This window comes from Nicotiana tabacum, chromosome 21 (genome assembly GCF_000715075.1).
Source record: "Nicotiana tabacum cultivar K326 chromosome 21, ASM71507v2, whole genome shotgun sequence".
Classification (NCBI taxonomy): domain Eukaryota; kingdom Viridiplantae; phylum Streptophyta; class Magnoliopsida; order Solanales; family Solanaceae; genus Nicotiana; species Nicotiana tabacum.
In genome coordinates this window covers 505,608-577,696 of record NC_134100.1, presented here as the reverse complement: position 1 = coordinate 577,696, position 72,089 = coordinate 505,608, and positions in this window count along the sequence as shown.

Genomic DNA, 72,089 nt, shown 5'->3' with positions numbered 1-72,089 from the left:
ATGGAGAGGTGGTGACAATGGTTCTTAGGCCGTATTTGATGTTCGAGACAAATATTAGACGATTTCAGGACGGATCCATCTGGGCCCACGATGGAAGGCATGGGCTATAGCACACAAAAATTTGGGACACTCGCGAATTTCTAGTTTTATGGCTGTATAATGCCAAAAAATTTAATTTGGTCATGGCGAGGCGGTGAAAATGGTTTCTTAGGCCGTATTTGATGTCCGAGACAAATATTAGGCGATTCTAGGACGGATCTACCCGGGCCAAAATTAGAAGGCATAGGGTATAACACACAAAAATTTGGGACTCGCGCGAATTTCTAGTTTTATGGCCGTATATCGCCAAAATATTTAATTTGGTCATGGCGGGGAGGTGACAATGGTTTCTTAGGCCGTATTTGATTTTCAAGACAAATATTAGGCAATTCCAGGACGGATCTATCGGGGCCCAAAGCAGACGGCATGGGCTATAGCACACAAAAATTTGGGACTCGCGCGGATTTCTAGTTTTATGTCTGTAAAATGCCAAAAATGTAATTTGGTCATGGTGGGCGGTGAAAATGGTTTTATTATACCGTATTTGATGTCCAAGACAAATATTAGACGATTCCATGATGGAACCATCCGGGCCCTAGCACATAAAAATTTGGGACTCGCACGAATTTCGAGTTTTATGGCTGTAAAATGCCAAAAAATGTAATTTGGTCATGGCGGGGCGGTGACAATGGTTCTTAGGCCGTATTTGATGTCTGGGACAAATATTAGGCGATTCCAGGACGGATCCATCCGGGCCCATGATGGAAGGCATGGGCTATATCACACAAAAATTTGGGACTCGCGCAAATTTCTAGTTTTATGGCTGTATAATGCCAAAAAAATTAATTTGGTCATGGGGAGGCGGTGACAATTGTTTCTTAGGCCGTATTTGATGTCCGAGACAAATATTAGACGATTCTAGGACGGATCTATCCGGGCCCAAAGCAGAAGGCATGGGGTATAGCACACAAAAATTTGGGACTCGCGCGAATTTCTAGTTTTATGGCTGTATAATGCCAAAAAATTTAATTTGGTCATGGCGGGGCAGTGACAATGGTTTCTTAGGCCGTATTTGATTCCCAGGACAAATATTAGGCGATTCCAGGACGGATCTATCCGGGCCCAAAGCAGACGTCATGGGCTATAGCACATAAAAATTTGGGACTCGCGCGGATTTCCAGTTTTATGGTTTTAAAATGCAAAAAATGTAATTTGGTCATGGTGGGCGGTGAAAATTGTTTTATTATGCCGTATTTGATGTCCAAGACAAATAATAGATGATTCCAGGACGGAACCATCCGGGCCCAAGCACATAAAAATTTGGGACTCGCACGGATTTCGAGTTTTATGGTTGTAAAATGCCAAAAAATGTAATTTGGTCATGGCGGGGCGGCGACAATGGTTCTTAGGCCGTATTTGATGTCTGGGACAAATAATAGGCGATTCCAGGATGGATCCATCCGGGCCCACGACGGAAGGCATGGGCTATAGCACACAAAAATTTGGGACTCGCGAGGATTTCTAGTTTTATGGCTGTAAAATACCAAAAGATATAATTTGGTCATGGAGGTGCGGTGACAATGCTTTCTTAGGCTGTATTTGATGTCTGGGACAAATATTAGGCAATTCCAGGACGGATCTATCCGGGCCCAAAGCAGACGTCATGGGCTATAGCACACAAAAATTTGGGTCTCGCGCGGATATCCAGTTTAATGGCTGTAAAATGCCAAAAGATATAATTTGGTCATGGCGGGGCGGTGAAAATGGTTTTATTATGCCGTATTTGATGTCCAAGAAAAATATTAGACGATTCCAGGACGGAACCATCCGGGCCCAAGGCGGAAGACATGGGCTATAGCACACAAAAATTTGGGACTCGCGAGGATTTCTAGTTTTATGGTTGTAAAATGCCAAAAGATATAATTTGGTCATGGTGGGGCGGTGAAAATGGTTTTATTATGCCGTATTTGATGTCCAAGACAAATATTAGACGATTCCAGGACGGAACCATCCGGGCCCAAGGCGGAAGACATGGGCTATAGCACACAAAAATATAATTTGGTCATGGCGGTGCAGTGACAATGGTTTCTTAGGCCGTATTTGATGTCCGGGACAAATATTAGGCAATTCCAGGATGGATCCATCCGGGCCCAAAGCAGAAGGCATGTGCTATAGCACACAAAAATTTGGGTCTCGCGCAGATTTCTAGTTTGATGGCTGTAAAATGCCAAAAAATATAATTTGTCATGGCGGGGCGGTGAAAACGGTTTTATTATGCCGTATTTGATGTCCAAGACAAATATTAGACGATTCCAGGACGGAACCATCCGGACCCAAGGCGGAAGAAATGGGCTATAGCACACAAAAATTTGAGACTCGCGAGGATTTCTAGTTTTATGGCTGTAAAATGCCAAAAGATATAATTTGGTTATGGCGGGGCGGTGAAAATGGTTTTATTATGCCGTATTTGATGTCGAAGACAAATATTAGACGATTCCAGACAGGAACCATCCGGGCCCAAGGCGGAAGGCATGGGCTATAGCACACAAAATTTTGGGACTCTCGCGAATTTCCAGTTTTATGGTTGTAAAATGCCAAAAAATATAATTTGGTCATCGCGGTGCGGTGACAATGGTTTCTTAGGCCGTATTTGATGTCCGGGACAAATATTAGGCAATTCCAGGATGGATCCATCCGGGCCCAAAGCAGAAGGCATGTGTTATAGCACACAAAAATTTGGGTCTCGAGCGGATTTCCAGTTTGATGGCTGTAAAATGCCAAAAAATATAATTTGGTCATGGCGGGGCGGTGAAAATGGTTTTATTATGCCGTATTTGAAGTCCAAGACAAATATTATATGATTCCAGGACGGAACCATCCGGGCCCAAGGCAGAAGGCATGGGCTATAGCACACAAAATTTTGGGACTCGCGCGAATTTCCAGTTTTATGGCTGTATAATGCCAAAAAATTTAATTTGGTCATGGCGAGGCGGTGACAATGGTTTCTTAGGCCGTATTTGATGTACGAGACAAATATTAGGCGATTCTAGGACGGATCTATCCGGGCCCAAATCAGAAGGCATGGGGTATAGCACACAAAAATTTTGGACTCTCGCGAATTTCCAGTTTTATTGCTGTAAAATGCCAAAAGATATAATTTGGTCATGGCGGGGCGGTGAAAATGGTTTTATTATGCTGTATTTGATGTCCAAGACAAATATTAGACGATTCCAGTACGGAACCATCCGGGCCCAAGGCGGAAGACATGGGCTATAGCACACAAAAATTTGGGACTCGCGAGGATTTCTAGTTTTATGGCTGTAAAATGCCAAAAAATCTAATTTGCTCATGGCGGTGCGGTGACAATGGTTTCTTAGGCTGTATTTGATGTCTGGGACAAATATTAGGCGATTCCAGGACGGATCCATCCGGGCCCAAAGCAGAAGGCATGGGATATAGCACACAAAAATTTGGGACTCGCGCGGATTTCTAGTTTTATGGTTGTAAAATGCAAAAGCTATAATTTGGTCATGGCGGGGCACTGAAAATGGTTTTATAATGTCGTATTTGATGTCCAAGACAAATATTAGAAGATTCCAGAACGGAACCATCCGGGCCCAAGGTGGAAGGCATGGGCTATAACACACAAAAATTTGGGACTCGCGAGGATTTCTAGTTTTACGGCTGTAAAATGCCAAAAGATATAATTTGGTCATGGCGGGGCGGTGAAAATGGTTTTATAATGCCGTATTTGATGTCCAAGACAAATATTAGACGATTCCAAGACGGAACCATCCGGGCCCAAGGCGGAAGGCATGGGCTATAGCACACAAAATTTTGGGACTCGCGAGGATTTCTAGTTTTATGGTTGTAAAATGCCAAAAGATATAATTTGGTCATGGCGGTGCGGTGAAAATGGTTTCTTAGGCCGTATTTGATGTCCAAGACAAATATTAGACGATTCCATAACGGAACCATCGGGGCCCAAGGCGGAAGGCATGGGCTATAACACACAAAATTTTGGGACTCGCGCGAATTTCCAGTTTTATGGCTGTAAAATGCCAAAAAATATAATTTGGTCATGGCAGGGCGGTGAAAATGGTTTTATTATGCCGTATTTGATGTCCAAGACTAATATTATATGATTCCAGGACGGAACCATCCGGGCTCAAGGCGGAAGACATGGGCTATAACACACAAAAATTTGGGACTCGCGAGGATTTCTAGTTTGATGGCTGTAAAATGCCAAAAAATATAATTTGGTCATGGCGGTGCGGTGTCAATGGTTGCATAGGCTGTATTTGATGTCTGAGACAAATATTAGGCGATTCCAAGACGGATCCATCCGGGCCCAAAGCAGAAGGCATGGGCTATAGCACACAAAAATTTGGGACTCGCGCGGATTTCTCGTTTTATGGCTGTAAAATGCCAAAAGATATAATTTGGTCATGGCGGTGCGGTGAAAATGGTTTTATTATGCCGTATTTGATGTCCAAGACAAATATTAGATGATTCCAGAATGGAACCATCCGGGCCCAAGGCGGAAGGCATGGGCTATAGCACACAAAAATTTGGGACTCGCGAGGATTTCTAGTTTTATGGCTGTAAAATGCCAAAAAATCTAATTCGGTCATGGCGGTGTGGAGACAATGGTTCTTAGGCCGTATTTGATGTCTGGGACAAATATTAGGCGATTCCAGGATGGATCCATCCGGCCCACGACGGAAGGCATGGGCTATAGCACACAAAAATTTGGGACTCTCGAGGATTTCTAGTTTGATGGCTGTAAAATGCCAAAAAATATAATTTGGTCATGGCGGTGCGGTGTCAATGGTTGCATAGGCTGTATTTGATGTCTGAGACAAATATTAGGCGATTCCAAGACGGATCCATCCGGGCCCAAAGCAGAAGGCATGGGCTATAGCACACATAAATTTGGGACTCGCGCGGATTTCTTGTTTTATGGCTGTAAAATGCCAAAAGATATAATTTTTGTCATGGCGGGGCGGTGAAAATGGTTTTATTATGCCGTATTTGATGTCCAAGACAAATATTAGATGATTCCAGAATGGAACCATCCGGGCCCAAGGCGAAGGCATGGGCTATAACACATAAAAATTTGAGACTCGCGCGAATTTCCAGTTTGATGGCTGTAAAATGCCAGAAAATGTAATTTGGTCATAGAGGGGTGGTGACAAGGGTTCTTAGGCCATATTTGATGTTCGGGACAAATATTAGACGATTTCAGGACGGATCCATCTGGGCCCACGATGGAAGGCATGGGCTATAGCACACAAAAATTTGGGACACGCGCGAATTTCTAGTTTTATGGCTGTATAATGCCAAAAAATGTTATTTGGTCATGGCGAGGTGGTGACAATGGTTTATTAGGCCGTATATGATGTCCGAGACAAATATTAGGCAATTCTAGGACGGATCTATCCGGGCCCAAATTAGAAGGCATGGGGTATAACACACAAAAATTTGGGACTCGCGCGAATTTCTAGTTTTATGGCTGTATAATGCCAAAAAATTTAATTTGGTCATGGCGGGGCGGTGACAATGGTTTCTTAGGCCGTATTTGATTTCCAGGACAAATATTAGGCGATTCCAGGACGGATCTATCCGGGCCCAAAGCAGACGTCATGGGCTATAGCACACAAAAATTTGGGACTCGCGCGGATTTCCAGTTTTATGGCTGTAAAATGCCAAAAATGTAATTTGGTCATGGTGGGCGGTGAAAATGGTTTTATTATGCCGTATTTAATGTCCAAGACAAATAATAGATGATTCCAGGACGGAACCATCCGGGCCCTAGCACATAAAAATTTGGGACTCGCACGGATTTCGAGTTTTATGGCTGTAAAATGCCAAAAATATAATTTGTTCATGGCAGGGCGGTGACAATGGTTCTTAGGCTATATTTGATGTCCGGGACAAATATTAGGCAAATCCAGGACGGATCCATCCGGGCCCACGATGGAAGGCATGGGCTATAGCACACAAAAATTTGGGACTAGCGCGAATTTCTAGTTTTATGGCTGTATAATGCCAAAAAAATATAATTTGGTCATGGCGAGGCGGTGACAATGGTTTCTTAGGCCGTATTTGATGTCTGAGACAAATATTAAGCGATTTTAGGACGGATCTATCCGGGCCCAAAGTAGAAGGCCATAGCACACAAAAATTTGGGACTCGCGCGAATTTCTAGTTTTATGGTTGTATAATGCCAAAAAATTTAATTTGGTCATGGCGGGGCGGTGACAATGGTTTCTTAGGTCGTATTTGATTTCCAGGACAAATATTAGGCAATTCCAGGACGTATCCATCCGGGCCCAAGGCGGAAGACATGGGCTATAGCACACAAAAATTTGGGACTCGCGAGGATTTCTAGTTTTATCGCTGTAAAATGCCAAAAAAACTAATTTGGTCATGGCGGTGCAGTGACAATGTTTTCTTAGGCTGTATTTGATGTCTGGGACAAATATTAGGCGATTCCAGGACGGATCCATCCGGGCCCAAAGCAGAAGGCATGGGCTATAGCACACAAAAATTTGGGACTCGCGCGGATTTCTTGTTTTATGGTTGTAAAATGCCAAAAGCTATAATTTGGTCATGGCGGGGCAGTGAAAATGGTTTTATAATGTCGTATTTGATGTCCAAGACAAATATTAGACGATTCCAGATTGGAACCATCCGGGCCCAAGGCGGAAGGCATAGGCTATAGCACACAAAAATTTGGGACTCGCGAGGATTTCTAGTTTTACGGCTGTAAAATGCCAAAAGATATAATTTGGTCATGGAGGGGCGGTGAAAATGGTTTTATAATGCCGTATTTGATGTCCAAGACAAATATTAGATGATTCCAAGACGGAACCATCCGGGCCCAAGGCGGAAGGCATGGGCTATATCACACAAAATTTTGGGACTCGCGCAGATTTCCAGTTTATTGGCTATAAAATGCCAAAAATATAATGTGGTCATGGCGGTGCGGTGACAATGGTTTCTTAGGCCGTATTTGATGTCCGGGACAAATATTTTCTTAGGCGATTCCAGGATGGATCTATCCGGGCCCAAAGCAGACGTCATGGCCCGCCATGACCAGGACAGATTTCCAGCCATAAACTCGCGCGAATTTCCAGTTTGATGGCTGTAAAATACCAAAAAATGTAATTTGGTCATGGAGGGGTGGTGACAATGATTCTTAGGCCGTATTTGATGTTCGGGAAAAAAATTAGACGATTTCAGGACGGATCCATCTGGGCCTACGATGGAAGGCATGGGCTATAGCACACAAAAATTTGGGACACGCGCGAATTTATAGTTTTATGGCTGTATAATGCCAAAAGATATAATTTGGTCATGGCGGGGCGGTGAAAATGATTTTATTATGCCGTATTTGATGTCCAAAACAAATATTAGGCGATTCTAGGACGGATCTATCCGGGCCCAAATCAGAAGGCATGGGGTATAGCACACAAAAATTTGGGACTCATGCGAATTTCTAGTTTTATGGCTGTATAATGTCAAAAAATTTAATTTGGTCATGGCGGGGCGGTGACAATGGTTTCTTAGGCCGTATTTGATTTCCACGACAAATATTAGGCGATTCTAGGACGGATCTATCCGGGCCCAAATCAGAAGGCATGGGGTATAGCACACAAAAATTTGGGACTCGCGCGAATTTCTAGTTTTATGGTTGTAAAATGCCAAAAATGTAATTTGGTCATGGTGGGCGGTGAAAATGGTTTTATTATGCCGTATTTGATGTCCAAGACAAATAATAGATGATTCCAGGATGGAACCATCCGGGCCCTAGCACATAAAAATTTGGGACTCGCACGGATTTCGAGTTTTATGGCTGTAAAATGCCAAAAAATGTAATTTGGTCATGGCGGGGCGGTGACAATGGTTCTTAGGCCATATTTGATCTCCGGGACAAATATTAGGCGATTCCAGGACGGATCCATCCGGGCCCACGATGGAAGGCATGGGCTATAGCACACAAAAATTTGGGACTAGCGCGAATTTCTAGTTTTATGGCTGTATAATGCCAAAAAAATATAATTTGGTCATGGCGAGGCGGTGACAATGGTTTCTTAGGCCGTATTTGATGTCTGAGACAAATATTAAGCGATTTTAAGACGGATCTATCCGGGCCCAAAGTAGAAGGCCATAGCACACAAAAATTTGGGACTCGCGCGAATTTCTAGTTTTATGGCTGTATAATGCCAAAAAATTTAATTTGGTCATGGCGGGGCGGTGACAATGGTTTCTTAGGTCGTATTTGATTTCCAGGACAAATATTAGGCGATTCCAGGACGGATCTATCCGGGCCCAAAGCAGACGTCATGGGCTATAGCACACAAAAATTTGGGACTCGCGCGGATTTCAAGTTTTATGGCTGTAAAATGCCAAAAATGTAATTTGGTAATGGTGGGCAGTTAAAATGGTTTTATTATGCCGTATTTGATGTCCAAGACAAATAATAGATTATTCCAGGACGGAACCATCCGGGAACTAGCACATAAAAATTTGGGACTCGCACGGATTTCGAGTTTTATGGCTGTAAAATGCCAAAAAATGTAATTTGGTCATGGCGGGGCAGTGTCAATGGTTCTTAGGCCGTATTTGATGTCCGGCACAAATATTAGGCGATTCCAGGACGGATCCATCCGGGCCCACGATGAAAGGCATGGGCTGTAGCACACAAAAATTTGGGACTAGCGCGAATTTCTAGTTTTATGGCTGTATAATGCCAAAAAATTTAATTTGGTCATGGCGAGGCGGTGACAATGGTTTCTTAGGCCATATTTGATGTACGAGACAAATATTAGGAGATTTTAGGACGGATCTATCCGGACCCAAAGCAGAAGGCATGGGGTATAACACACAAAAATTTGGGACTCGCGCGAATTTCTAGTTTTATGGCTGTATAATGCCAAAAAATTAAATTTGGTCATGGCGAGGCGGTGAAAATGGTTTCTTAGGACGTATTTGATGTCCGAGACAAATATTAGATGATTCCAGAATGGAACCATCCGGGCCCAAGGCGGAAGGCATGGGCTATAGCACACAAAAATTTGGGACTCGCGCGAATTTGCAGTGTCATGGCTGTAAAATGCCAAAAAATGTAATTTGGTCATGGAGGGGTGGTGACAATGGTTCTTAGGCCGTATTTGATGTTCGGGACAAATATTAGACGATTTCAGGACGGATCCATCTGGGCCCACGATGGAAGGCATGGGCTATAGCACACAAAAATTTGGGACACACGCGAATTTCTATTTTTATTGCTGTATAATGCCAAAAAATTTAATTTGGTCATGGCGGGGCGGTGACAATGGTTTCTTAGGTCGTATTTGATTTCCAGGACAAATATTAGGCGATTCCAGGACGGATCTATCCGGGCCCAAAGCAGACGTCATGGGCTATAGCACACAAAAATTTGGGACTCGCGCGAATTTCTAGTTTTATGGCTGTAAAATGCCAAAAATGTAATTTGGTCATGGTGGGCGGTGAAAATGGTTTTATTATGCCGTATTTGATGTCCAATACAAATAATAGATGATTCCAGGACGGAACCATCCGGGCCCTAGCACATAAAAATTTGGGACTCGCACGGATTTCGAGTTTTATGGCTGTAAAATGCCAAAAAATGTAATTTGGTCATGGCGGGGCGGTGACAATGGTTCTTAGGACATATTTGATCTTCGGGACAAATATTAGGCGATTCCAGGACGGATCCATCCGGGCCCACGATGGAAGGCATGGGCTATAGCACACAAAAATTTGGGACTAGCGCGAATTTCTAATTTTATGGCTGTATAATGCCAAAAAAATATAATTTGGTCATGGCGAGGCAGTGACAATGGTTTCTTAGGCCGTATTTGATGTCCGAGACAAATATTAAGCGATTTTAGGACGGATCTATCCGGGCCCAAAGCAGAAGGCATGGGGTATAACACACAATAATTTGGGACTCGCGCGAATTTCTAGTTTTATGGCTGTATAATGCCAAAAAATGTAATTTGGTCATGGCGAGGCGGTGAAAATGGTTTCTTAGGCCGTATTTGATGTCCGGCACAAATATTAGGCGATTCCAGGACGGATCCATCCGGGCCCAAGGCGGAAGGCATGGGCTATAGCACACAAAAATTTGGGACTCGCGCGAATTTCCAGTTTTATGGCTGTAAAATGCCAAAAAATGTAATTTGGTCATGGAGGGGTGGTGACAATGGTTCTTAGGCCGTATTTGATGTCCGAGACAAATATTAGTCAATTCTAGGACGGATCCATCTGGGCCCACGATGGAAGGCATGGGCTATAGCACACAAAAATTTGGGAAACACGCGAATTTCTAGTTTTATGGCTGTATAATGCCAAAAAATTTAATTTGGTCATGGCGAAGCGGTGACAATGGTTTCTTAGGCCGTATTTTATGTCCGAGACAAATATTAGGCGATTCTAGGACGGATCTATCCGGGCCCAAATCAGAAGGCATGGGGTATAGCACACAAAAATTTGGGACTCGCGCGAATTTCTAGTTTTATGGCTGTAAAATGCGAAAAATGTAATTTGGTCATGGAGGGCAGTGAAAATGGTTTTATTATGCCGTATTTGATGTCCAAGACAAATAATAGATGATTCCAGGACAGAACCATCCGGGCCCTAGCACATAAAAATTTGGGACTCGCACGGATTTCGAGTTTTATGGCTGTAAAATGTCAAAAAATGTAATTTGGTCATGGCGGGGCAGTGACAATGGTTCTTAGGCCATATTTGATCTCCGGGACAAATATTAGGCGATTCCAGGACGGATCCATCCGGGCCCACGATGGAAGGCATGGGCTATAGCACACAAAAATTTGGGACTAGCGCGAATTTCTAGTTTTATGGCTGTATAATGCCAAAAAAATATAATTTGGTCATGGCGAGGCGGTGACAATGGTTTCTTAGGCCGTATTTGATGTCTGAGACAAATATTAAGCGATTTTAGGACGGATCTATCCGGGCCCAAAGTAGAAGGCCATAGCACACAAAAATTTGGGACTCGCGCGAATTTCTAGTTTTATGGTTGTATAATGCCAAAAAATTTAATTTGGTCATGGCGGGGCGGTGACAATGGTTTCTTAGGTCGTATTTGATTTCCAGGACAAATATTAGGCGATTCCAGGACGGATCTATCCGGGCCCAAAGCAGACGTCATGGGCTATAGCACACAAAAATTTGGGACTCGCGCGGATTTCTAGTTTTATGGCTGTAAAATGCCAAAAATGTAATTTGGTCATGGTGGGCGGTGAAAATGGTTTTATTATGCCGTATTTGATGTCCAATACAAATAATAGATGATTCCAGGACGGAACCATCCGGGCCCTAGCACATAAAAATTTGGGACTCGCACGGATTTCGAGTTTTATGGCTGTAAAATGCCAAAAAATGTAATTTGGTCATGGCGGGGCGGTGACAATGGTTCTTAGGACATATTTGATCTTCGGGACAAATATTAGGCGATTCCAGGACGGATCCATCCGGGCCCACGATGGAAGGCATGGGCTATAGCACACAAAAATTTGGGACTAGCGCGAATTTCTAATTTTATGGCTGTATAATGCCAAAAAAATATAATTTGGTCATGGCGAGGCAGTGACAATGGTTTCTTAGGCCGTATTTGATGTCCGAGACAAATATTAAGCGATTTTAGGACGGATCTATCCGGGCCCAAAGCAGAAGGCATGGGGTATAACACACAATAATTTGGGACTCGCGCGAATTTCTAGTTTTATGGCTGTATAATGCCAAAAAATGTAATTTGGTCATGGCGAGGCGGTGAAAATGGTTTCTTAGGCCGTATTTGATGTCCGGCACAAATATTAGGCGATTCCAGGACGGATCCATCCGGGCCCAAGGCGGAAGGCATGGGCTATAGCACACAAAAATTTGGGACTCGCGCGAATTTCCAGTTTTATGGCTGTAAAATGCCAAAAAATGTAATTTGGTCATGGAGGGGTGGTGACAATGGTTCTTAGGCCGTATTTGATGTCCGAGACAAATATTAGTCAATTCTAGGACGGATCCATCTGGGCCCACGATGGAAGGCATGGGCTATAGCACACAAAAATTTGGGAAACACGCGAATTTCTAGTTTTATGGCTGTATAATGCCAAAAAATTTAATTTGGTCATGGCGAAGCGGTGACAATGGTTTCTTAGGCCGTATTTTATGTCCGAGACAAATATTAGGCGATTCTAGGACGGATCTATCCGGGCCCAAATCAGAAGGCATGGGGTATAGCACACAAAAATTTGGGACTCGCGCGAATTTCTAGTTTTATGGCTGTAAAATGCGAAAAATGTAATTTGGTCATGGAGGGCAGTGAAAATGGTTTTATTATGCCGTATTTGATGTCCAAGACAAATAATAGATGATTCCAGGACAGAACCATCCGGGCCCTAGCACATAAAAATTTGGGACTCGCACGGATTTCGAGTTTTATGGCTGTAAAATGTCAAAAAATGTAATTTGGTCATGGCGGGGCAGTGACAATGGTTCTTAGGCCATATTTGATCTCCGGGACAAATATTAGGCGATTCCAGGACGGATCCATCCGGGCCCACGATGGAAGGCATGGGCTATAGCACACAAAAATTTGGGACTAGCGCGAATTTCTAGTTTTATGGCTGTATAATGCCAAAAAAATATAATTTGGTCATGGCGAGGCGGTGACAATGGTTTCTTAGGCCGTATTTGATGTCTGAGACAAATATTAAGCGATTTTAGGACGGATCTATCCGGGCCCAAAGTAGAAGGCCATAGCACACAAAAATTTGGGACTCGCGCGAATTTCTAGTTTTATGGTTGTATAATGCCAAAAAATTTAATTTGGTCATGGCGGGGCGGTGACAATGGTTTCTTAGGTCGTATTTGATTTCCAGGACAAATATTAGGCGATTCCAGGACGGATCTATCCGGGCCCAAAGCAGACGTCATGGGCTATAGCACACAAAAATTTGGGACTCGCGCGGATTTCTAGTTTTATGGCTGTAAAATGCCAAAAATGTAATTTGGTCATGGTGGGCGGTGAAAATGGTTTTATTATGCCGTATTTGATGTCCAATACAAATAATAGATGATTCCAGGACGGAACCATCCGGGCCCTAGCACATAAAAATTTGGGACTCGCACGGATTTCGAGTTTTATGGCTGTAAAATGCCAAAAAATGTAATTTGGTCATGGCGGGGCGGTGACAATGGTTCTTAGGACATATTTGATCTTCGGGACAAATATTAGGCGATTCCAGGACGGATCCATCCGGGCCCACGATGGAAGGCATGGGCTATAGCACACAAAAATTTGGGACTAGCGCGAATTTCTAATTTTATGGCTGTATAATGCCAAAAAAATATAATTTGGTCATGGCGAGGCAGTGACAATGGTTTCTTAGGCCGTATTTGATGTCCGAGACAAATATTAAGCGATTTTAGGACGGATCTATCCGGGCCCAAAGCAGAAGGCATGGGGTATAACACACAATAATTTGGGACTCGCGCGAATTTCTAGTTTTATGGCTGTATAATGCCAAAAAATGTAATTTGGTCATGGCGAGGCGGTGAAAATGGTTTCTTAGGCCGTATTTGATGTCCGGCACAAATATTAGGCGATTCCAGGACGGATCCATCCGGGCCCAAGGCGGAAGGCATGGGCTATAGCACACAAAAATTTGGGACTCGCGCGAATTTCCAGTTTTATGGCTGTAAAATGCCAAAAAATGTAATTTGGTCATGGAGGGGTGGTGACAATGGTTCTTAGGCCGTATTTGATGTCCGAGACAAATATTAGTCAATTCTAGGACGGATCCATCTGGGCCCACGATGGAAGGCATGGGCTATAGCACACAAAAATTTGGGAAACACGCGAATTTCTAGTTTTATGGCTGTATAATGCCAAAAAATTTAATTTGGTCATGGCGAAGCGGTGACAATGGTTTCTTAGGCCGTATTTTATGTCCGAGACAAATATTAGGCGATTCTAGGACGGATCTATCCGGGCCCAAATCAGAAGGCATGGGGTATAGCACACAAAAATTTGGGACTCGCGCGAATTTCTAGTTTTATGGCTGTAAAATGCGAAAAATGTAATTTGGTCATGGAGGGCAGTGAAAATGGTTTTATTATGCCGTATTTGATGTCCAAGACAAATAATAGATGATTCCAGGACAGAACCATCCGGGCCCTAGCACATAAAAATTTGGGACTCGCACGGATTTCGAGTTTTATGGCTGTAAAATGTCAAAAAATGTAATTTGGTCATGGCGGGGCAGTGACAATGGTTCTTAGGCCATATTTGATCTCCGGGACAAATATTAGGCGATTCCAGGACGGATCCATCCGGGCCCACGATGGAAGGCATGGGCTATAGCACACAAAAATTTGGGACTAGCGCGAATTTCTAGTTTTATGGCTGTATAATGCCAAAAAAATATAATTTGGTCATGGCGAGGCGGTGACAATGGTTTCTTAGGCCGTATTTGATGTCTGAGACAAATATTAAGCGATTTTAGGACGGATCTATCCGGGCCCAAAGTAGAAGGCCATAGCACACAAAAATTTGGGACTCGCGCGAATTTCTAGTTTTATGGTTGTATAATGCCAAAAAATTTAATTTGGTCATGGCGGGGCGGTGACAATGGTTTCTTAGGTCGTATTTGATTTCCAGGACAAATATTAGGCGATTCCAGGACGGATCTATCCGGGCCCAAAGCAGACGTCATGGGCTATAGCACACAAAAATTTGGGACTCGCGCGGATTTCTAGTTTTATGGCTGTAAAATGCCAAAAATGTAATTTGGTCATGGTGGGCGGTGAAAATGGTTTTATTATGCCGTATTTGATGTCCAATACAAATAATAGATGATTCCAGGACGGAACCATCCGGGCCCTAGCACATAAAAATTTGGGACTCGCACGGATTTCGAGTTTTATGGCTGTAAAATGCCAAAAAATGTAATTTGGTCATGGCGGGGCGGTGACAATGGTTCTTAGGCCATATTTGATCTCCGGGACAAATATTAGGCGATTCCAGGACGGATCCATCCGGGCCCACGATGGAAGGCATGGGCTATAGCACACAAAAATTTGGGACTAGCGCGAATTTCTAGTTTTATGGCTGTATAATGCCAAAAAAATATAATTTGGTCATGGCGAGGCGGTGACAATGGTTTCTTAGGCCGTATTTGATGTCTGAGACAAATATTAAGCGATTTTAAGACGGATCTATCCGGGCCCAAAGTAGAAGGCCATAGCACACAAAAATTTGGGACTCGCGCGAATTTCTAGTTTTATGGCTGTATAATGCCAAAAAATTTAATTTGGTCATGGCGGGGCGGTGACAATGGTTTCTTAGGTCGTATTTGATTTCCAGGACAAATATTAGGCGATTCCAGGACGGATCTATCCGGGCCCAAAGCAGACGTCATGGGCTATAGCACACAAAAATTTGGGACTCGCGCGGATTTCAAGTTTTATGGCTGTAAAATGCCAAAAATGTAATTTGGTAATGGTGGGCAGTTAAAATGGTTTTATTATGCCGTATTTGATGTCCAAGACAAATAATAGATTATTCCAGGACGGAACCATCCGGGAACTAGCACATAAAAATTTGGGACTCGCACGGATTTCGAGTTTTATGGCTGTAAAATGCCAAAAAATGTAATTTGGTCATGGCGGGGCAGTGTCAATGGTTCTTAGGCCGTATTTGATGTCCGGCACAAATATTAGGCGATTCCAGGACGGATCCATCCGGGCCCACGATGAAAGGCATGGGCTGTAGCACACAAAAATTTGGGACTAGCGCGAATTTCTAGTTTTATGGCTGTATAATGCCAAAAAATTTAATTTGGTCATGGCGAGGCGGTGACAATGGTTTCTTAGGCCATATTTGATGTACGAGACAAATATTAGGAGATTTTAGGACGGATCTATCCGGACCCAAAGCAGAAGGCATGGGGTATAACACACAAAAATTTGGGACTCGCGCGAATTTCTAGTTTTATGGCTGTATAATGCCAAAAAATTAAATTTGGTCATGGCGAGGCGGTGAAAATGGTTTCTTAGGACGTATTTGATGTCCGAGACAAATATTAGATGATTCCAGAATGGAACCATCCGGGCCCAAGGCGGAAGGCATGGGCTATAGCACACAAAAATTTGGGACTCGCGCGAATTTGCAGTGTCATGGCTGTAAAATGCCAAAAAATGTAATTTGGTCATGGAGGGGTGGTGACAATGGTTCTTAGGCCGTATTTGATGTTCGGGACAAATATTAGACGATTTCAGGACGGATCCATCTGGGCCCACGATGGAAGGCATGGGCTATAGCACACAAAAATTTGGGACACACGCGAATTTCTATTTTTATTGCTGTATAATGCCAAAAAATTTAATTTGGTCATGGCGGGGCGGTGACAATGGTTTCTTAGGTCGTATTTGATTTCCAGGACAAATATTAGGCGATTCCAGGACGGATCTATCCGGGCCCAAAGCAGACGTCATGGGCTATAGCACACAAAAATTTGGGACTCGCGCGAATTTCTAGTTTTATGGCTGTAAAATGCCAAAAATGTAATTTGGTCATGGTGGGCGGTGAAAATGGTTTTATTATGCCGTATTTGATGTCCAATACAAATAATAGATGATTCCAGGACGGAACCATCCGGGCCCTAGCACATAAAAATTTGGGACTCGCACGGATTTCGAGTTTTATGGCTGTAAAATGCCAAAAAATGTAATTTGGTCATGGCGGGGCGGTGACAATGGTTCTTAGGACATATTTGATCTTCGGGACAAATATTAGGCGATTCCAGGACGGATCCATCCGGGCCCACGATGGAAGGCATGGGCTATAGCACACAAAAATTTGGGACTAGCGCGAATTTCTAATTTTATGGCTGTATAATGCCAAAAAAATATAATTTGGTCATGGCGAGGCAGTGACAATGGTTTCTTAGGCCGTATTTGATGTCCGAGACAAATATTAAGCGATTTTAGGACGGATCTATCCGGGCCCAAAGCAGAAGGCATGGGGTATAACACACAATAATTTGGGACTCGCGCGAATTTCTAGTTTTATGGCTGTATAATGCCAAAAAATGTAATTTGGTCATGGCGAGGCGGTGAAAATGGTTTCTTAGGCCGTATTTGATGTCCGGCACAAATATTAGGCGATTCCAGGACGGATCCATCCGGGCCCAAGGCGGAAGGCATGGGCTATAGCACACAAAAATTTGGGACTCGCGCGAATTTCCAGTTTTATGGCTGTAAAATGCCAAAAAATGTAATTTGGTCATGGAGGGGTGGTGACAATGGTTCTTAGGCCGTATTTGATGTCCGAGACAAATATTAGTCAATTCTAGGACGGATCCATCTGGGCCCACGATGGAAGGCATGGGCTATAGCACACAAAAATTTGGGAAACACGCGAATTTCTAGTTTTATGGCTGTATAATGCCAAAAAATTTAATTTGGTCATGGCGAAGCGGTGACAATGGTTTCTTAGGCCGTATTTTATGTCCGAGACAAATATTAGGCGATTCTAGGACGGATCTATCCGGGCCCAAATCAGAAGGCATGGGGTATAGCACACAAAAATTTGGGACTCGCGCGAATTTCTAGTTTTATGGCTGTAAAATGCGAAAAATGTAATTTGGTCATGGAGGGCAGTGAAAATGGTTTTATTATGCCGTATTTGATGTCCAAGACAAATAATAGATGATTCCAGGACAGAACCATCCGGGCCCTAGCACATAAAAATTTGGGACTCGCACGGATTTCGAGTTTTATGGCTGTAAAATGTCAAAAAATGTAATTTGGTCATGGCGGGGCAGTGACAATGGTTCTTAGGCCATATTTGATCTCCGGGACAAATATTAGGCGATTCCAGGACGGATCCATCCGGGCCCACGATGGAAGGCATGGGCTATAGCACACAAAAATTTGGGACTAGCGCGAATTTCTAGTTTTATGGCTGTATAATGCCAAAAAAATATAATTTGGTCATGGCGAGGCGGTGACAATGGTTTCTTAGGCCGTATTTGATGTCTGAGACAAATATTAAGCGATTTTAGGACGGATCTATCCGGGCCCAAAGTAGAAGGCCATAGCACACAAAAATTTGGGACTCGCGCGAATTTCTAGTTTTATGGTTGTATAATGCCAAAAAATTTAATTTGGTCATGGCGGGGCGGTGACAATGGTTTCTTAGGTCGTATTTGATTTCCAGGACAAATATTAGGCGATTCCAGGACGGATCTATCCGGGCCCAAAGCAGACGTCATGGGCTATAGCACACAAAAATTTGGGACTCGCGCGGATTTCTAGTTTTATGGCTGTAAAATGCCAAAAATGTAATTTGGTCATGGTGGGCGGTGAAAATGGTTTTATTATGCCGTATTTGATGTCCAATACAAATAATAGATGATTCCAGGACGGAACCATCCGGGCCCTAGCACATAAAAATTTGGGACTCGCACGGATTTCGAGTTTTATGGCTGTAAAATGCCAAAAAATGTAATTTGGTCATGGCGGGGCGGTGACAATGGTTCTTAGGACATATTTGATCTTCGGGACAAATATTAGGCGATTCCAGGACGGATCCATCCGGGCCCACGATGGAAGGCATGGGCTATAGCACACAAAAATTTGGGACTAGCGCGAATTTCTAATTTTATGGCTGTATAATGCCAAAAAAATATAATTTGGTCATGGCGAGGCAGTGACAATGGTTTCTTAGGCCGTATTTGATGTCCGAGACAAATATTAAGCGATTTTAGGACGGATCTATCCGGGCCCAAAGCAGAAGGCATGGGGTATAACACACAATAATTTGGGACTCGCGCGAATTTCTAGTTTTATGGCTGTATAATGCCAAAAAATGTAATTTGGTCATGGCGAGGCGGTGAAAATGGTTTCTTAGGCCGTATTTGATGTCCGGCACAAATATTAGGCGATTCCAGGACGGATCCATCCGGGCCCAAGGCGGAAGGCATGGGCTATAGCACACAAAAATTTGGGACTCGCGCGAATTTCCAGTTTTATGGCTGTAAAATGCCAAAAAATGTAATTTGGTCATGGAGGGGTGGTGACAATGGTTCTTAGGCCGTATTTGATGTCCGAGACAAATATTAGTCAATTCTAGGACGGATCCATCTGGGCCCACGATGGAAGGCATGGGCTATAGCACACAAAAATTTGGGAAACACGCGAATTTCTAGTTTTATGGCTGTATAATGCCAAAAAATTTAATTTGGTCATGGCGAAGCGGTGACAATGGTTTCTTAGGCCGTATTTTATGTCCGAGACAAATATTAGGCGATTCTAGGACGGATCTATCCGGGCCCAAATCAGAAGGCATGGGGTATAGCACACAAAAATTTGGGACTCGCGCGAATTTCTAGTTTTATGGCTGTAAAATGCGAAAAATGTAATTTGGTCATGGAGGGCAGTGAAAATGGTTTTATTATGCCGTATTTGATGTCCAAGACAAATAATAGATGATTCCAGGACAGAACCATCCGGGCCCTAGCACATAAAAATTTGGGACTCGCACGGATTTCGAGTTTTATGGCTGTAAAATGTCAAAAAATGTAATTTGGTCATGGCGGGGCAGTGACAATGGTTCTTAGGCCATATTTGATCTCCGGGACAAATATTAGGCGATTCCAGGACGGATCCATCCGGGCCCACGATGGAAGGCATGGGCTATAGCACACAAAAATTTGGGACTAGCGCGAATTTCTAGTTTTATGGCTGTATAATGCCAAAAAAATATAATTTGGTCATGGCGAGGCGGTGACAATGGTTTCTTAGGCCGTATTTGATGTCTGAGACAAATATTAAGCGATTTTAGGACGGATCTATCCGGGCCCAAAGTAGAAGGCCATAGCACACAAAAATTTGGGACTCGCGCGAATTTCTAGTTTTATGGTTGTATAATGCCAAAAAATTTAATTTGGTCATGGCGGGGCGGTGACAATGGTTTCTTAGGTCGTATTTGATTTCCAGGACAAATATTAGGCGATTCCAGGACGGATCTATCCGGGCCCAAAGCAGACGTCATGGGCTATAGCACACAAAAATTTGGGACTCGCGCGGATTTCTAGTTTTATGGCTGTAAAATGCCAAAAATGTAATTTGGTCATGGTGGGCGGTGAAAATGGTTTTATTATGCCGTATTTGATGTCCAATACAAATAATAGATGATTCCAGGACGGAACCATCCGGGCCCTAGCACATAAAAATTTGGGACTCGCACGGATTTCGAGTTTTATGGCTGTAAAATGCCAAAAAATGTAATTTGGTCATGGCGGGGCGGTGACAATGGTTCTTAGGACATATTTGATCTTCGGGACAAATATTAGGCGATTCCAGGACGGATCCATCCGGGCCCACGATGGAAGGCATGGGCTATAGCACACAAAAATTTGGGACTAGCGCGAATTTCTAATTTTATGGCTGTATAATGCCAAAAAAATATAATTTGGTCATGGCGAGGCAGTGACAATGGTTTCTTAGGCCGTATTTGATGTCCGAGACAAATATTAAGCGATTTTAGGACGGATCTATCCGGGCCCAAAGCAGAAGGCATGGGGTATAACACACAATAATTTGGGACTCGCGCGAATTTCTAGTTTTATGGCTGTATAATGCCAAAAAATGTAATTTGGTCATGGCGAGGCGGTGAAAATGGTTTCTTAGGCCGTATTTGATGTCCGGCACAAATATTAGGCGATTCCAGGACGGATCCATCCGGGCCCAAGGCGGAAGGCATGGGCTATAGCACACAAAAATTTGGGACTCGCGCGAATTTCCAGTTTTATGGCTGTAAAATGCCAAAAAATGTAATTTGGTCATGGAGGGGTGGTGACAATGGTTCTTAGGCCGTATTTGATGTCCGAGACAAATATTAGTCAATTCTAGGACGGATCCATCCGGGCCCACGATGGAAGGCATGGGCTATAGCACACAAAAATTTGGGACTAGCGCGAATTTCTAGTTTTATGGCTGTATAATGCCAAAAAAATATAATTTGGTCATGGCGAGGCGGTGACAATGGTTTCTTAGGCCGTATTTGATGTCTGAGACAAATATTAAGCGATTTTAGGACGGATCTATCCGGGCCCAAAGTAGAAGGCCATAGCACACAAAAATTTGGGACTCGCGCGAATTTCTAGTTTTATGGTTGTATAATGCCAAAAAATTTAATTTGGTCATGGCGGGGCGGTGACAATGGTTTCTTAGGTCGTATTTGATTTCCAGGACAAATATTAGGCGATTCCAGGACGGATCTATCCGGGCCCAAAGCAGACGTCATGGGCTATAGCACACAAAAATTTGGGACTCGCGCGGATTTCTAGTTTTATGGCTGTAAAATGCCAAAAATGTAATTTGGTCATGGTGGGCGGTGAAAATGGTTTTATTATGCCGTATTTGATGTCCAATACAAATAATAGATGATTCCAGGACGGAACCATCCGGGCCCTAGCACATAAAAATTTGGGACTCGCACGGATTTCGAGTTTTATGGCTGTAAAATGCCAAAAAATGTAATTTGGTCATGGCGGGGCGGTGACAATGGTTCTTAGGACATATTTGATCTTCGGGACAAATATTAGGCGATTCCAGGACGGATCCATCCGGGCCCACGATGGAAGGCATGGGCTATAGCACACAAAAATTTGGGACTAGCGCGAATTTCTAGTTTTATGGCTGTATAATGCCAAAAAAATATAATTTGGTCATGGCGAGGCAGTGACAATGGTTTCTTAGGCTGTATTTGATGTCCGAGACAAATATTAAGCGATTTTAGGACGGATCTATCTTGGCCCAAAGCAGAAGGCATGGGGTATAACACACAATAATTTGGGACTCGCGCGAATTTCTAGTTTTATGGCTGTATAATGCCAAAAAATGTAATTTGGTCATGGCGGGGCGGTGACAATGGTTCTTAGGCCGTATTTGATGTCCGGCACAAATATTAGGCGATTCCAGGACGGATCCATCCGGGCCCACGATGGAAGGCATGGGCTATAGCACACAAAAATTTGGGACTAGCGCGAATTTATAGTTTTATGGCTGTATAATGCCAAAATATTTAATTTGGTCATGGCGAGGCGGTGACAATGGTTTCTTAGGCCGTATTTGATGTCCGAGACAAATATTAGGCGATTCTAGGACGGATCTATCCGGACCCAAAGCAGAAGGCATGGGGTATAGCACACAAAAATTTGGGACTCGCGCGAATTTCTTGTTTTATGGCTGTATAATGCCAAAAAATAAAATTTGGTCATGGCGGGGCAGTGACAATGGTTTCTTAGGCCGTATTTGATTTCCAGGACAAATATTAGGCGATTCCAGGATGGATCTATCCGGGCCCAAAGAAGACGACATGGACTATAGCACATAAAAATTTGGGACTCACGCGAATTTCCAGTTTTATGGCTGTAAAATGCCAAAAAATGTAATTTGATCATGGCAGTGCGGTAAAAATGGTTTCTTAGGCCGTATTTGATGTTCAGAACAAATATTAGGCGATTCCAGGATGGTTCCATCCGGGCCCACGACTGAAGGCATGGGCTACAAAATGCCAAAAAATGTAAATTGGTCATGGCAGGGCTGTGACAATGGTTTCTTAGGCCGTATTTGATGTCCGGGACAAATATTAGGCGATTCCAGGATGGATCCATCCGGGCCTAAAGCAGAAGGCATGGGCTATAGCACACAAAAATTTGGGTCTCGCGCGGATTTCCAGTTTGATGGCTGTAAAATGCCAAAAAATATAATTTGGTCATGGAGGGGCGGTGAAAATGGTTTTATTATGCCGTATTTGATGTCCAAGACAAATATTAGACGATTCCAGGATGGACCATCCGGGCCCAAGGCGGAAGACATGGGCTATAGCCCACAAAAATTTGGGACTCGCGAGGATTTCTAGTTTTATGGCTGTAAAATGCCAAAAAATATAATTTGGTCATGGCGGTGCGGTGACAATGGTTGCTTAGGCTGTATTTGATGTCTGAGACAAATATTAGGCGATTCCAAGACGGATCCATCCGGGCCCAAAGCAGAAGGCATGGGCTATAGCACACAAAAATTTGGGACTCGCGCGGATTTCTCGTTTTATGGCTGTAAAATGCCAAAAGATATAATTTGGTCATGGCGGTGCGGTGAAAATGGTTTTATTATGCCGTATTTGATGTCCAAGACAAATATTAGAGGATTCCAGAATGGAACCATCCGGGCCCAAGGCGGAAGGCATGGGCTATAGCACACAAAAATTTGGGACTCGCACGGATTTCGAGTTTGATGGCTGTAAAATGCCAAAAAATGTAATTTGGTCATGGCGGGACGGTGACAATGGTTTCTTAGGTCGTATTTGATTTCCAGGACAAATATTAGGCGATTCCAGGACGGATCTATCCGGGCCCAAAGCAAACGTCATGGGCTATAGCACACAAAAATTTGGGACTCGCGCGGATTTCAAGTTTTATGGCTGTAAAATGCCAAAAATGTAATTTGGTCATGGTGGGCAGTGAAAATGGTTTTATTATGCCGTATTTGATATCGAAGACAAATAATAGATGATTCCAGGACGGAAGCATCCGGGCACTAGCACATAAAAATTAGGGACTCGCACGGATTTCGAGTTTTATGGCTGTAAAATGCCAAAAACTGTAAATTGGTCATGGCGGGGCGGTGACAATGGTTCTTAGGCCGTATTTGATGTCCGGCACAAATATTAGGCGATTCTAGGACGGATCCATCCGGGCCCACGATGGAAGGCATGGGCTGTAGCACACAAAAATTTGGGACTAGCGCGAATTTCTTGTTTTATAGCTGTATAATGCCAAAAAATTTAATTTGGTCACGGCGAGGCGGTGACAATGGTTTCTTAGGCCGTATTTGATGTCCGAGACAAATATTAGGAGATTCTAGGACGGATCTATCCGGACCCAAAACAGAAGGCATGGGGTATAACACACAAAAATTTGGGACTCGCGCGAATTTCTAGTTTTATGGCTGTATAATGCCAAAAAATTAAATTTGGTCATGGCGAGGCGGTGAAAATGGTTTCTTAGGACGTATTTGATGTCCGAGACAAATATTAGATGATTCCAGAATGGAACCATCCGGGCCCAAGGCGGAAGGCATGGGCTATAGCACACAAAAATTTGGGACTCGCACGGATTTCGAGTTTGATGGCTGTAATATGCCAAAAAATGTAATTTGGTCATGGAGGGGTGGTGACAGTGGTTCTTAGGCCGTATTTGATGTTCGGGACAAATATTAGACGATTTCAGGACGGATCCATCTGGGCCCACGATGGAAGGCATGGGCTATAGCACACAAAAATTTGGGACACACGCGAATTTCTAGTTTTATGACTGTATAATGCCAAAAAATTTAATTTGGTCATGGCGAGGCGGTGACAATGGTTTCTTAGGCCGTATTTGATGTCCGAGACAAATATTAGGCGATTCTAGGACGGATCTATCCGGGCCCAAATCAGAAGGCATGGGGTATAGCACACAAAAATTTGGGACTCGCGCGGATTTCCAGTTTTATGGCTGTAAAATGCCAAAAATGTAATTTGGTCATGGTGGGCGGTGAAAATGGTTTTATTATGCCGTATTTGATGTCCAAGACAAATAATAGATGATTCCAGGACGGAACCATCCGGGCCCTAGCAGATAAAAATTTGGGACTCGCACGGATTTCGAGTTTTATGGCTGTAAAATGCCAAAAAATATAATTTGGTCATGGCGGGGCGGTGACAATGGTTCTTAGGCCATATTTGATCTCCGGGACAAATATTAGGCGATTCCAGGACGGATCCATCCGGGCCCAAAGCAGAAGGCATGGACGATAGCACACAAAAATTTGGGTCTCGCGCGGATTTCCAGTTTGATGGCTGTAAAATGCCAAAAAATATAATTTGGTCATGGAGGGGCGGTGAAAATGGTTTTATTATGCCGTATTTGATGTCCAAGACAAATATTAGACGATTCCAGGATGGACCATCCGGGCCCAAGGCGGAAGACATGGGCTATAGCCCACAAAAATTTGGGACTCGTGAGGATTTCTAGTTTTATGGCTGTAAAATGCCAAAAAATATAATTTGGTCATGGCGGTGCGCTGACAATGGTTCTTAGGCCGTATTTGATGTCCGGCACAAATATTAGGCGATTCCAGGACGGATCCATCCGGGCCCACGATGGAAGGCATGGGCTATAGCACACAAAAATTTGGGACTAGCGCGAATTTCTAGTTTTATTGCTGTATAATGCCAAAAAATTTAATTTGGTCATGGCGAGGCGGTGACAATGGTTTCTTAGGCCGTATTTGATGTCCGAGACAAATATTAGGCGATTCTAGGACGGATCTATCCGGACCCAAAGCAGAAGGCATGGGGTATAGCACACAAAAATTTGGGACTCGCGCGAATTTCTTGTTTTATGGCTGTATAATGTCAAAAAATTTAATTTGGTCATGGCGGAGCGGTGACAATGGTTTCTTAGGCCGTATTTGATTTCCAGGACAAATATTAGGCGATTCTAGGATGGATCTATCCGGGCCCAAAGAAGACGACATGGACTATAGCACATAAAAATTTGGGACTCACGCGGATTTCCAGTTTTATGGCTGTAAAATGCCAAAAAATGTAATTTTATCATGGCAGTGCGGTGACAATGGTTTCTTAGGCTATATTTGATGTTCAGAACAAATATTAGGCGATTCCAGGACGGTTCCATCCGGGCCCACGACTGAAGGAATGGGCTATATCACACAAAAATTTGGGACTCGCGCGAATTTCCAGTTTTATGGCTGCAAAATGCCAAAAAATGTAAATTGGTCATGGCAGGGCCGTGACAATGGTTTCTTAGGCCGTATTTGATGTCCGGGACAAATATTAGGCGATTCCAGGATGGATCCATCCGGGCCTAAAGCAGAAGGCATGGACGATAGCACACAAAAATTTGGGTCTCGCGCGGATTTCCAGTTTGATGGCTGTAAAATGCCAAAAAATATAATTTGGTCATGGAGGGGCGGTGAAAATGGTTTTATTATGCCGTATTTGATGTCCAAGACAAATATTAGACGATTCCAGGATGGACCATCCGGGCCCAAGGCGGAAGACATGGGCTATAGCCCACAAAAATTTGGGACTCGTGAGGATTTCTAGTTTTATGGCTGTAAAATGCCAAAAAATATAATTTGGTCATGGCGGTGCGGTGACAATGGTTGCTTAGGCTGTATTTGATGTCTGAGACAAATATTAGGCGATTCCAAGACGGATCCATCCGGGCCCAAAGCAGAAGGCATGGGCTATAGCACACAAAAATTTGGGACTCGCGCGGATTTCTCGTTTTATGGCTGTAAAATGCCAAAAGATATAATTTGGTCATGGCGGTGCGGTGAAAATGGTTTTATTATGCCGTATTTGATGTCCAAGACAAATATTAGATGATTCCAGAATGGAACCATCCGGGCCCAAGGCGGAAGGCATGGGCTATAGCACACAAAAATTTGGGACTCGCACGGATTTCGAGTTTGATGGCTGTAATATGCCAAAAAATGTAATTTGGTCATGGCGGGGCGGTGACAATGGTTTCTTAGGTCGTATTTGATTTCCAGGACAAATATTAGGCGATTCCAGGACGGATCTATCCGAGCCCAAAGCAGACGTCATGGGCTATAGCACACAAAAATTTGGGACTCGCGCGGATTTCAAGTTTTATGGCTGTAAAATGCCAAAAATGTAATTTGGTCATGGTGGGCAGTGAAAATGGTTTTATTATGCCGTATTTGATATCCAAGACAAATAATAGATGATTCCAGGACGGAACCATCCGGGCTAGCACATAAAAATTAGGGACTCGCATGGATTTCGAGTTTTATGGCTGTAAAATGCCAAAAATGTAATTTGGTCATGGCGGGGCGGTGACAATGGTTCTTAGGCCGTATTTGATGTCCGGCACAAATATTAGGCGATTCCAGGACGGATCCATCCGGGCCCACGATGGAAGGCATGGGCTGTAGCACACAAAAATTTGGGACTAGCGCGAATTTCTAGTTTTATGGCTGTATAATGCCAAAAAATTTAATTTGGTCATGGCGAGGCGGTGACAATGGTTTCTTAGGCCGTATTTGATGTCCGAGACAAATATTAGGAGATTCTAGGACGGATCTATCCGGACCCAAAGCAGAAGGCATGGGGTATAACACACAAAAATTTGGGACTCGCGCGAATTTCTAGTTTTATGGCTGTATAATGCCAAAAAATTAAATTTGGTCATGGCGAGGCGGTGAAAATGGTTTCTTAGGACGTATTTGATGTCCGAGACAAATATTAGATGATTCCAGAATGGAACCATCCGGGCCCAAGGCGGAAGGCATGGGCTATAGCACACAAAAATTTGGGACTCGCACGGATTTCGAGTTTGATGGCTGTAATATGCCAAAAAATATAATTTGGTCATGGAGGGGTGGTGACAATGGTTCTTAGGCCGTATTTGATGTTCGGGACAAATATTAGACGATTTCAGGACGGATCCATCTGGGCCCACGATGGAAGGCATGGGCTATAGCACACAAAAATTTGGGACACACGCGAATTTCTAGTTTTATGGCTGTATAATGCCAAAAAATTTAATTTGGTCATGGCGAGGCGGTGACAATGGTTTCTTAGGCCGTATTTGATGTCCGAGACAAATATTAGGCGATTCTAGGACGGATCTATCCGGGCCCAAATCAGAAGGCATGGGGTATAGCACACAAAAATTTGGGACTCGCGCGAATTTCTAGTTTTATGGCTGTAAAATGCCAAAAATGTAATTTGGTCATGGTGGGCGGTGAAAATGGTTTTATTATGCCGTATTTGATGTCCAAGACAAATAATAGATGATTCCAGGACGGAACCATCCGGGCCCTAGCACATAAAAATTTGGGACTCGCACGGATTTCGAGTTTTATGGCTGTAAAATGCCAAAAAATGTAATTTGGTCATGGCGGGGCGGTGACAATGGTTCTTAGGACATATTTGATCTTCGGGACAAATATTAGGCGATTCCAGGATGGATCCATCCGGGCCCACGATGGAAGGCATGGGCTATAGCACACAAAAATTTGGGACTAGCGCGAATTTCTAGTTTTATGGCTGTATAATGCCAAAAAAATATAATTTGGTCATGGCGAGGTGGTGACAATGGTTTCTTAGGCCGTATTTGATGTCTGAGACAAATATTAAGCGATTTTAGGACGGATCTATCCGGGCCCAAAGCAGAAGGCCATAGCACACAAAAATTTGGGACTCGCGCGAATTTCTAGTTTTATTTCTGTATAATGCCAAAAAATTTAATTTGGTCATGGCGGGGCGGTGACAATGGTTTCTTTAGTCGTATTTGATTTCCAGGACAAATATTAGGCGATTCCAGGACGGATCTATCCGGGCCCAAAGCAGACGTCATGGGCTATAGCACACAAAAATTTGGGACTCGCGCGGATTTCTAGTTTTATGGCTGTATAATGCCAAAAAATTTAATTTGGTCATGGCGAGGCGGTGACAATGGTTTCTTAGGCCGTATTTGATGTCCGAGACAAATATTAGGCGATTCTAGGACGGATCTATCCGGACCCAAAGCAGAAGGCATGGGGTATAGCACACAAAAATTTGGGACTCGCGCGAATTTCTTGTTTTATGGCTGTATAATGCCAAAAAATAAAATTTGGTCATGGCGGGGCAGTGACAATGGTTTCTTAGGCCGTATTTGATTTGCAGGACAAATATTAGGCGATTCCAGGATGGATCTATCCGGGCCCAAAGCAGAAGGCATGGACGATAGCACACAAAAATTTGGGTCTCGCGCGGATTTCCAGTTTGATGGCTGTAAAATGCCAAAAAATATAATTTGGTCATGGAGGGGCGGTGAAAATGGTTTTATTATGCCGTATTTGATGTCCAAGACAAATATTAGACGATTCCAGGATGGACCATCCGGGCCCAAGGCGGAAGACATGGGCTATAGCCCACAAAAATTTGGGACTCGTGAGGATTTCTAGTTTTATGGCTGTAAAATGCCAAAAAATATAATTTGGTCATGGCGGTGCGGTGACAATGGTTGCTTAGGCTGTATTTGATGTCTGAGACAAATATTAGGCGATTCCAAGACGGATCCATCCGGGCCCAAAGCAGAAGGCATGGGGTATAGCACACAAAAATTTGGGACTCGCGCGAATTTCTTGTTTTATGGCTGTATAATGTCAAAAAATTTAATTTGGTCATGGCGGAGCGGTGACAATGGTTTCTTAGGCCGTATTTGATTTCCAGGACAAATATTAGGCGATTCTAGGATGGATCTATCCGGGCCCAAAGAAGACGACATGGACTATAGCACATAAAAATTTGGGACTCACGCGGATTTCCAGTTTTATGGCTGTAAAATGCCAAAAAATGTAATTTTATCATGGCAGTGCGGTGACAATGGTTTCTTAGGCTATATTTGATGTTCAGAACAAATATTAGGCGATTCCAGGATGGTTCCATCCGGGCCCACGACTGAAGGAATGGGCTATATCACACAAAAATTTGGGACTCGCGCGAATTTCCAGTTTTATGGCTGCAAAATGCCAAAAAATGTAAATTGGTCATGGCAGGGCCGTGACAATGGTTTCTTAGGCCGTATTTGATGTCCGGGACAAATATTAGGCGATTCCAGGATGGATCCATCCGGGCCTAAAGCAGAAGGCATGGACGATAGCACACAAAAATTTGGGTCTCGCGCGGATTTCCAGTTTGATGGCTGTAAAATGCCAAAAAATATAATTTGGTCATGGAGGGGCGGTGAAAATGGTTTTATTATGCCGTATTTGATGTCCAAGACAAATATTAGACGATTCCAGGATGGACCATCCGGGCCCAAGGCGGAAGACATGGGCTATAGCCCACAAAAATTTGGGACTCGTGAGGATTTCTAGTTTTATGGCTGTAAAATGCCAAAAAATGTAATTTTATCATGGCAGTGCGGTGACAATGGTTTCTTAGGCTATATTTGATGTTCAGAACAAATATTAGGCGATTCCAGGACGGTTCCATCCGGGCCCACGACTGAAGGAATGGGCTATATCACACAAAAATTTGGGACTCGCGCGAATTTCCAGTTTTATGGCTGCAAAATGCCAAAAAATGTAAATTGGTCATGGCAGGGCCGTGACAATGGTTTCTTAGGCCGTATTTGATGTCCGGGACAAATATTAGGCGATTCCAGGATGGATCCATCCGGGCCTAAAGCAGAAGGCATGGACGATAGCACACAAAAATTTGGGTCTCGCGCGGATTTCCAGTTTGATGGCTGTAAAATGCCAAAAAATATAATTTGGTCATGGAGGGGCGGTGAAAATGGTTTTATTATGCCGTATTTGATGTCCAAGACAAATATTAGACGATTCCAGGATGGACCATCCGGGCCCAAGGCGGAAGACATGGGCTATAGCCCACAAAAATTTGGGACTCGTGAGGATTTCTAGTTTTATGGCTGTAAAATGCCAAAAAATATAATTTGGTCATGGCGGTGCGGTGACAATGGTTGCTTAGGCTGTATTTGATGTCTGAGACAAATATTAGGCGATTCCAAGACGGATCCATCCGGGCCCAAAGCAGAAGGCATGGGCTATAGCACACAAAAATTTGGGACTCGCGCGGATTTCTCGTTTTATGGCTGTAAAATGCCAAAAGATATAATTTGGTCATGGCGGTGCGGTGAAAATGGTTTTATTATGCCGTATTTGATGTCCAAGACAAATATTAGATGATTCCAGAATGGAACCATCCGGGCCCAAGGCGGAAGGCATGGGCTATAGCACACAAAAATTTGGGACTCGCACGGATTTCGAGTTTGATGGCTGTAATATGCCAAAAAATGTAATTTGGTCATGGCGGGGCGGTGACAATGGTTTCTTAGGTCGTATTTGATTTCCAGGACAAATATTAGGCGATTCCAGGACGGATCTATCCGAGCCCAAAGCAGACGTCATGGGCTATAGCACACAAAAATTTGGGACTCGCGCGGATTTCAAGTTTTATGGCTGTAAAATGCCAAAAATGTAATTTGGTCATGGTGGGCAGTGAAAATGGTTTTATTATGCCGTATTTGATATCCAAGACAAATAATAGATGATTCCAGGACGGAACCATCCGGGCTAGCACATAAAAATTAGGGACTCGCATGGATTTCGAGTTTTATGGCTGTAAAATGCCAAAAATGTAATTTGGTCATGGCGGGGCGGTGACAATGGTTCTTAGGCCGTATTTGATGTCCGGCACAAATATTAGGCGATTCCAGGACGGATCCATCCGGGCCCACGATGGAAGGCATGGGCTGTAGCACACAAAAATTTGGGACTAGCGCGAATTTCTAGTTTTATGGCTGTATAATGCCAAAAAATTTAATTTGGTCATGGCGAGGCGGTGACAATGGTTTCTTAGGCCGTATTTGATGTCCGAGACAAATATTAGGAGATTCTAGGACGGATCTATCCGGACCCAAAGCAGAAGGCATGGGGTATAACACACAAAAATTTGGGACTCGCGCGAATTTCTAGTTTTATGGCTGTATAATGCCAAAAAATTAAATTTGGTCATGGCGAGGCGGTGAAAATGGTTTCTTAGGACGTATTTGATGTCCGAGACAAATATTAGATGATTCCAGAATGGAACCATCCGGGCCCAAGGCGGAAGGCATGGGCTATAGCACACAAAAATTTGGGACTCGCACGGATTTCGAGTTTGATGGCTGTAATATGCCAAAAAATATAATTTGGTCATGGAGGGGTGGTGACAATGGTTCTTAGGCCGTATTTGATGTTCGGGACAAATATTAGACGATTTCAGGACGGATCCATCTGGGCCCACGATGGAAGGCATGGGCTATAGCACACAAAAATTTGGGACACACGCGAATTTCTAGTTTTATGGCTGTATAATGCCAAAAAATTTAATTTGGTCATGGCGAGGCGGTGACAATGGTTTCTTAGGCCGTATTTGATGTCCGAGACAAATATTAGGCGATTCTAGGACGGATCTATCCGGGCCCAAATCAGAAGGCATGGGGTATAGCACACAAAAATTTGGGACTCGCGCGAATTTCTAGTTTTATGGCTGTAAAATGCCAAAAATGTAATTTGGTCATGGTGGGCGGTGAAAATGGTTTTATTATGCCGTATTTGATGTCCAAGACAAATAATAGATGATTCCAGGACGGAACCATCCGGGCCCTAGCACATAAATATTTGGGACTCGCACGGATTTCGAGTTTTATGGCTGTAAAATGCCAAAAAATGTAATTTGGTCATGGCGGGGCGGTGACAATGGTTCTTAGGACATATTTGATCTTCGGGACAAATATTAGGCGATTCCAGGATGGATCCATCCGGGCCCACGATGGAAGGCATGGGCTATAGCACACAAAAATTTGGGACTAGCGCGAATTTCTAGTTTTATGGCTGTATAATGCCAAAAAAATATAATTTGGTCATGGCGAGGTGGTGACAATGGTTTCTTAGGCCGTATTTGATGTCTGAGACAAATATTAAGCGATTTTAGGACGGATCTATCCGGGCCCAAAGCAGAAGGCCATAGCACACAAAAATTTGGGACTCGCGCGAATTTCTAGTTTTATTTCTGTATAATGCCAAAAAATTTAATTTGGTCATGGCGGGGCGGTGACAATGGTTTCTTTAGTCGTATTTGATTTCCAGGACAAATATTAGGCGATTCCAGGACGGATCTATCCGGGCCCAAAGCAGACGTCATGGGCTATAGCACACAAAAATTTGGGACTCGCGCGGATTTCTAGTTTTATGGCTGTATAATGCCAAAAAATTTAATTTGGTCATGGCGAGGCGGTGACAATGGTTTCTTAGGCCGTATTTGATGTCCGAGACAAATATTAGGCGATTCTAGGACGGATCTATCCGGACCCAAAGCAGAAGGCATGGGGTATAGCACACAAAAATTTGGGACTCGCGCGAATTTCTTGTTTTATGGCTGTATAATGCCAAAAAATAAAATTTGGTCATGGCGGGGCAGTGACAATGGTTTCTTAGGCCGTATTTGATTTGCAGGACAAATATTAGGCGATTCCAGGATGGATCTATCCGGGCCCAAAGCAGAAGGCATGGACGATAGCACACAAAAATTTGGGTCTCGCGCGGATTTCCAGTTTGATGGCTGTAAAATGCCAAAAAATATAATTTGGTCATGGAGGGGCGGTGAAAATGGTTTTATTATGCCGTATTTGATGTCCAAGACAAATATTAGACGATTCCAGGATGGACCATCCGGGCCCAAGGCGGAAGACATGGGCTATAGCCCACAAAAATTTGGGACTCGTGAGGATTTCTAGTTTTATGGCTGTAAAATGCCAAAAAATATAATTTGGTCATGGCGGTGCGGTGACAATGGTTGCTTAGGCTGTATTTGATGTCTGAGACAAATATTAGGCGATTCCAAGACGGATCCATCCGGGCCCAAAGCAGAAGGCATGGGGTATAGCACACAAAAATTTGGGACTCGCGCGAATTTCTTGTTTTATGGCTGTATAATGTCAAAAAATTTAATTTGGTCATGGCGGAGCGGTGACAATGGTTTCTTAGGCCGTATTTGATTTCCAGGACAAATATTAGGCGATTCTAGGATGGATCTATCCGGGCCCAAAGAAGACGACATGGACTATAGCACATAAAAATTTGGGACTCACGCGGATTTCCAGTTTTATGGCTGTAAAATGCCAAAAAATGTAATTTTATCATGGCAGTGCGGTGACAATGGTTTCTTAGGCTATATTTGATGTTCAGAACAAATATTAGGCGATTCCAGGATGGTTCCATCCGGGCCCACGACTGAAGGAATGGGCTATATCACACAAAAATTTGGGACTCGCGCGAATTTCCAGTTTTATGGCTGCAAAATGCCAAAAAATGTAAATTGGTCATGGCAGGGCCGTGACAATGGTTTCTTAGGCCGTATTTGATGTCCGGGACAAATATTAGGCGATTCCAGGATGGATCCATCCGGGCCTAAAGCAGAAGGCATGGACGATAGCACACAAAAATTTGGGTCTCGCGCGGATTTCCAGTTTGATGGCTGTAAAATGCCAAAAAATATAATTTGGTCATGGAGGGGCGGTGAAAATGGTTTTATTATGCCGTATTTGATGTCCAAGACAAATATTAGACGATTCCAGGATGGACCATCCGGGCCCAAGGCGGAAGACATGGGCTATAGCCCACAAAAATTTGGGACTCGTGAGGATTTCTAGTTTTATGGCTGTAAAATGCCAAAAAATGTAATTTTATCATGGCAGTGCGGTGACAATGGTTTCTTAGGCTATATTTGATGTTCAGAACAAATATTAGGCGATTCCAGGACGGTTCCATCCGGGCCCACGACTGAAGGAATGGGCTATATCACACAAAAATTTGGGACTCGCGCGAATTTCCAGTTTTATGGCTGCAAAATGCCAAAAAATGTAAATTGGTCATGGCAGGGCCGTGACAATGGTTTCTTAGGCCGTATTTGATGTCCGGGACAAATATTAGGCGATTCCAGGATGGATCCATCCGGGCCTAAAGCAGAAGGCATGGACGATAGCACACAAAAATTTGGGTCTCGCGCGGATTTCCAGTTTGATGGCTGTAAAATGCCAAAAAATATAATTTGGTCATGGAGGGGCGGTGAAAATGGTTTTATTATGCCGTATTTGATGTCCAAGACAAATATTAGACGATTCCAGGATGGACCATCCGGGCCCAAGGCGGAAGACATGGGCTATAGCCCACAAAAATTTGGGACTCGTGAGGATTTCTAGTTTTATGGCTGTAAAATGCCAAAAAATATAATTTGGTCATGGCGGTGCGGTGACAATGGTTGCTTAGGCTGTATTTGATGTCTGAGACAAATATTAGGCGATTCCAAGACGGATCCATCCGGGCCCAAAGCAGAAGGCATGGGCTATAGCACACAAAAATTTGGGACTCGCGCGGATTTCTCGTTTTATGGCTGTAAAATGCCAAAAGATATAATTTGGTCATGGCGGTGCGGTGAAAATGGTTTTATTATGCCGTATTTGATGTCCAAGACAAATATTAGATGATTCCAGAATGGAACCATCCGGGCCCAAGGCGGAAGGCATGGGCTATAGCACACAAAAATTTGGGACTCGCACGGATTTCGAGTTTGATGGCTGTAATATGCCAAAAAATGTAATTTGGTCATGGCGGGGCGGTGACAATGGTTTCTTAGGTCGTATTTGATTTCCAGGACAAATATTAGGCGATTCCAGGACGGATCTATCCGAGCCCAAAGCAGACGTCATGGGCTATAGCACACAAAAATTTGGGACTCGCGCGGATTTCAAGTTTTATGGCTGTAAAATGCCAAAAATGTAATTTGGTCATGGTGGGCAGTGAAAATGGTTTTATTATGCCGTATTTGATATCCAAGACAAATAATAGATGATTCCAGGACGGAACCATCCGGGCTAGCACATAAAAATTAGGGACTCGCATGGATTTCGAGTTTTATGGCTGTAAAATGCCAAAAATGTAATTTGGTCATGGCGGGGCGGTGACAATGGTTCTTAGGCCGTATTTGATGTCCGGCACAAATATTAGGCGATTCCAGGACGGATCCATCCGGGCCCACGATGGAAGGCATGGGCTGTAGCACACAAAAATTTGGGACTAGCGCGAATTTCTAGTTTTATGGCTGTATAATGCCAAAAAATTTAATTTGGTCATGGCGAGGCGGTGACAATGGTTTCTTAGGCCGTATTTGATGTCCGAGACAAATATTAGGAGATTCTAGGACGGATCTATCCGGACCCAAAGCAGAAGGCATGGGGTATAACACACAAAAATTTGGGACTCGCGCGAATTTCTAGTTTTATGGCTGTATAATGCCAAAAAATTAAATTTGGTCATGGCGAGGCGGTGAAAATGGTTTCTTAGGACGTATTTGATGTCCGAGACAAATATTAGATGATTCCAGAATGGAACCATCCGGGCCCAAGGCGGAAGGCATGGGCTATAGCACACAAAAATTTGGGACTCGCACGGATTTCGAGTTTGATGGCTGTAATATGCCAAAAAATATAATTTGGTCATGGAGGGGTGGTGACAATGGTTCTTAGGCCGTATTTGATGTTCGGGACAAATATTAGACGATTTCAGGACGGATCCATCTGGGCCCACGATGGAAGGCATGGGCTATAGCACACAAAAATTTGGGACACACGCGAATTTCTAGTTTTATGGCTGTATAATGCCAAAAAATTTAATTTGGTCATGGCGAGGCGGTGACAATGGTTTCTTAGGCCGTATTTGATGTCCGAGACAAATATTAGGCGATTCTAGGACGGATCTATCCGGGCCCAAATCAGAAGGCATGGGGTATAGCACACAAAAATTTGGGACTCGCGCGAATTTCTAGTTTTATGGCTGTAAAATGCCAAAAATGTAATTTGGTCATGGTGGGCGGTGAAAATGGTTTTATTATGCCGTATTTGATGTCCAAGACAAATAATAGATGATTCCAGGACGGAACCATCCGGGCCCTAGCACATAAAAATTTGGGACTCGCACGGATTTCGAGTTTTATGGCTGTAAAATGCCAAAAAATGTAATTTGGTCATGGCGGGGCGGTGACAATGGTTCTTAGGACATATTTGATCTTCGGGACAAATATTAGGCGATTCCAGGATGGATCCATCCGGGCCCACGATGGAAGGCATGGGCTATAGCACACAAAAATTTGGGACTAGCGCGAATTTCTAGTTTTATGGCTGTATAATGCCAAAAAAATATAATTTGGTCATGGCGAGGTGGTGACAATGGTTTCTTAGGCCGTATTTGATGTCTGAGACAAATATTAAGCGATTTTAGGACGGATCTATCCGGGCCCAAAGCAGAAGGCCATAGCACACAAAAATTTGGGACTCGCGCGAATTTCTAGTTTTATTTCTGTATAATGCCAAAAAATTTAATTTGGTCATGGCGGGGCGGTGACAATGGTTTCTTTAGTCGTATTTGATTTCCAGGACAAATATTAGGCGATTCCAGGACGGATCTATCCGGGCCCAAAGCAGACGTCATGGGCTATAGCACACAAAAATTTGGGACTCGCGCGGATTTCTAGTTTTATGGCTGTATAATGCCAAAAAATTTAATTTGGTCATGGCGAGGCGGTGACAATGGTTTCTTAGGCCGTATTTGATGTCCGAGACAAATATTAGGCGATTCTAGGACGGATCTATCCGGACCCAAAGCAGAAGGCATGGGGTATAGCACACAAAAATTTGGGACTCGCGCGAATTTCTTGTTTTATGGCTGTATAATGCCAAAAAATAAAATTTGGTCATGGCGGGGCAGTGACAATGGTTTCTTAGGCCGTATTTGATTTGCAGGACAAATATTAGGCGATTCCAGGATGGATCTATCCGGGCCCAAAGCAGAAGGCATGGACGATAGCACACAAAAATTTGGGTCTCGCGCGGATTTCCAGTTTGATGGCTGTAAAATGCCAAAAAATATAATTTGGTCATGGAGGGGCGGTGAAAATGGTTTTATTATGCCGTATTTGATGTCCAAGACAAATATTAGACGATTCCAGGATGGACCATCCGGGCCCAAGGCGGAAGACATGGGCTATAGCCCACAAAAATTTGGGACTCGTGAGGATTTCTAGTTTTATGGCTGTAAAATGCCAAAAAATATAATTTGGTCATGGCGGTGCGGTGACAATGGTTGCTTAGGCTGTATTTGATGTCTGAGACAAATATTAGGCGATTCCAAGACGGATCCATCCGGGCCCAAAGCAGAAGGCATGGGGTATAGCACACAAAAATTTGGGACTCGCGCGAATTTCTTGTTTTATGGCTGTATAATGCCAAAAGATAAATTTGGTCATGGCGGGGCAGTGAAAATGGTTTTATAATGCCGTATTTGATGTCCAAGACAAATATTAGGCGATTCTAGGATGGATCTATCCGGGCCCAAAGAAGACGACATGGACTATAGCACATAAAAATTTGGGACTCACGCGGATTTCCAGTTTTATGGCTGTAAAATGCCAAAAAATGTAATTTTATCATGGCAGTGCGGTGACAATGGTTTCTTAGGCTATATTTGATGTTCAGAACAAATATTAGGCGATTCCAGGATGGTTCCATCCGGGCCCACGACTGAAGGAATGGGCTATATCACACAAAAATTTGGGACTCGCGCGAATTTCCAGTTTTATGGCTGCAAAATGCCAAAAAATGTAAATTGGTCATGGCAGGGCCGTGACAATGGTTTCTTAGGCCGTATTTGATGTCCGGGACAAATATTAGGCGATTCCAGGATGGATCCATCCGGGCCTAAAGCAGAAGGCATGGACGATAGCACACAAAAATTTGGGTCTCGCGCGGATTTCCAGTTTGATGGCTGTAAAATGCCAAAAAATATAATTTGGTCATGGAGGGGCGGTGAAAATGGTTTTATTATGCCGTATTTGATGTCCAAGACAAATATTAGACGATTCCAGGATGGACCATCCGGGCCCAAGGCGGAAGACATGGGCTATAGCCCACAAAAATTTGGGACTCGTGAGGATTTCTAGTTTTATGGCTGTAAAATGCCAAAAAATATAATTTGGTCATGGCGGTGCGGTGACAATGGTTGCTTAGGCTGTATTTGATGTCTGAGACAAATATTAGGCGATTCCAAGACGGATCCATCCGGGCCCAAAGCAGAAGGCATGGGCTATAGCACACAAAAATTTGGGACTCGCGCGGATTTCTCGTTTTATGGCTGTAAAATGCCAAAAGATATAATTTGGTCATGGCGGTGCGGTGAAAATGGTTTTATTATGCCGTATTTGATGTCCAAGACAAATATTAGATGATTCCAGAATGGAACCATCCGGGCCCAAGGCGGAAGGCATGGGCTATAGCACACAAAAATTTGGGACTCGCACGGATTTCGAGTTTGATGGCTGTAATATGCCAAAAAATGTAATTTGGTCATGGCGGGGCGGTGACAATGGTTTCTTAGGTCGTATTTGATTTCCAGGACAAATATTAGGCGATTCCAGGACGGATCTATCCGAGCCCAAAGCAGACGTCATGGGCTATAGCACACAAAAATTTGGGACTCGCGCGGATTTCAAGTTTTATGGCTGTAAAATGCCAAAAATGTAATTTGGTCATGGTGGGCAGTGAAAATGGTTTTATTATGCCGTATTTGATATCCAAGACAAATAATAGATGATTCCAGGACGGAACCATCCGGGCTAGCACATAAAAATTAGGGACTCGCATGGATTTCGAGTTTTATGGCTGTAAAATGCCAAAAATGTAATTTGGTCATGGTGGGGCGGTGACAATGGTTCTTAGGCCGTATTTGATGTCCGTCACAAATATTAGGCGATTCCAGGACGGATCCATCCGGGCCCACGATGGAAGGCATGGGCTGTAGCACACAAAAATTTGGGACTAGCGCGAATTTCTAGTTTTATGGCTGTATAATGCCAAAAAATTTAATTTGGTCATGGCGAGGCGGTGACAATGGTTTCTTAGGCCGTATTTGATGTCCGAGACAAATATTAGGAGATTCTAGGACGGATCTATCCGGACCCAAAGCAGAAGGCATGGGGTATAACACACAAAAATTTGGGACTCGCGCGAATTTCTAGTTTTATGGCTGTATAATGCCAAAAAATTAAATTTGGTCATGGCGAGGCGGTGAAAATGGTTTCTTAGGACGTATTTGATGTCCGAGACAAATATTAGATGATTCCAGAATGGAACCATCCGGGCCCAAGGCGGAAGGCATGGGCTATAGCACACAAAAATTTGGGACTCGCACGGATTTCGAGTTTGATGGCTGTAATATGCCAAAAAATATAATTTGGTCATGGAGGGGTGGTGACAATGGTTCTTAGGCCGTATTTGATGTTCGGGACAAATATTAGACGATTTCAGGACGGATCCATCTGGGCCCACGATGGAAGGCATGGGCTATAGCACACAAAAATTTGGGACACACGCGAATTTCTAGTTTTATGGCTGTATAATGCCAAAAAATTTAATTTGGTCATGGCGAGGCGGTGACAATGGTTTCTTAGGCCGTATTTGATGTCCGAGACAAATATTAGGCGATTCTAGGACGGATCTATCCGGGCCCAAATCAGAAGGCATGGGGTATAGCACACAAAAATTTGGGACTCGCGCGAATTTCTAGTTTTATGGCTGTAAAATGCCAAAAATGTAATTTGGTCATGGTGGGCGGTGAAAATGGTTTTATTATGCCGTATTTGATGTCCAAGACAAATAATAGATGATTCCAGGACGGAACCATCCGGGCCCTAGCACATAAAAATTTGGGACTCGCACGGATTTCGAGTTTTATGGCTGTAAAATGCCAAAAAATGTAATTTGGTCATGGCGGGGCGGTGACAATGGTTCTTAGGACATATTTGATCTTCGGGACAAATATTAGGCGATTCCAGGACGGATCCATCCGGGCCCACGATGGAAGGCATGGGCTATAGCACACAAAAATTTGGGACTAGCGCGAATTTCTAGTTTTATGGCTGTATAATGCCAAAAAAATATAATTTGGTCATGGCGAGGTGGTGACAATGGTTTCTTAGGCCGTATTTGATGTCTGAGACAAATATTAAGCGATTTTAGGACGGATCTATCCGGGCCCAAAGCAGAAGGCCATAGCACACAAAAATTTGGGACTCGCGCGAATTTCTAGTTTTATTTCTGTATAATGCCAAAAAATTTAATTTGGTCATGGCGGGGCGGTGACAATGGTTTCTTTAGTCGTATTTGATTTCCAGGACAAATATTAGGCGATTCCAGGACGGATCTATCCGGGCCCAAAGCAGACGTCATGGGCTATAGCACACAAAAATTTGGGACTCGCGCGGATTTCTAGTTTTATGGCTGTATAATGCCAAAAAATTTAATTTGGTCATGGCGAGGCGGTGACAATGGTTTCTTAGGCCGTATTTGATGTCCGAGACAAATATTAGGCGATTCTAGGACGGATCTATCCGGACCCAAAGCAGAAGGCATGGGGTATAGCACACAAAAATTTGGGACTCGCGCGAATTTCTTGTTTTATGGCTGTATAATGCCAAAAAATAAAATTTGGTCATGGCGGGGCAGTGACAATGGTTTCTTAGGCCGTATTTGATTTGCAGGACAAATATTAGGCGATTCCAGGATGGATCTATCCGGGCCCAAAGAAGACGACATGGACTATAGCACATAAAAATTTGGGACTCACGCAGATTTCCAGTTTTATGGCTGTAAAATGCCAAAAAATGTAATTTGATCATGGCAGTGCGGTGACAATGGTTTCTTAGGCCGTATTTGATGTTCAGAACAAATATTAGGCGATTCCAGGATGGTTCCATCCGGGCCCACGACTGAAGGCATGGGCTATATTACACAAAAATTTGGGACTCGCGCGAATTTCCAGTTTTATGGCTGCAAAATGCCAAAAAATGTAAATTGGTCATGGCAGGGCCGTGACAATGGTTTCTTAGGCCGTATTTGATGTCCGGGACAAATATTAGGCGATTCCAGGATGGATCCATCCGGGCCTAAAGCAGAAGGCATGGACGATAGCACACAAAAATTTGGGTCTCGCGCGGATTTCCAGTTTGATGGCTGTAAAATGCCAAAAAATATAATTTGGTCATGGAGGGGCGGTGAAAATGGTTTTATTATGCCGTATTTGATGTCCAAGACAAATATTAGACGATTCCAGGATGGACCATCGGGGCCCAAGGCGGAAGACATGGGCTATAGCCCACAAAAATTTGGGACTCGTGAGGATTTCTAGTTTTATGGCTGTAAAATGCCAAAAAATATAATTTGGTCATGGCGGTGCGGTGACAATGGTTGCTTAGGCTGTATTTGATGTCTGAGACAAATATTAGGCGATTCCAAGACGGATCCATCCGGGCCCAAAGCAGAAGGCATGGGCTATAGCACACAAAAATTTGGGACTCGCACGGATTTCTCGTTTTATGGCTGTAAAATGCCAAAAGATATAATTTGGTCATGGCGGTGCGGTGAAAATGGTTTTATTATGCCGTATTTGATGTCCAAGACAAATATTAGATGATTCCAGAATGGAACCATCCGGGCCCAAGGCGGAAGGCATGGGCTATAGCACACAAAAATTTGGGACTCGCACGGATTTCGAGTTTGATGGCTGTAATATGCCAAAAAATATAATTTGGTCATGGCGGGGCGGTGACAATGGTTTCTTAGGTCGTATTTGATTTCCAGGACAAATATTAGGCGATTCTAGGACGGATCTATCCGGGCCCAAAGCAGACGTCATGGGCTATAGCACACAAAAATTTGGGACTCGCGCGGATTTCAAGTTTTATGGCTGTAAAATGCCAAAAATGTAATTTGGTCATGGTGGGCAGTGAAAATGGTTTTATTATGCCGTATTTGATATCCAAGACAAATAATAGATGATTCCAGGACGGAACCATCCGGGCTAGCACATAAAAATTAGGGACTCGCATGGATTTCGAGTTTTATGGCTGTAAAATGCCAAAAATGTAATTTGGTCATGGCGGGGCGGTGACAATGGTTCTTAGGCCGTATTTGATGTCCGTCACAAATATTAGGCGATTCCAGGACGGATCCATCCGGGCCCACGATGGAAGGCATGGGCTGTAGCACACAAAAATTTGGGACTAGCGCGAATTTCTAGTTTTATGGCTGTATAATGCCAAAAAATTTAATTTGGTCATGGCGAGGCGGTGACAATGGTTTCTTAGGCCGTATTTGATGTCCGAGACAAATATTAGGAGATTCTAGGACGGATCTATCCGGACCCAAAGCAGAAGGCATGGGGTATAACACACAAAAATTTGGGACTCGCGCGAATTTCTAGTTTTATGGCTGTATAATGCCAAAAAATTAAATTTGGTCATGGCGAGGCGGTGAAAATGGTTTCTTAGGACGTATTTGATGTCCGAGACAAATATTAGATGATTCCAGAATGGAACCATCCGGGCCCAAGGCGGAAGGCATGGGCTATAGCACACAAAAATTTGGGACTCGCACGGATTTCGAGTTTGATGGCTGTAATATGCCAAAAAATATAATTTGGTCATGGAGGGGTGGTGACAATGGTTCTTAGGCCGTATTTGATGTTCGGGACAAATATTAGACGATTTCAGGACGGATCCATCTGGGCCCACGATGGAAGGCATGGGCTATAGCACACAAAAATTTGGGACACACGCGAATTTCTAGTTTTATGGCTGTATAATGCCAAAAAATTTAATTTGGTCATGGCGAGGCGGTGACAATGGTTTCTTAGGCCGTATTTGATGTCCGAGACAAATATTAGGCGATTCTAGGACGGATCTATCCGGGCCCAAATCAGAAGGCATGGGGTATAGCACACAAAAATTTGGGACTAGCGCGAATTTCTAGTTTTATGGCTGTATAATGCCAAAAAAATATAATTTGGTCATGGCGAGGTGGTGACAATGGTTTCTTAGGCCGTATTTGATGTCTGAGACAAATATTAAGCGATTTTAGGACGGATCTATCCGGGCCCAAAGCAGAAGGCCATAGCACACAAAAATTTGGGACTCGCGCGAATTTCTAGTTTTATTTCTGTATAATGCCAAAAAATTTAATTTGGTCATGGCGGGGCGGTGACAATGGTTTCTTTAGTCGTATTTGATTTCCAGGACAAATATTAGGCGATTCCAGGACGGATCTATCCAGGCCCAAAGCAGACGTCATGGGCTATAGCACACAAAAATTTGGGACTCGCGCGGATTTCTAGTTTTATGGCTGTATAATGCCAAAAAATTTAATTTGGTCATGGCGAGGCGGTGACAATGGTTTCTTAGGCCGTATTTGATGTCCGAGACAAATATTAGGCGATTCTAGGACGGATCTATCCGGACCCAAAGCAGAAGGCATGGGGTATAGCACACAAAAATTTGGGACTCGCGCGAATTTCTTGTTTTATGGCTGTATAATGCCAAAAAATAAAATTTGGTCATGGCGGGGCAGTGACAATGGTTTCTTAGGCCGTATTTGATTTGCAGGACAAATATTAGGCGATTCCAGGATGGATCTATCCGGGCCCAAAGAAGACGACATGGACTATAGCACATAAAAATTTGGGACTCACGCAGATTTCCAGTTTTATGGCTGTAAAATGCCAAAAAATGTAATTTGATCATGGCAGTGCGGTGACAATGGTTTCTTAGGCCGTATTTGATGTTCAGAACAAATATTAGGCGATTCCAGGATGGTTCCATCCGGGCCCACGACTGAAGGCATGGGCTATATTACACAAAAATTTGGGACTCGCGCGAATTTCCAGTTTTATGGCTGCAAAATGCCAAAAAATGTAAATTGGTCATGGCAGGGCCGTGACAATGGTTTCTTAGGCCGTATTTGATGTCCGGGACAAATATTAGGCGATTCCAGGATGGATCCATCCGGGCCTAAAGCAGAAGGCATGGACGATAGCACACAAAAATTTGGGTCTCGCGCGGATTTCCAGTTTGATGGCTGTAAAATGCCAAAAAATATAATTTGGTCATGGAGGGGCGGTGAAAATGGTTTTATTATGCCGTATTTGATGTCCAAGACAAATATTAGACGATTCCAGGATGGACCATCGGGGCCCAAGGCGGAAGACATGGGCTATAGCCCACAAAAATTTGGGACTCGTGAGGATTTCTAGTTTTATGGCTGTAAAATGCCAAAAAATATAATTTGGTCATGGCGGTGCGGTGACAATGGTTGCTTAGGCTGTATTTGATGTCTGAGACAAATATTAGGCGATTCCAAGACGGATCCATCCGGGCCCAAAGCAGAAGGCATGGGCTATAGCACACAAAAATTTGGGACTCGCACGGATTTCTCGTTTTATGGCTGTAAAATGCCAAAAGATATAATTTGGTCATGGCGGTGCGGTGAAAATGGTTTTATTATGCCGTATTTGATGTCCAAGACAAATATTAGATGATTCCAGAATGGAACCATCCGGGCCCAAGGCGGAAGGCATGGGCTATAGCACACAAAAATTTGGGACTCGCACGGATTTCGAGTTTGATGGCTGTAATATGCCAAAAAATATAATTTGGTCATGGCGGGGCGGTGACAATGGTTTCTTAGGTCGTATTTGATTTCCAGGACAAATATTAGGCGATTCTAGGACGGATCTATCCGGGCCCAAAGCAGACGTCATGGGCTATAGCACACAAAAATTTGGGACTCGCGCGGATTTCAAGTTTTATGGCTGTAAAATGCCAAAAATGTAATTTGGTCATGGTGGGCAGTGAAAATGGTTTTAATATGCCGTATTTGATATCCAAGACAAATAATAGATGATTCCAGGACGGAACCATTCGGGCTAGCACATAAAAATTAGGGACTCGCACAGATTTCGAGTTTTATGGCTGTAAAATGCCAAAAATGTAATTTGGTCATGGCGGGGCGGTGACAATGGTTCTTAGGCCATATTTGATGTCCGGCAAAAATATTAGGCGATTCCAGGACGGATCCATCCGGGCCCACGATGGAAGGCATGGGCTGTAGCACACAAAAATTTGTGACTAGCGCGAATTTCTAGTTTTATGGCTGTATAATGCCAAAAAATTTAATTTGGTCATGGCGAGGCGGTGACAATGGTTTCTTAGGCCGTATTTGATGTCCGAGACAAATATTAGGAGATTCTAGGACGGATCTATCCGGACCCAAAGCAGAAGGCATGGGGTATAACACACAAAAATTTGGGACTCGCGCGAATTTCTAGTTTTATGGCTGTATAATGCCAAAAAATTAAATTTGGTCATGGCGAGGCGGTGAAAATGGTTTCTTAGGACGTATTTGATGTCCGAGACAAATATTAGATGATTCCAGAATGGAACCATCCGGGCCCAAGGCGGAAGGCATGGGCTATAGCACACAAAAATTTGGGACTCGCGCGAATTTCCAGTTTGATGGCTGTAAAATGCCAAAAAATGTAATTTGGTCATGGAGGGGTGGTGACAATGGTTCTTAGGCCGTATTTGATGTTCGGGACAAATATTAGACGATTTCAGGACGGATCCATCTGGGCCCACGATGGAAGGCATGGGCTATAGCACACAAAAATTTGGGACACACGCGAATTTCTAGTTTTATGGCTGTATAATGCCAAAAAATTTAATTTGGTCATGGCGAGGCGGTGACAATGGTTTCTTAGGCCGTATTTGATGTCCGAGACAAATATTAGGCGATTCTAGGACGGATCTATCCGGGCCCAAATCAGAAGGCATGGGGTATAGCACACAAAAATTTGGGACTCGCGCGAATTTCTAGTTTTATGGCTGTAAAATGCCAAAAATGTAATTTGGTCATGGTGGGCGGTGAAAATGGTTTTATTATGCCGTATTTGATGTCCAAGACAAATAATAGATGATTCCAGGACGGAACCATCCGGGCCCTAGCACATAAAAATTTGGGACTCGCACGGATTTCGAGTTTTATGGCTGTAAAATGCCAAAAAATGTAATTTGGTCATGGCGGGGCGGTGACAATGGTTCTTAGGACATATTTGATCTTCGGGACAAATATTAGGCGATTCCAGGATGGATCCATCCGGGCCCACGATGGAAGGCATGGGCTATAGCACACAAAAATTTGGGACTAGCGCGAATTTCTAGTTTTATGGCTGTATAATGCCAAAAAAATATAATTTGGTCATGGCGAGGCGGTGACAATGGTTTCTTAGGCCGTATTTGATGTCTGAGACAAATATTAAGCGATTTTAGGACGGATCTATCCGGGCCCAAAGCAGAAGGCCATAGCACACAAAAATTTGGGACTCGCGCGAATTTCTAGTTTTATTTCTGTATAATGCCAAAAAATTTAATTTGGTCATGGCGGGGCGGTGACAATGGTTTCTTAGGTCGTATTTGATTTCCAGGACAAATATTAGGCGATTCCAGGACGGATCTATCCGGGCCCAAAGCAGACGTCATGGGCTATAGCACACAAAAATTTGGGACTCGCGCGGATTTCTAGTTTTATGGCTGTATAATGCCAAAAAATTTAATTTGGTCATGGCGAGGCGGTGACAATGGTTTCTTAGGCCGTATTTGATGTCCGAGACAAATATTAGGCGATTCTAGGACGGATCTATCCGGACCCAAAGCAGAAGGCATGGGGTATAGCACACAAAAATTTGGGACTCGCGCGAATTTCTTGTTTTATGGCTGTATAATGCCAAAAAATAAAATTTGGTCATGGCGGGGCAGTGACAATGGTTTCTTAGGCCGTATTTGATTTCCAGGACAAATATTAGGCGATTCCAGGATGGATCTATCCGGGCCCAAAGAAGACGACATGGACTATAGCACATAAAAATTTGGGACTCACGCAGATTTCCAGTTTTATGGCTGTAAAATGCCAAAAAATGTAATTTGATCATGGCAGTGCGGTGACAATGGTTTCTTAGGCCGTATTTGATGTTCAGAACAAATATTAGGCGATTCCAGGATGGTTCCATCCGGGCCCACGACTGAAGGCATGGGCTATATCACACAAAAATTTGGGACTCGCGCGAATTTCCAGTTTTATGGCTGCAAAATGCCAAAAAATGTAAATTGGTCATGGCAGGGCCGTGACAATGGTTTCTTAGGCCGTATTTGATGTCCGGGACAAATATTAGGCGATTCCAGGACGGATCCATCCGGGCCTAAAGCAGAAGGCCATAGCACACAAAAATTTGGGACTCGCGCGAATTTCTAGTTTTATTTCTGTATAATGCCAAAAAATTTAATTTGGTCATGGCGGGGCGGTGACAATGGTTTCTTAGGTCGTATTTGATTTCCAGGACAAATATTAGGCGATTCCAGGACGGATCTATCCGGGCCCAAAGCAGACGTCATGGGCTATAGCACACAAAAATTTGGGACTCGCGCGGATTTCCAGTTTTATGGCTGTAAAATGCCAAAAATGTAATTTGGTCATGGTGGGCGGTGAAAATGGTTTTATTATGCCGTATTTGATGTCCAAGACAAATAATAGATGATTCCAGGACGGAACCATCCGGGCCCTAGCACATAAAAATTTGGGACTCGCACGGATTTCGAGTTTTATGGCTGTAAAATGCCAAAAAATGTAATTTGGTCATGGCGGGGCGGTGACAATGGTTCTTAGGCCATATTTGATCTCCGGGACAAATATTAGGCGATTCCAGGACGGATCCATCCGGGCCCACGATGGAAGGCATGGGCTATAGCACACAAAAATTTGGGACTAGCGCGAATTTCTGGTTTTATGGCTGTATAATGCCAAAAAATATAATTTGGTCATGGCGAGGCGGTGACAATGGTTTCTTAGGCCGTATTTGATGTCTGAGACAAATATTAAGCGATTCTAGGACGGATCTATCCGGGCCCAAAGCAGAAGGCCATAGCACACAAAATTTTGGGACTCGCGCGAATTTCTTGTTTTATGGCTGTATAATGCCAAAAAATTTAATTTGGTCATGGCGGGGCAGTGACAATGGTTTCTTAGGCCGTATTTGATTTGCAGGACAAATATTAGGCGATTCCAGGATGGATCTATCCGGGCCCAAAGAAGACGACATGGACTATAGCACATAAAAATTTGGGACTCACGCAGATTTCCAGTTTTATGGAAATAAAATGCCAAAAAATGTATATTGATCATGGCAGTGCGGTGACAATGGTTTCTTAGGACGTATTTGATGTTCACAACAAATATTAGGCGATTCTAGGACGGTTCCATCCGGGCCCACGACGGAAGGCATGGGCTATATCACACAAAAATTTGGGACTCGCGCGAATTTCTAGTTTTATGGCTGTAAAATGCCAAAAAATGTAAATTGGTCATGGAAGGGCTGTGACAATGGTTTCTTAGACCGTATTTGATGTCCGGGACAAATATTAAGCGATTCCAGGATGGATCCATCCGGGCCTAAAGCAGAAGGCATGGGCTATAGCACACAAAAATTTGGGTCTCGCACGGATTTCCAGTTTGATGGCTGTAAAATGCCAAAAAATATAATTTGGTCATGGAGCGGCGGTGAAAATTGTTTTATTATGCCGTATTTGATGTCCAAGACAAATATTAGACGATTTCAGGATGGACCATCCGGGCCCAAGGCGGAAGACATGGGCTATAGCACACAAAAATTTGGGACTCGCGAGGATTTCTAGTTTTATGGCTGTAAAATGCCAAAAAATATAATTTGGTCATGGCGGTACGGTGACAATGGTTGCATAGGCTGTATTTGATGTCTGAGACAAATATTAGGCGATTCCAAGACGAATCCATCCGGGCCCAAAGCAGAAGGCATGGGCTATAGCACACAAAAATTTGGAACTCACGCGGATTTCTAGTTTTATGGCTGTAAAATGCCAAAAGATAAATTTGGTCATGGCGGGGCAGTGAAAATGGTTTTATAATGCCGTATTTGATGTCCAAGACAAATATTAGGCGATTCTAGGACGGATCTATCCGGGCCCAAATCAGAAGGCATGGGGTATAGCACACAAAAATTTGGGACTCGCGCGAATTTCTAGTTTTATGGCTGTAAAATGCCAAAAATGTAATTTGGTCATGGTGGGCGGCGAAAATGGTTTTATTATGCCGTATTTGATGTCCAAGACAAATAATAGATGATTCCAGGACGGAACCATCCGGGCCCTAGCACATAAAAATTTGGGACTCGCACGGATTTCGAGTTTTATGGCTGTAAAATGCCAAAAGATGTAATTTGGTCATGGCGGGGCGGTGACAATGGTTCTTAGGCCATATTTGATCTCCGGGACAAATATTAGGCGATTCCAGGACGGATCCATCCGGGCCCACGATGGAAGGCATGGGCTATAGCACACAAAAATTTGGGACTAGCGCGAATTTCTAGTTTTATGGCTGTATAATGCCAAAAAAATATAATTTAGTCATGGCGAGGCGGTGACAATGGTTTCTTAGGCCGTATTTGATGTCTGAGACAAATATTAAGCGATTTTAGGACGGATCTATCCGGGCCCAAAGTAGAAGGCCATAGCACACAAAAATTTGGGACTCGCGCGAATTTCTAGTTTTATTTCTGTATAATGCCAAAAAATTTAATTTGGTCATGGCGGGGCGGTGACAATGGTTTCTTAGGTCGTATTTGATTTCCAGGACAAATATTAGGCGATTCCAGGACGGATCTATCCGGGCCCAAAGCAGACGTCATGGGCTATAGCACACAAAAATTTGGGACTCGCGCGGATTTCCAGTTTTATGGCTGTAAAATGCCAAAAATGTAATTTGGTCATGGTGGGCGGTGAAAATGGTTTTATTATGCCGTATTTGATGTCCAAGACAAATAATAGATGATTCCAGGACGGAACCATCCGGGCCCTAGCACATAAAAATTTGGGACTCGCACGGATTTCGAGTTTTATGGCTGTAAAATGCCAAAAAATGTAATTTGGTCATGGCGGGGCGGTGACAATGGTTCTTAGGCCATATTTGATCTCCGGGACAAATATTAGGCGATTCCAGGACGGATCCATCCGGGCCCACGATGGAAGGCATGGGCTATAGCACACAAAAATTTGGGACTAGCGCGAATTTCTGGTTTTATGGCTGTATAATGCCAAAAAATATAATTTGGTCATGGCGAGGCGGTGACAATGGTTTCTTAGGCCGTATTTGATGTCTGAGACAAATATTAAGCGATTCTAGGACGGATCTATCCGGGCCCAAAGCAGAAGGCCATAGCACACAAAATTTTGGGACTCGCACGAATTTCTAGTTTTAGGGCTGTATAATGACAAAAAATTTAATTTGGTCATGGCGGGGCGGTGACAATGGTTTCTTAGGCCGTATTTGATTTTCAAGACAAATATTAGGCGATTCCAGGATGGATCTATCCGGGCCCAAAGCAGACGACATGGGCTATAGCACATAAAAATTTGGGACTCGCACGGATTTCGAGTTTTATGGCTGTAAAATGCCAAAAGATGTAATTTGGTCATGGCGGGGCGGTGACAATGGTTCTTAGGCCATATTTGATCTCCGGGACAAATATTAGGCGATTCCAGGACGGATCCATCCGGGCCCACGATGGAAGGCATGGGCTATAGCACACAAAAATTTGGGACTAGCGCGAATTTCTAGTTTTATGGCTGTATAATGCCAAAAAAATATAATTTAGTCATGGCGAGGCGGTGACAATGGTTTCTTAGGCCGTATTTGATGTCTGAGACAAATATTAAGCGATTTTAGGACGGATCTATCCGGGCCCAAAGTAGAAGGCCATAGCACACAAAAATTTGGGACTCGCGCGAATTTCTAGTTTTATTTCTGTATAATGCCAAAAAATTTAATTTGGTCATGGCGGGGCGGTGACAATGGTTTCTTAGGTCGTATTTGATTTCCAGGACAAATATTAGGCGATTCCAGGACGGATCTATCCGGGCCCAAAGCAGACGTCATGGGCTATAGCACACAAAAATTTGGGACTCGCGCGGATTTCCAGTTTTATGGCTGTAAAATGCCAAAAATGTAATTTGGTCATGGTGGGCGGTGAAAATGGTTTTATTATGCCGTATTTGATGTCCAAGACAAATAATAGATGATTCCAGGACGGAACCATCCGGGCCCTAGCACATAAAAATTTGGGACTCGCACGGATTTCGAGTTTTATGGCTGTAAAATGCCAAAAGATGTAATTTGGTCATGGCGGGGCGGTGACAATGGTTCTTAGGCCATATTTGATCTCCGGGACAAATATTAGGCGATTCCAGGACGGATCCATCCGGGCCCACGATGGAAGGCATGGGCTATAGCACACAAAAATTTGGGACTAGCGCGAATTTCTGGTTTTATGGCTGTATAATGCCAAAAAATATAATTTGGTCATGGCGAGGCGGTGACAATGGTTTCTTAGGCCGTATTTGATGTCTGAGACAAATATTAAGCGATTCTAGGACGGATCTATCCGGGCCCAAAGCAGAAGGCCATAGCGCACAAAATTTTGGGACTCGCACGAATTTCTAGTTTTAGGGCTGTATAATGACAAAAAATTTAATTTGGTCATGGCGGGGCGGTGACAATGGTTTCTTAGGCCGTATTTGATTTTCAAGAAAAATATTAGGCGATTCCAGGATGGATCTATCCGGGCCCAAAGCAGACGACATGGGCTATAGCACATAAAAATTTGGGACTCGCGCGGATTTCCAGTTTTATGGTAGTAAAATGCCAAAAAATGTATATTGATCATGGCAGTGCGGTGACAATGGTTTCTTAGGACGTATTTGATGTTCACAACAAATATTAGGCGATTCTAGGACGGTTCCATCCGGGCCCACGACGGAAGGCATGGGCTATATCACACAAAAATTTGGGACTCGCGCGAATTTCCAGTTTTATGGCTGTAAAATGCCAAAAAATGTAAATTGGTCATGGCAGGGCTGTGACAATGGTTTCTTAGACCGTATTTGATGTCCGGGACAAATATTAAGCGATTCCAGGATGGATCCATCCGGGCCTAAAGCAGAAGGCATGGGCTATAGCACACAAAAATTTGGGTCTCGCACGGATTTCCAGTTTGATGGCTGTAAAATGCCAAAAAATATAATTTGGTCATGGAGGGGCGGTGAAAATTGTTTTATTATGCCGTATTTGATGTCCAAGACAAATATTAGACGATTTCAGGATGGACCATCCGGGCCCAAGGCGGAAGACATGGGCTATAGCACACAAAAATTTGGGACTCGCGAGGATTTCTAGTTTTATGGCTGTAAAATGCCAAAAAATATAATTTGGTCATGGCGGTACGGTGACAATGGTTGCATAGGCTGTATTTGATGTCTGAGACAAATATTAGGCGATTCCAAGACGAATCCATCCGGGCCCAAAGCAGAAGGCATGGGCTATAGCACACAAAAATTTGGAACTCACGCGGATTTCTAGTTTTATGGCTGTAAAATGCCAAAAGATAAATTTGGTCATGGCGGGGCAGTGAAAATGGTTTTATAATGCCGTATTTGATGTCCAAGACAAATATTAGGCGATTCTAGGACGGATCTATCCGGGCCCAAATCAGAAGGCATGGGGTATAGCACACAAAAATTTGGGACTCGCGCGGATTTCCAGTTTTATGGCTGTAAAATGCCAAAAATGTAATTTGGTCATGGTGGGCGGTGAAAATGGTTTTATTATGCCGTATTTGATGTCCAAGACAAATAATAGATGATTCCAGGACGGAACCATCCGGGCCCTAGCACATAAAAATTTGGGACTCGCACGGATTTCGAGTTTTATGGCTGTAAAATGCCAAAAAATGTAATTTGGTCATGGCGGGGCGGTGACAATGGTTCTTAGGCCATATTTGATCTCCGTGACAAATATTAGGCGATTCCAGGACGGATCCATCCGGGCCCACGATGGAAGGCATGGGCTATAGCACACAAAAATTTGGGACTAGCGCGAATTTCTGGTTTTATGGCTGTATAATGCCAAAAAATATAATTTGGTCATGGCGAGGCGGTGACAATGGTTTCTTAGGCCGTATTTGATGTCTGAGACAAATATTAAGCGATTCTAGGACGGATCTATCCGGGCCCAAAGCAGAAGGCCATAGCGCACAAAATTTTGGGACTCGCACGAATTTCTAGTTTTAGGGCTGTATAATGACAAAAAATTTAATTTGGTCATGGCGGGGCGGTGACAATGGTTTCTTAGGCCGTATTTGATTTTCAAGAAAAATATTAGGCGATTCCAGGATGGATCTATCCGGGCCCAAAGCAGACGACATGGGCTATAGCACATAAAAATTTGGGACTCGCGCGGATTTCCAGTTTTATGGTAGTAAAATGCCAAAAAATGTATATTGATCATGGCAGTGCGGTGACAATGGGTTCTTAGGACGTATTTGATGTTCACAACAAATATTAGGCGATTCTAGGACGGTTCCATCCGGGCCCACGACGGAAGGCATGGGCTATATCACACAAAAATTTGGGACTCGCGCGAATTTCTAGTTTTATGGCTGTAAAATGCCAAAAAATGTAAATTGGTCATGGAAGGGCTGTGACAATGGTTTCTTAGACCGTATTTGATGTTCGGGACAAATATTAAGCGATTCCAGGATGGATCCATCCGGGCCTAAAGCAGAAGGCATGGGCTATAGCACACAAAAATTTGGGTCTCGCACGGATTTCCAGTTTGATGGCTGTAAAATGCCAAAAAATATAATTTGGTCATGGAGCGGCGGTGAAAATTGTTTTATTATGCCGTATTTGATGTCCAAGACAAATATTAGACGATTTCAGGATGGACCATCCGGGCCCAAGGCGGAAGACATGGGCTATAGCACACAAAAATTTGGGACTCGCGAGGATTTCTAGTTTTATGGCTGTAAAATGCCAAAAAATATAATTTGGTCATGGCGGTACGGTGACAATGGTTGCATAGGCTGTATTTGATGTCTGAGACAAATATTAGGCGATTCCAAGACGAATCCATCCGGGCCCAAAGCAGAAGGCATGGGCTATAGCACACAAAAATTTGGAACTCACGCGGATTTCTAGTTTTATGGCTGTAAAATGCCAAAAGATAAATTTGGTCATGGCGGGGCAGTGAAAATGGTTTTATAATGCCGTATTTGATGTCCAAGACAAATATTAGGCGATTCTAGGACGGATCTATCCGGGCCCAAATCAGAAGGCATGGGGTATAGCACACAAAAATTTGGGACTCGCGCGAATTTCTAGTTTTATGGCTGTAAAATGCCAAAAATGTAATTTGGTCATGGTGGGCGGCGAAAATGGTTTTATTATGCCGTATTTGATGTCCAAGACAAATAATAGATGATTCCAGGACGGAACCATCCGGGCCCTAGCACATAAAAATTTGGGACTCGCACGGATTTCGAGTTTTATGGCTGTAAAATGCCAAAAGATGTAATTTGGTCATGGCGGGGCGGTGACAATGGTTCTTAGGCCATATTTGATCTCCGGGACAAATATTAGGCGATTCCAGGACGGATCCATCCGGGCCCACGATGGAAGGCATGGGCTATAGCACACAAAAATTTGGGACTAGCGCGAATTTCTAGTTTTATGGCTGTATAATGCCAAAAAAATATAATTTAGTCATGGCGAGGCGGTGACAATGGTTTCTTAGGCCGTATTTGATGTCTGAGACAAATATTAAGCGATTTTAGGACGGATCTATCCGGGCCCAAAGTAGAAGGCCATAGCACACAAAAATTTGGGACTCGCGCGAATTTCTAGTTTTATTTCTGTATAATGCCAAAAAATTTAATTTGGTCATGGCGGGGCGGTGACAATGGTTTCTTAGGTCGTATTTGATTTCCAGGACAAATATTAGGCGATTCCAGGACGGATCTATCCGGGCCCAAAGCAGACGTCATGGGCTATAGCACACAAAAATTTGGGACTCGCGCGGATTTCCAGTTTTATGGCTGTAAAATGCCAAAAATGTAATTTGGTCATGGTGGGCGGTGAAAATGGTTTTATTATGCCGTATTTGATGTCCAAGACAAATAATAGATGATTCCAGGACGGAACCATCCGGGCCCTAGCACATAAAAATTTGGGACTCGCACGGATTTCGAGTTTTATGGCTGTAAAATGCCAAAAAATGTAATTTGGTCATGGCGGGGCGGTGACAATGGTTCTTAGGCCATATTTGATCTCCGGGACAAATATTAGGCGATTCCAGGACGGATCCATCCGGGCCCACGATGGAAGGCATGGGCTATAGCACACAAAAATTTGGGACTAGCGCGAATTTCTGGTTTTATGGCTGTATAATGCCAAAAAATATAATTTGGTCATGGCGAGGCGGTGACAATGGTTTCTTAGGCCGTATTTGATGTCTGAGACAAATATTAAGCGATTCTAGGACGGATCTATCCGGGCCCAAAGCAGAAGGCCATAGCACACAAAATTTTGGGACTCGCACGAATTTCTAGTTTTAGGGCTGTATAATGACAAAAAATTTAATTTGGTCATGGCGGGGCGGTGACAATGGTTTCTTAGGCCGTATTTGATTTTCAAGACAAATATTAGGCGATTCCAGGATGGATCTATCCGGGCCCAAAGCAGACGACATGGGCTATAGCACATAAAAATTTGGGACTCGCACGGATTTCGAGTTTTATGGCTGTAAAATGCCAAAAGATGTAATTTGGTCATGGCGGGGCGGTGACAATGGTTCTTAGGCCATATTTGATCTCCGGGACAAATATTAGGCGATTCCAGGACGGATCCATCCGGGCCCACGATGGAAGGCATGGGCTATAGCACACAAAAATTTGGGACTAGCGCGAATTTCTAGTTTTATGGCTGTATAATGCCAAAAAAATATAAATTGGTCATGGCAGGGCTGTGACAATGGTTTCTTAGACCGTATTTGATGTCCGGGACAAATATTAAGCGATTCCAGGATGGATCCATCCGGGCCTAAAGCAGAAGGCATGGGCTATAGCACACAAAAATTTGGGTCTCGCACGGATTTCCAGTTTGATGGCTGTAAAATGCCAAAAAATATAATTTGGTCATGGAGGGGCGGTGAAAATTGTTTTATTATGCCGTATTTGATGTCCAAGACAAATATTAGACGATTTCAGGATGGACCATCCGGGCCCAAGGCGGAAGACATGGGCTATAGCACACAAAAATTTGGGACTCGCGAGGATTTCTAGTTTTATGGCTGTAAAATGCCAAAAAATATAATTTGGTCATGGCGGTACGGTGACAATGGTTGCATAGGCTGTATTTGATGTCTGAGACAAATATTAGGCGATTCCAAGACGAATCCATCCGGGCCCAAAGCAGAAGGCATGGGCTATAGCACACAAAAATTTGGAACTCACGCGGATTTCTAGTTTTATGGCTGTAAAATGCCAAAAGATAAATTTGGTCATGGCGGGGCAGTGAAAATGGTTTTATAATGCCGTATTTGATGTCCAAGACAAATATTAGGCGATTCTAGGACGGATCTATCCGGGCCCAAATCAGAAGGCATGGGGTATAGCACACAAAAATTTGGGACTCGCGCGAATTTCTAGTTTTATGGCTGTAAAATGCCAAAAATGTAATTTGGTCATGGTGGGCGGCGAAAATGGTTTTATTATGCCGTATTTGATGTCCAAGACAAATAATAGATGATTCCAGGACGGAACCATCCGGGCCCTAGCACATAAAAATTTGGGACTCGCACGGATTTCGAGTTTTATGGCTGTAAAATGCCAAAAGATGTAATTTGGTCATGGCGGGGCGGTGACAATGGTTCTTAGGCCATATTTGATCTCCGGGACAAATATTAGGCGATTCCAGGACGGATCCATCCGGGCCCACGATGGAAGGCATGGGCTATAGCACACAAAAATTTGGGACTAGCGCGAATTTCTAGTTTTATGGCTGTATAATGCCAAAAAAATATAATTTAGTCATGGCGAGGCGGTGACAATGGTTTCTTAGGCCGTATTTGATGTCTGAGACAAATATTAAGCGATTTTAGGACGGATCTATCCGGGCCCAAAGTAGAAGGCCATAGCACACAAAAATTTGGGACTCGCGCGAATTTCTAGTTTTATGGCTGTATAATGCCAAAAAATTTAATTTGGTCACGGCGGGGCGGTGACAATGGTTTCTTAGGTCGTATTTGATTTCTAGGACAAATATTAGGCGATTCCAGGATGGATCTATCCGGGCCCAAAGCAGACGTCATGGGCTATAGCACACAAAAATTTGGGACTCGCGCGGATTTCTAGTTTTATGACTGTAAAATGCCAAAAATGTAATTTGGTCATGGTGGGCGGTGAAAATGGTTTTATTATGCCGTATTTGATGTCCAATACAAATAATAGATGATTCCAGGACGGAACCATCCGGGCCCTAGCACATAAAAATTTGGGACTCGCACGGATTTCGAGTTTTATGGCTGTAAAATGCCAAAAAATGTAATTTGGTCATGGCGGGGCGGTGACAATGGTTCTTAGGACATATTTGATCTTAGGGACAAATATTAGGCGATTCCAGGACGGATCCATCCGGGCCCACGATGGAAGGCATGGGCTATAGCACACAAAAATTTGGGACTAGCGCGAATTTCTAGTTTTATGGCTGTATAATGCCAAAAAAATATAATTTGGTCATGGCGAGGCAGTGACAATGGTTTCTTAGGCCGTATTTGATGTCTGAGACAAATATTAAGCGATTTTAGGACGGATCTATCCGGGCCCAAAGCAGAAGGCCATAGCACACAAAAATTTGGGACTCGCGCGAATTTCTAGTTTTATTTCTGTATAATGCCAAAAAATTTAATTTGGTCATGGCGGGGCGGTGACAATGGTTTCTTAGGTCGTATTTGATTTCCAGGACAAATATTAGGCGATTCCAGGACGGATCTATCCGGGCCCAAAGCAGACGTCATGGGCTATAGCACACAAAAATTTGGGACTCGCGCGGATTTCCAGTTTTATGGCTGTAAAATGCCAAAAATGTAATTTGGTCATGGTGGGCGGTGAAAATGGTTTTATTATGCCGTATTTGATGTCCAAGACAAATAATAGATGATTCCAGGACGGAACCATCCGGGCCCTAGCACATAAAAATTTGGGACTCGCACGGATTTCGAGTTTTATGGCTGTAAAATGCCAAAAAATGTAATTTGGTCATGGAGGGGCGGTGACAATGGTTCTTAGGCCATATTTGATCTCCGGGACAAATATTAGGCGATTCCAGGACGGATCCATCCGGGCCCACGATGGAAGGCATGGGCTATAGCACACAAAAATTTGGGACTAGCGCGAATTTCTGGTTTTATGGCTGTATAATGCCAAAAAATATAATTTGGTCATGGCGAGGCGGTGACAATGGTTTCTTAGGCCGTATTTGATGTCTGAGACAAATATTAAGCGATTCTAGGACGGATCTATCCGGGCCCAAAGCAGAAGGCCATAGCACACAAAATTTTGGGACTCGCACGAATTTCTAGTTTTAGGGCTGTATAATGACAAAAAATTTAATTTGGTCATGGCGGGGCGGTGACAATGGTTTCTTAGGCCGTATTTGATTTTCAAGACAAATATTAGGCGATTCCAGGATGGATCTATCCGGGCCCAAAGCAGACGACATGGGCTATAGCACATAAAAATTTGGGACTCGCGCGGATTTCCAGTTTTATGGTAGTAAAATGCCAAAAAATGTATATTGATCATGGCAGTGCGGTGACAATGGTTTCTTAGGACGTATTTGATGTTCACAACAAATATTAGGCGATTCTAGGACGGTTCCATCCGGGCCCACGACGGAAGGCATGGGCTATATCACACAAAAATTTGGGACTCGCGCGAATTTCCAGTTTTATGGCTGTAAAATGCCAAAAAATGTAAATTGGTCATGGCAGGGCTGTGACAATGGTTTCTTAGACCGTATTTGATGTCCGGGACAAATATTAAGCGATTCCAGGATGGATCCATCCGGGCCTAAAGCAGAAGGCATGGGCTATAGCACACAAAAATTTGGGTCTCGCACGGATTTCCAGTTTGATGGCTGTAAAATGCCAAAAAATATAATTTGGTCATGGAGGGGCGGTGAAAATTGTTTTATTATGCCGTATTTGATGTCCAAGACAAATATTAGACGATTTCAGGATGGACCATCCGGGCCCAAGGCGGAAGACATGGGCTATAGCACACAAAAATTTGGGACTCGCGAGGATTTCTAGTTTTATGGCTGTAAAATGCCAAAAAATATAATTTGGTCATGGCGGTACGGTGACAATGGTTGCATAGGCTGTATTTGATGTCTGAGACAAATATTAGGCGATTCCAAGACGAATCCATCCGGGCCCAAAGCAGAAGGCATGGGCTATAGCACACAAAAATTTGGAACTCACGCGGATTTCTAGTTTTATGGCTGTAAAATGCCAAAAGATAAATTTGGTCATGGCGGGGCAGTGAAAATGGTTTTATAATGCCGTATTTGATGTCCAAGACAAATATTAGGCGATTCTAGGACGGATCTATCCGGGCCCAAATCAGAAGGCATGGGGTATAGCACACAAAAATTTGGGACTCGCGCGGATTTCCAGTTTTATGGCTGTAAAATGCCAAAAATGTAATTTGGTCATGGTGGGCGGTGAAAATGGTTTTATTATGCCGTATTTGATGTCCAAGACAAATAATAGATGATTCCAGGACGGAACCATCCGGGCCCTAGCACATAAAAATTTGGGACTCGCACGGATTTCGAGTTTTATGGCTGTAAAATGCCAAAAGATGTAATTTGGTCATGGCGGGGCGGTGACAATGGTTCTTAGGCCATATTTGATCTCCGGGACAAATATTAGGCGATTCCAGGACGGATCCATCCGGGCCCACGATGGAAGGCATGGGCTATAGCACACAAAAATTTGGGACTAGCGCGAATTTCTAGTTTTATGGCTGTATAATGCCAAAAAAATATAATTTAGTCATGGCGAGGCGGTGACAATGGTTTCTTAGGCCGTATTTGATGTCTGAGACAAATATTAAGCGATTTTAGGACGGATCTATCCGGGCCCAAAGTAGAAGGCCATAGCACACAAAAATTTGGGACTCGCGCGAATTTCTAGTTTTATGGCTGTATAATGCCAAAAAATTTAATTTGGTCACGGCGGGGCGGTGACAATGGTTTCTTAGGTCGTATTTGATTTCTAGGACAAATATTAGGCGATTCCAGGATGGATCTATCCGGGCCCAAAGCAGACGTCATGGGCTATAGCACACAAAAATTTGGGACTCGCGCGGATTTCTAGTTTTATGACTGTAAAATGCCAAAAATGTAATTTGGTCATGGTGGGCGGTGAAAATGGTTTTATTATGCCGTATTTGATGTCCAATACAAATAATAGATGATTCCAGGACGGAACCATCCGGGCCCTAGCACATAAAAATTTGGGACTCGCACGGATTTCGAGTTTTATGGCTGTAAAATGCCAAAAAATGTAATTTGGTCATGGCGGGGCGGTGACAATGGTTCTTAGGACATATTTGATCTTAGGGACAAATATTAGGCGATTCCATGACGGATCCATCCGGGCCCACGATGGAAGGCATGGGCTATAGCACACAAAAATTTGGGACTAGCGCGAATTTCTAGTTTTATGGCTGTATAATGCCAAAAAAATATAATTTGGTCATGGCGAGGCAGTGACAATGGTTTCTTAGGCCGTATTTGATGTCTGAGACAAATATTAAGCGATTTTAGGACGGATCTATTCGGGCCCAAAGCAGAAGGCCATAGCACACAAAAATTTGGGACTCGCGCGAATTTCTAGTTTTATTTCTGTATAATGCCAAAAAATTTAATTTGGTCATGGCGGGGCGGTGACAATGGTTTCTTAGGTCGTATTTGATTTCCAGGACAAATATTAGGCGATTCCAGGACGGATCTATCCGGGCCCAAAGCAGACGTCATGGGCTATAGCACACAAAAATTTGGGACTCGCGCGGATTTCCAGTTTTATGGCTGTAAAATGCCAAAAATGTAATTTGGTCATGGTGGGCGGTGAAAATGGTTTTATTATGCCGTATTTGATGTCCAAGACAAATAATAGATGATTCCAGGACGGAACCATCCGGGCCCTAGCACATAAAAATTTGGGACTCGCACGGATTTCGAGTTTTATGGCTGTAAAATGCCAAAAGATGTAATTTGGTCATGGCGGGGCGGTGACAATGGTTCTTAGGCCATATTTGATCTCCGGGACAAATATTAGGCGATTCCAGGACGGATCCATCCGGGCCCACGATGGAAGGCATGGGCTATAGCACACAAAAATTTGGGACTAGCGCGAATTTATGGTTTTATGGCTGTATAATGCCAAAAAATATAATTTGGTCATGGCGAGGCGGTGACAATGGTTTCTTAGGCCGTATTTGATGTCTGAGACAAATATTAAGCGATTTTAGGACGGATCTATCCGGGCCCAAAGCAGAAGGCCATAGCACACAAAAATTTGGGACTCGCGCGAATTTCTAGTTTTATGGCTGTATAATGCCAAAAAATTTAATTTGGTCATGGCGGGGCGGTGACAATGGTTTCTTAGGTCGTATTTGATTTCCAGGACAAATATTAGGCGATTCCAGGACGGATCTATCCAGGCCCAAAGCAGACGTCATGGGCTATAGCACACAAAAATTTGGGACTCGCGCGGATTTCAAGTTTTATGGCTGTAAAATGCCAAAAAATGTAATTTGGTCATGGAGGGGCAGTGACAATGGTTCTTAGGACATATTTGATCTTCGGGACAAATATTAGGCGATTCCAGGACGGATCCATCCGGGCCCACGATGGAAGGCATGGGCTATAGCACACAAAAATTTGGTACTAGCGCGAATTTCTAGTTTTATGGCTGTATAATGCCAAAAAAATATAATTTGGTCATGGCGAGGCAGTGACAATGGTTTCTTAGGCCGTATTTGATGTCTGAGACAAATATTAAGCGATTTTAGGACGGATCTATCCGGGCCCAAAGCAGAAGGCCATAGCACACAAAAATTTGGGACTCGCGCGAATTTCTAGTTTTATTTCTGTATAATGCCAAAAAATTTAATTTGGTCATGGCGGGGCGGTGACAATGGTTTCTTAGGTCGTATTTGATTTCCAGGACAAATATTAGGCGATTTCAGGACGGATCTATCCGGGCCCAAAGCAGACGTCATGGGCTATAGCACACAAAAATTTGGGACTCGCGCGGATTTCCAGTTTTATGGCTGTAAAATGCCAAAAATGTAATTTGGTCATGGTGGGTGGTGAAAATGGTTTTATTATGCCGTATTTGATGTCCAAGACAAATAATAGATGATTCCAGGACGGAACCATCCGGGCCCTAGCACATAAAAATTTGGGACTCACACGGATTTCGAGTTTTATGGCTGTAAAATGCCAAAAAATGTAATTTGGTCATGGCGAGGCGGTGACAATGGTTCTTAGGCCATATTTGATCTCCGGGACAAATATTAGGCGATTCCAGGACGGATCCATCCGGGCCCACGATGGAAGGCATGGGCTATAGCACACAAAAATTTGGGACTAGCGCGAATTTCTGGTTTTATGGCTGTATAATGCCAAAAAATATAATTTGGTCATGGCGAGGCGGTGACAATGGTTTCTTAGGCCGTATTTGATGTCTGAGACAAATATTAAGCGATTCTAGGACGGATCTATCCGGGCCCAAAGCAGAAGGCCATAGCACACAAAATTTTGGGACTCGCACGAATTTCTAGTTTTAGGGCTGTATAATGACAAAAAATTTAATTTGGTCATGGCGGGGCGGTGACAATGGTTTCTTAGGCCATATTTGATTTTCAAGACAAATATTAGGCGATTCCAGGAAGGATCTATCCGGGCCCAAAGCAGACGACATGGGCTATAGCACATAAAAATTTGGGACTCGCGCGGATTTCCAGTTTTATGGCAGTAAAATGCCAAAAAATGTATATTGATCATGGCAGTGCGGTGACAATGGTTTCTTAGGACGTATTTGATGTTCACAACAAATATTAGGCGATTCTAGGACGGTTCCATCCGGGCCCACGACGGAAGGCATGGGCTATATCACACAAAAATTTGGGACTCGCGCGAATTTCCAGTTTTATGGCTGTAAAATGCCAAAAAATGTAAATTGGTCATGGCAGGGCTGTGACAATGGTTTCTTAGACCGTATTTGATGTCCGGGACAAATATTAAGCGATTCCAGGATGGATCCATCCGGGCCTAAAGCAGAAGGCATGGGCTATAGCACACAAAAATTTGGGTCTCGCGCGGATTTCCAGTTTGATGGCTGTAAAATGCCAAAAAATATAATTTGGTCATGGAGGGGCGGTGAAAATTGTTTTATTATGCCGTATTTGATGTCCAAGACAAATATTAGACGATTTCAGGATGGACCATCCGGGCCCAAGGCGGAAGACATGGGCTATAGCACACAAAAATTTGGGACTCGCGAGGATTTCTAGTTTTATGGCTGTAAAATGCCAAAAAATATAATTTGGTCATGGCGGTACGGTGACAATGGTTGCATAGGCTGTATTTGATGTCTGAGACAAATATTAGGCGATTCCAAGACGAATCCATCCGGGCCCAAAGCAGAAGGCATGGGCTATAGCACACAAAAATTTGGAACTCACGCGGATTTCTAGTTTTATGGCTGTAAAATGCCAAAAGATAAATTTGGTCATGGCGGGGCAGTGAAAATGGTTTTATAATGCCGTATTTGATGTCCAAGACAAATATTAGGCGATTCTAGGACGGATCTATCCGGGCCCAAATCAGAAGGCATGGGGTATAGCACACAAAAATTTGGGACTCGCGCGAATTTCTAGTTTTATGGCTGTAAAATGCCAAAAATGTAATTTGGTCATGGTGGGCGGCGAAAATGGTTTTATTATGCCGTATTTGATGTCCAAGACAAATAATAGATGATTCCAGGACGGAACCATCCGGGCCCTAGCACATAAAAATTTGGGACTCCCACGGATTTCGAGTTTTATGGCTGTAAAATGCCAAAAAATGTAATTTGGTCATGGCTGGGCGGTGACAATGGTTCTTAGGACTTATTTGATCTTCGGGACAAATATTAGGCAATTCCAGGACGGATCCATCCGGGCCCACGATGGAAGGCATGGGCTATAGCACACAAAAATTTGGGACTAGCGCGAATTTCTAGTTTTATGGTAGTAAAATGCCAAAAAATGTATATTGATCATGGCAGTGCGGTGACAATGGTTTCTTAGGACGTATTTGATGTTCACAACAAATATTAGGCGATTCTAGGACGGTTCCATCCGGGCCCACGACGGAAGGCATGGGCTATATCACACAAAAATTTGGGACTCCCACGGATTTCGAGTTTTATGGCTGTAAAATGCCAAAAAATGTAATTTGGTCATGGCTGGGCGGTGACAATGGTTCTTAGGACTTATTTGATCTTCGGGACAAATATTAGGCAATTCCAGGACGGATCCATCCGGGCCCACGATGGAAGGCATGGGCTATAGCACACAAAAATTTGGGACTAGCGCGAATTTCTAGTTTTATGGTAGTAAAATGCCAAAAAATGTATATTGATCATGGCAGTGCGGTGACAATGGTTTCTTAGGACGTATTTGATGTTCACAACAAATATTAGGCGATTCTAGGACGGTTCCATCCGGGCCCACGACGGAAGGCATGGGCTATATCACACAAAAATTTGGGACTCCCACGGATTTCGAGTTTTATGGCTGTAAAATGCCAAAAAATGTAATTTGGTCATGGCTGGGCGGTGACAATGGTTCTTAGGACTTATTTGATCTTCGGGACAAATATTAGGCAATTCCAGGACGGATCCATCCGGGCCCACGATGGAAGGCATGGGCTATAGCACACAAAAATTTGGGACTAGCGCGAATTTCTAGTTTTATGGTAGTAAAATGCCAAAAAATGTATATTGATCATGGCAGTGCGGTGACAATGGTTTCTTAGGACGTATTTGATGTTCACAACAAATATTAGGCGATTCTAGGACGGTTCCATCCGGGCCCACGACGGAAGGCATGGGCTATATCACACAAAAATTTGGGACTCCCACGGATTTCGAGTTTTATGGCTGTAAAATGCCAAAAAATGTAATTTGGTCATGGCTGGGCGGTGACAATGGTTCTTAGGACTTATTTGATCTTCGGGACAAATATTAGGCAATTCCAGGACGGATCCATCCGGGCCCACGATGGAAGGCATGGGCTATAGCACACAAAAATTTGGGACTAGCGCGAATTTCTAGTTTTATGGTAGTAAAATGCCAAAAAATGTATATTGATCATGGCAGTGCGGTGACAATGGTTTCTTAGGACGTATTTGATGTTCACAACAAATATTAGGCGATTCTAGGACGGTTCCATCCGGGCCCACGACGGAAGGCATGGGCTATATCACACAAAAATTTGGGACTCGCGCGAATTTCCAGTTTTATGGCTGTAAAATGCCAAAAAATATAATTTGGTCATGGAGGGGCGGTGAAAATTGTTTTATTATGCCGTATTTGATGTCCAAGACAAATATTAGACGATTTCAGGATGGACCATCTGGGCCCAAGGCGGAAGACATGGGCTATAGCACACAAAAATTTGGGACTCGCGAGGATTTCTAGTTTTATGGCTGTAAAATGCCAAAAAATATAATTTGGTCATGGCGGTACGGTGACAATGGTTGCATAGGCTGTATTTGATGTCTGAGACAAATATTAGGCGATTCCAAGACGAATCCATCCGGGCCCAAAGCAGAAGGCATGGGCTATAGCACACAAAAATTTGGAACTCACGCGGATTTCTAGTTTTATGGCTGTAAAATGCCAAAAGATAAATTTGGTCATGGCGGGGCAGTGAAAATGGTTTTATAATGCCGTATTTGATGTCCAAGACAAATATTAGGCGATTCTAGGACGGATCTATCCGGGCCCAAATCAGAAGGCATGGGGTATAGCACACAAAAATTTGGGACTCGCGCGAATTTCTAGTTTTATGGCTGTAAAATGCCAAAAATGTAATTTGGTCATGGTGGGCGGCGAAAATGGTTTTATTATGCCGTATTTGATGTCCAAGACAAATAATAGATGATTCCAGGACGGAACCATCCGGGCCCTAGCACATAAAAATTTGGGACTCGCACGGATTTCGAGTTTTATGGCTGTAAAATGCCAAAAGATGTAATTTGGTCATGGCGGGGCGGTGACAATGGTTCTTAGGCCATATTAGATCTCCGGGACAAATATTAGCCGATTCCAGGACGGATCCATCCGGGCCCACGATGGAAGGCATGGGCTATAGCACACAAAAATTTGGGACTAGCGCGAATTTCTAGTTTTATGGCTGTATAATGCCAAAAAAATATAATTTGGTCATGGCGAGGCGGTGACAATGGTTTCTTAGGCCGTATTTGATGTCTGAGACAAATATTAAGCGATTTTAGGACGGATCTATCCGGGCCCAAAGTAGAAGGCCATAGCACACAAAAATTTGGGACTCGCGCGAATTTCTAGTTTTATGGCTGTATAATGCCAAAAAATTTAATTTGGTCATGGAGGGGCGGTGACAATGATTTCTTAGGTCGTATTTGATTTCCAGGACAAATATTAGGCGATTCCAGGACGGATCTATCCGGGCCCAAAGCAGATGTCATGGGCTATAGCACACAAAAATTTGGGACTCGCGAGGATTTCTAGTTTTATGGCTGTAAAATGCCAAAAAATATAATTTGGTCATGGCGGTACGGTGACAATGGTTGCATAGGCTGTATTTGATGTCTGAGACAAATATTAGGTGATTCCAAGACGAATCCATCCGGGCCCAAAGCAGAAGGCATGGGCTATAGCACACAAAAATTTGGAACTCACGCGGATTTCTAGTTTTATGGCTGTAAAATGCAAAAAGATAAATTTGGTCATGGCGGGGCAGTGAAAATGGTTTTTTAATGCCGTATTTGATGTCCAAGACAAATATTAGGCGATTCTAGGACGGATCTATCCGGGCCCAAATCAGAAGGCATGGGGTATAGCACACAAAAATTTGGGACTCGCGCGAATTTCTAGTTTTATGGCTGTAAAATGCCAAAAATGTAATTTGGTCATGTTGGGCGGCGAAAATGGTTTTATTATGCCGTATTTGATGTCCAAGACAAATAATAGATGATTCCAGGACGGAACCATCCGGGCCCTAGCACATAAAAATTTGGGACTCGCACGGATTTCGAGTTTTATGGCTGTAAAATGCCAAAAAATGTAATTTGGTCATGGCGGGGCGGTGACAATGGTTCTTAGGACATATTTGATCTTCGGGACAAATATTAGGCGATTCCAGGACGGATCCATCCGGGCCCACGATGGAAGGCATGGGCTATAGCACACAAAAATTTGGGACTAGCGCGAATTTCTAGTTTTATGGCTGTATAATGCCAAAAAAATATAATTTGGTCATGGCGAGGCAGTGACAATGGTTTCTTAGGCCGTATTTGATGTCTGAGACAAATATTAAGCGATTTTAGGACGGATCTATCCGGGCCCAAAGCAGAAGGCCATAGCACACAAAAATTTGGGACTCGCGCGAATTTCTAGTTTTATTTCTGTATAATGCCAAAAAATTTAATTTGGTCATGGCGGGGCGGTGACTATGGTTTCTTAGGTCGTATTTGATTTCCAGGACAAATATTAGGCGATTCCAGGACGGATCTATCCGGGCCCAAAGCAGACGTCATGGGCTATAGCACACAAAAATTTGGGACTCGCGCGGATTTCCAGTTTTATGGCTGTAAAATGCCAAAAATGTAATTTGGTCATGGTGGGCGGTGAAAATGGTTTTATTATGCCGTATTTGATGTCCAAGACAAATAATAGATGATTCCAGGACGGAACCATCCGGGCCCTAGCACATAAAAATTTGGGACTCACACGGATTTCGAGTTTTATGGCTGTAAAATGCCAAAAAATGTAATTTGGTCATGGCGGGGCGGTGACAATGGTTCTTAGGCCATATTTGATCTCCGGGACAAATATTAGGCGATTCCAGGACGGATCCATCCGGGCCCACGATGGAAGGCATGGGCTATAGCACACAAAAATTTGGGACTAGCGCGAATTTCTGGTTTTATGGCTGTATAATGCCAAAAAATATAATTTGGTCATGGCGAGGCGGCGACAATGGTTTCTTAGGCCGTATTTGATGTCTGAGAGAAATATTAAGCGATTCTAGGACGGATCTATCCGGGCCCAAAGCAGAAGGCCATAGCACACAAAATTTTGGGACTCGCACGAATTTCTAGTTTTAGGGCCGTATAATGACAAAAAATTTAATTTGGTCATGGAGGGGCGGTGACAATGGTTTCTTAGGCCTTATTTGATTTTCAAGACAAATATTAGGCGATTCCAGGATGGATCTATCCGGGCCCAAAGCAGACGACATGGGCTATAGCACATAAAAATTTGGGACTCGCGCGGATTTCCAGTTTTATGGCAGTAAAATGCCAAAAAATGTATATTGATCATGGCAGTGCGGTGACAATGGTTTCTTAGGACGTATTTGATGTTCACAACAAATATTAGGCGATTCTAGGACGGTTCCATCCGGGCCCACGACGGAAGGCATGGGCTATATCACACAAAAATTTGGGACTCGCGCGAATTTCCAGTTTTATGGCTGTAAAATGCCAAAAAATGTAAATTGGTCATGGCAGGGCTGTGACAATGGTTTCTTAGACCGTATTTGATGTCCGGGACAAATATTAAGCGATTCCAGGATGGATCCATCCGGGCCTAAAGCAGAAGGCATGGGCTATAGCACACAAAAATTTGGGTCTCGCGCGGATTTCCAGTTTGATGGCTGTAAAATGCCAAAAAATATAATTTGGTCATGGAGGGGCGGTGAAAATTGTTTTATTATGCCGTATTTGATGTCCAAGACAAATATTAGACGATTCCAGGATGGACCATCCGGGCCCAAGGCGGAAGACATGGGCTATAGCACACAAAAATTTGGGACTCGCGAGGATTTCTAGTTTTATGGCTGTAAAATGCCAAAAAATATAATTTGGTCATGGCGGTACGGTGACAATGGTTGCATAGGCTGTATTTGATGTCTGAGACAAATATTAGGTGATTCCAAGACGAATCCATCCGGGCCCAAAGCAGAAGGCAAGGGCTATAGCACACAAAAATTTGGAACTCACGCGGATTTCTAGTTTTATGGCTGTAAAATGCAAAAAGATAAATTTGGTCATGGCGGGGCAGTGAAAATGGTTTTATAATGCCGTATTTGATGTCCAAGACAAATATTAGGCGATTCTAGGACGGATCTATCCGGGCCCAAATCAGAAGGCATGGGGTATAGCACACAAAAATTTGGGACTCGCGCGAATTTCTAGTTTTATGGCTGTAAAATGCCAAAAATGTAATTTGGTCATGTTGGGCGGCGAAAATGGTTTTATTATGCCGTATTTGATGTCCAAGACAAATAATAGATGATTCCAGGACGGAACCATCCGGGCCCTAGCACATAAAAATTTGGGACTCGCACGGATTTCGAGTTTTATGGCTGTAAAATGCCAAAAGATGTAATTTGGTCATGGCGGGGCGGTGACAATGGTTCTTAGGCCATATTAGATCTCCGGGACAAATATTAGCCGATTCCAGGACGGATCCATCCGGGCCCACGATGGAAGGCATGGGCTATAGCACACAAAAATTTGGGACTAGCGCGAATTTCTAGTTTTATGGCTGTATAATGCCAAAAAAATATAATTTGGTCATGGCGAGGCGGTGACAATGGTTTCTTAGGCCGTATTTGATGTCTGAGACAAATATTAAGCGATTTTAGGACGGATCTATCCGGGCCCAAAGTAGAAGGCCATAGCACACAAAAATTTGGGACTCGCGCGAATTTCTAGTTTTATGGCTGTATAATGCCAAAAAATTTAATTTGGTCATGGAGGGGCGGTGACAATGATTTCTTAGGTCGTATTTGATTTCCAGGACAAATATTAGGCGATTCCAGGACGGATCTATCCGGGCCCAAAGCAGACGTCATGGGCTATAGCACACAAAAATTTGGGACTCGCGCGGATTTCTAGTTTTATGGCTGTAAAATGCCAAAAATGTAATTTGGTCATGGTGGGCGGTGAAAATGGTTTTATTATGCCGTATTTGATGTCCAATACAAATAATAGATGATTCCAGGACGGAACCATCCGGGCCCTAGCACATAAAAATTTGGGACTCGCACGGATTTCGAGTTTTATGGCTGTAAAATGCCAAAAAATGTAATTTGGTCATGGCGGGGCGGTGACAATGGTTCTTAGGACATATTTGATCTTCGGGACAAATATTAGGCGATTCCAGGACGGATCCATCCGGATGGAAGGCATGGGCTATAGCACACAAAAATTTGGGACTAGCGCGAATTTCTAGTTTTATGGCTGTATAATGCCAAAAAAATATAATTTGGTCATGGCGAGGCGGTGACAATGGTTTCTTAGGCCGTATTTGATGTCTGAGACAAATATTAAGCGATTTTAGGACGGATCTATCCGGGCCCAAAGTAGAAGGCCATAGCACACAAAAATTTGGGACTCGCGCGAATTTCTAGTTTTATGGCTGTATAATGCCAAAAAATTTAATTTGGTCATGGAGGGGCGGTGACAATGATTTCTTAGGTCGTATTTGATTTCCAGGACAAATATTAGGCGATTCCAGGACGGATCTATCCGGGCCCAAAGCAAACGTCATGGGCTATAGCACACAAAAATTTGGGACTCGCGCGGATTTCTAGTTTTATGGCTGTAAAATGCCAAAAATGTAATTTGGTCATGGTGGGCGGTGAAAATGGTTTTATTATGCCGTATTTGATGTCCAATACAAATAATAGATGATTCCAGGACGGAACCATCCGGGCCCTAGCACATAAAAATTTGGGACTCGCACGGATTTCGAGTTTTATGGCTGTAAAATGCCAAAAAATGTAATTTGGTCATGGCGGGGCGGTGACAATGGTTCTTAGGACATATTTGATCTTCGGGACAAATATTAGGCGATTCCAGGACGGATCCATCCGGGCCCACGATGGAAGGCATGGGCTATAGCACACAAAAATTTGGGACTAGCGCGAATTTCTAGTTTTATGGCTGTATAATGCCAAAAAAATATAATTTGGTCATGGCGAGGCAGTGACAATGGTTTCTTAGGCCGTATTTGATGTCTGAGACAAATATTAAGCGATTTTAGGACGGATCTATCCGGGCCCAAAGCAGAAGGCCATAGCACACAAAAATTTGGGACTCGCGCGAATTTCTAGTTTTATTTCTGTATAATGCCAAAAAATTTAATTTGGTC